Source organism: Humulus lupulus, chromosome 3, assembly GCF_963169125.1.
Source record: "Humulus lupulus chromosome 3, drHumLupu1.1, whole genome shotgun sequence".
Lineage (NCBI taxonomy): Eukaryota > Viridiplantae > Streptophyta > Magnoliopsida > Rosales > Cannabaceae > Humulus > Humulus lupulus.
The window spans coordinates 17,218,763-17,290,851 of record NC_084795.1 but is presented as its reverse complement, the minus strand read 5'-3'; the positions used below and the strand labels follow the sequence as shown (position 1 = coordinate 17,290,851).

The following is a 72,089-nucleotide window of genomic DNA, read 5'->3' as shown; positions in this document are numbered from 1 at the left end:
TAAGACAACTAGTTACATAAATCATTTCTTAAATGAGATTTTCTTTTTTAGGATTTATAGACTATTATGGAGTATGTTATCCATACATTTAAGTCCATTTTATGCCTTAATTTTTGCAAACTAGATCGTGAGTATGTTGGTTAAATTTAAAAAATTGTATATAATAACATGAAACCAAAACAAGAAAAAAAATGATGGGGTTTTCTTCCTGAGAAGAGAGTCATGAAAATAATATAATTTTAAGAGAGATAATGGAGATGGGAACTGGCTCTCTCTCTCCAGCAATACCACTGTGGAGTTGAAGCCTTACCCTTACTCTCTAGTCTATAACTGTCAAATAAGTGACAATTGCACAGTCTCTTTGCACAATCCACTCTCCATCCAATGATTATATAAAAGGTCAAGATTAAAATAATATGGAAGCATCATAACCATTGGATCATTTTAATTGTATTGGACGGCTGAGATTCTCAAACGGAATTGCTTCCGTTGCCGTACCGAGCGGGACTGAATCGTGGTCCTTATATATATATAAATAATATATATATATATATACATATACACCTGAAGATGAGGAGGAAACTGAAGTTGTAGAAGAACCAAAGCTAGAGGGAGGGAAGCGTAGGGTGGCAGATAGAGATTGGAGATTGACCAAGCTGCCCAAGAAAAATGAAAAAAAAAACAGAAAAAATATATTTTTATTAATATATTTACATAATTTAGTTTCTTTTTAAAATTATATTTCGTTAGCTATATTTTTATAAATGTATTTTTAGGTTTTTATATTTATAAAAAAATATATTGAAATATAATAAATCATTTATTAATAGCTAATATTAAATATTATTAAAAAGTTAGATAAATTATTTAAATAATTTATTTTTTAACTAAAAGAAATTTAGTATTACAAATTATTAATTACTTCTTTGACAAGTTTTCTTTCAATATTAATTAACTTTTTTCATAAATAATTGCTATTAGTTTTAAAAGAAAAAAAAGATAAAATTAATACTATAACATCATAATAAGTATCATTAATTTTTATTTTAAAAAATCTTTTTTTATTAAATATATAATAACTAATTGAATTAATAATTAATCCAATAGCGTGTCGACATTGCCTTATTAAAAATTAATATTATTTTAAACATACATATTTAAAAAATTATAACTAATAAATTTATAGAAATTTTTAAATTATTTTACAATATTTAAAAATCACTAAAACAACTCATTTTTAACTAATACTAATTTTATAAATATGTTAATTTAACTATATTATTTTTTATATCATAACTTATTTAAATTTTAATATAAGCAGAACATGAAGGGCACCTGTGATTGAAGCAGAACATGAAGGGCACCTGCGACTAACGTTAGAAAGGTCAAGAAACACCAATTATACGCCAAGTTTAAGAAATGTGAAGTCTGGCTAGAGAAAGTGGCATTTTTAGGACACAACGTATAAAAAAAATGGCATAGAAGTAGACCCAACCAAGATAGAAGTTGTGAATGACTAGCCCAAGCCTAAGAACACCATCGAAGAAATAAGTTTTCTGGGCTTAGTAGGATACTACGGATGATTTGTTGAAGGGTTCTCCAAAATAGCTACACCCTTAAAAAAATTTGACAAGGAAGCAAAAGAAATTTGTATGGACGAAGAAGTGCAAAGAAAGCTTCCAAATGCTAAAGGACAAGCTCATAACATCCCCAGTTCTATGCATCCCAAATGACAAGGGCAAGTATGTAGTATATTGCGACCTGTCAAAACAAGGACTTGGATGCGTTTTTATGCAAGACGGAAAGGTGGTCGCATACGCCTCGAGACAACTAAAGGAGTACGAACAAAGTACCCAACCCATGACTTGGAGTTGGCAGCAGTGTTCTTTGCTTTAAATATTTTGAGGCATTATCCATACGGAGAGAAGTGCAACATCTATACGGACCACAAGATTTTAAAGTACTTATTTACGCAAAAGGAGCTCAACATGAGGCAACGAAGTTGGCTGGAGCTAGTTAAGGACTACGATTGTGAGATTTTGTATCATCTGGGAAAGGCTAATGTTGTGGCACACGTGCTTAGTAGATAGAGTTATGGTAGCATAAGGACGCTTAAGGGGATTGCACAACCCTTACATGATGATATTAAGAAATATGAAATCGAGCTGATAACAGGACAATTAGCTGATCTCACAATCAAGTCAACACTTATGGAGGAAATTAAGGAGAAACAACAAGAGGACGAGTTTCTTCTCAAGAAAAAGGCAGCACTACAAAGCTCAAAAAATGTTGATTTTTCGATAACAAAGGAAGGTATGCTGCGATATAGAAACCGAGTGTGTGTGTCGAATCAGGACGTATTAAGAAAAAAAGTATCATGCAAGAAGCACACACCACTTTGTATTCACTCCGTCCGAGATCGACCAATATGTACAACGATGTCAAGACAGTGTACTGATGGCTGGGAATGAAGAAAAACATAGCAGAGTTTGTAGCAAAATGTCTTACATGACAACAAGTTAATGTCGAACATCAGAGACCTGCTAGAACATTACAATTATTAGAGATTCCCGAATGGAAATGGGAAGATAAAGCGATGGACTTCATGATGGGATTACCAAGGACCACCAAGCGGCATGACTCTGTTTGGGTGATAGTAGATAGACTCACAAATCTGCTCACTTCCTGCCAGTAGAACAATTTACAACGATGAGCAGTATGCAAAGCTTTATGTGGCAAAGATAGTAAGATTACATGGAATCTCAAAGACGATAGTCTCTGACAAAGGATCAGTTTTTACCTCGAAGTTCTGGGAAAGCCTACAGCATGCCATGGGCACTAAGTTAAAGCTAAATACGGTATTTCACCCTCAAACCGATGGTCAGTCAGAATGTACCATTCAAATTTTAGAAGATATGCTGAGGGCGTGTGCATTAGACTTCTCAGGATTGTAGAGCAAGTATCTACCCTTAATAAAGTTCTCTTACAACAACAGTTATCAGGTCGCGATAGGCATGGCATCTTATGAGATGCTATATGGACAGAAGTGCCGATCACCACTTCACTGGGATGACGTTGGTGAAAGATGATATTTAGGACCTGAAGCTCTAAGAGAAGCAACATAAGCAGTAGAAAAGATAAGACAAAGAATGTTTGTTGCTCAAAGTCTCTAGAAGAGTTATGCAGACGCTAAAAGGTGAAACTTTGAGTTTTCAGCAGGCGATCAAGGGTTTTCTCAAAGGAGCTTCGATGAAGGGGATTATGTGTTTCGGAAAGAAAGGGAAGTTAAGCCCGAGGTTTATAGGTCCTTTTGAGATATTGGACAAAGTAGGACAAGTAGCATATTGGTTGGCTTTAGAGCCATCATTAGCTAAACCGCTTAATATTTTCCATGTATATATGTTGAGAAAGTATGTATCAGATCCATCCCATGTGCTCGATTACGATGCTCTAGAGTTGAAACAAGATTTCAGTTATGAAGAACGGCCAGTTCGTGTTCTAGAGTGGGGAACTAAGGAGTTAAGGTCCAAAAGTATCCCTATAGTTAAAATCTTGTGGAGCAATAGCACTGAAAGAGAGGCAACATAGGAATTGGAGGAAGATTTGAGGGAACGGTATCCCGAGGTTTTCAGTAAGGCAAATTTTGAGGACCAAATTTCTTTAAGGAGGGGAGAATTGTAGTAACCGAGGTTGCCTTTCTCTTAGACCTATTTATTTATGTGATTATAGGTTGTCTTTATTTTATAGAATAGATTTAACTTGAGTTGTGGTGATAGAATAAGGTTTAATTTTTGAAATATTTATTGGTTATGATAATAGTATTTAGTGGTTATTATTAGTATAGTATAGTATAGTTTTGTGATATTAGTAGTCTTATTTTTGGAAAAGGGGTGATTGCGTAAGAATAAATTAATTATGGCATAATTAAAAATTGTTATGGATCGAGTCTACATAAAGTCCTAAAGCCCAATAAGATTTTGGGCTTAGTAAATTCAAAATCAGCCTAGAGAATTAGAGTTTGTTATTTTATGGTTTGTTAGGATATTTGTGGATTAGGTTGTTATTTAGATAATTACATAGAATTTTCATAACTATAGGGTACTGTAACTTCGAACCCATTTTTGACATAGTTATGTTATGATTTTGGAAAAATAGTATTTCTAAAAAGTTGTAGCTAATTGAATTAGCTTTCTAACGATATAAAGATTGTCTAAATCGAACTCCTACAGCTCCAGCTATATGTTGATTTTACTACAGGTGAGTCCAGAGTTACGAGATTTAGGTAGTTAGAGGATGGGATATGTTTTCCTAGGTTGTTTGATGTTAGATTATTCCTCAATTATTTAATAAAAATATTAATAAGATAATTTAGCGATATTTTCTATAGAAGTTAGGATTCTATTTTATTTAAATTTAAATTTGGATTATAGTTAGAATGAAATTAGGATTTTTGAGAACCTATTAATAATGGTATTATGTTTATGAAATAGGGTTCTAAGCGGGATTAGCATATAGAGGACTCAAGTATAGTTTCTGTGCACCACACTCAAGGTAAGGAAAATTAGGTAGTTTAGTCTACAACCTAGTTTATGTTTTGTATGACCTAACATTTTAGGTACAATAAAGGGGTAAGTGTGGCTGGACATAATGTGTCCAATGATGTATGACAGACTTATGTCCAGTAGGATCAGTTACCAAATTTGTATGACAGACCTAAGTTGATGTTCGGTAGGCTCGGTTGCCAAACTTGTATGACAGACTTATGTCCGGGGCTAAATTGCCACTCATGTATACGCACTTATCTTTTTATTATATCTGTCTTGTTATTATGACTTATGATTTATGATTATGACTTAGGCTATGTTATGACCTAGGGTTTTATGATGTTGCATGATTAGTATAAATAAGTTCTGTTATGACTCTTGTGAAATTTATGATATGTTTGATTATATGATTATATAACTGACTCTTATTTGTTTCTTGCGTTGTCTTGATTTATTATTTTTGTGTTTATGACTAATGTTATGATTGCAGGATAAAATTTATGATCTAGATCTTTGTGTGAACTTTGGTATGACGGTGATATAGGATAGATTATGACATTGGTTTCTGTTATGAATATAGTATTGCATGTGAAATTATTTGATATAAGTTTATGATTGATTTCTGTATGAATTGTTATGTATTCATACAGAATAGCAAGACTAGTGTGAATATGTGGGGGCCGTATAGCCGCGTGTTATTTTCTTGGGAAATTATGAACTTTATGATTTAATGTTGCCTAGTTTTAATTTTATTTTATTGTAAAGACTATTATTTATTTTTCTTAAACATGTGTTATGTTTATTTTAAATTATAAATAAAGAATGCAACACTTTTTACTATTTATTACGTTTATTTTCAACATCTTTATTTTCTACAATTATAAATATTTAATATAAGACTACATATTTAATAATTATATTAATATAAAGTCACTTTTAAATTCAAATGTTATAAAATATCATTATTATAATAATATATGATACAAGACTAGATATTTAATAATTATATTAATATAAATTCAAATGTTGTAAAATATTATTATGATAATAATATATAATCATAATTTTTTACTAATTATATTAATATGAATATAATAATATTTAATACAAGACTAGATATTTAATACTTATATAAATATAAATTTGAATATTATAAAATATCATTATAACAATAATATATAATACATAATCTTAATTTTTATTAAAAAATTATTATTTATATTTAAAAAGAAAACATGTTATTTTTTTTTTTACATTTATCTTCTATAAAAAATAAACAAGCTTATTCTCCAATCATTAAGGTGTAATTTAAATAATATCATGAATATTTTGTACCTTAAATAGAGTAGTTTGTGATCTAAAATGTTATCATTATATATATAGGGAGCGTCAACTTTTTTGACAACACTGATGCAGCCAGTTTGTGTTTTCTATACTTCGGTAAAAAAATTTACAACTTTTTTATGTGACAGTGTGCATTGTAATCATTTAAGATACCCTACAAATTTTGAAGAAATTTTGAATATTTTACATTGCCCAAAACAATGTTCAAACAGTTGACTTTTACACGAGTATACAAAAAAATAAGCACGCGTGACAAGTTTTTTGAACCCTGTTTCCGGTACCATAATTTTTCAGAATTTCTTAAAAATTTGTAGGATGTTCTATATAGCTACAATGTACACCGTCATACAAAAAAATCTGGGATTATATCTATCCAGGTGCCGAAAATAAAGAAAGGATGCACTAGTGTTGTCAAAAAAGTGGATGCGTTGTAGTCGCTCATATATATTAAAAAACCATAAACAATGTTTATATTTTTTATAACCTATAAACAATGTTTTGGTTTAATTTTTCTTTTAATATGTTTATGTCATTTTTTATATATAATATTATTTATTTGTTTGAAATTTATATAATAATTATAAAGATTTAATAAAAATAATTAATAAATTTTATAAATATAACTAAGCAAACGTATATATGTAAGTATACGTAGGGTGGAAAATTAAAAATTTCAATGCATAACATATATGTGTACAACTTATAGATACATTTAGTTGAGAGAACATATTTGTTTTATTTCTAAAAGAACAGAATTAACGTTGAGAAGACAAGAGACAGATTTTGGATGGAGTATTGGTAACAAAATTTAGTAACAGAGTTTTAACTATTTGTTAGTTGAAGTGAATATATATTACATATAATAATATATCATTAATAAGTTCTACTGTAACGCCTTAATTTCTCATAGATTATCGAGAACACAATATTTGATCATAAACATAAATATTGCTCTTTTATTGAATGAAATTTTAAAATACGTAAATGGATCTATGGTTTTACAAAAATAAAATAATTCTCTTTAACATACTAAAATAAGCAACGTTAAATAAGACTTTAAAAGATACACGCTTTAATAAAAATTGGCCCGCTTGATCTTCCTCAACTATATGGTCCCCACGAGTACATCACAAAGCCCTTAGGTCTCACTTGCCACCGGCCTTTCTATCTTTAATTGCCTTAATCAACAACATCATAAAGAGTGAGCTTATTCTAAGCCGAGTAAGGAAAATACAAACAAGAGTCAGTCATATAATCATATAATCAAACATATCATAAATTTCACAAGAGTCATAACAGAACTTATTTATACTAATTATACAACATCATAAAACCCAAGGTCATAATATATCCTAAGTCATAATCATAAATCATAATCTAAATCATAGTTCATAGTCATAAGTCACAAGTCACAAGTCATAATCATAAAAATAGGTCATAGATCATAAGTCATAAGTCATAGTTATAGGTCATAGGTCATAATAACAAGACAAATACATTAAAAAGATAAGTCCTTATATAGGGGTGGCAATGAAGCCCCGAACATAAGTCTGTCATACAAGTTTGGCAACCAAGCCTACCGGACATCGGTCTGTCATACATCATTGGACACCTTAGGTCCAGCCACACTTACTCCTTTATTGTACCTGAAATGTTAGGTCATACAAAACATAAACTAGGTCATAAACTAAACTACCTAATTTTCCTTACCTTGAGTGTGGAGAGAAAAAGAAAGAGAAGATATTGCTTGCTATAGAAAACATCCAATCAACCTTAAATACAACATAAGATATTTATATTAGAGCCTTATAATAAAACTATACTTTCAAGAATTTTCTAAACCTCATAAAGTCATACCTTCAACCTAGAACCAAAATAATAAAATCATGAGTCTTCTCTCTAATGTCTATCTCCAACAACAACAACACCAAGAGTTTGGATACTTGGGTAGATTTTGGCTATATATTGGCTTGATGGGGTTCAATATTTCGACTATAATAGGGTTTAGAAAAGCAATAGTGTTTATGGCAAAATAAAGAAAATAGAAGAAAAAGATCCCAAGCACTATAAGGACTAGTGTTTCGGCTATGGCCATGTAGAGTGTTTATGGAAAAATAGAGAGAATTTTTGGGACTATAGATTTCAAAATTATGAGAGGTATTTGAGAGCTATTGAGTGTGAGAAAAATGGTGAAGGGTAAGTCTTTATTTATAGGCTTCAAATCCCAACTCCCTTCCTTCATTTTCTCCACACTATTCAACTTAAATTTTAAAAATCAAACCTTCCCTCCACTATATGGTTTTTTCAAGCCTAGTATTACTCCCTTCTTGTTGCTACATCATCTCCAAGTATGTCACATAGTCTCCATTTGTTTCAAACTTTAGTCAAAATCCAAACTACTATCTTATATCTCGTAACTCGGAACCCTTCTGTAGTAAAATTAACATAACTGGATCTGTAGAAGTCCTATTTAAGCTATTTTTATAATGTTGGAAAGCTAATTCAATTATCTACAACTTTGTGGAAATACTATTTTTTTCGAAATCATAATATAACTGGGTCAAAACTAGGTCCAAAGTTACAAAATCCTAAAGTTACAAAAACTTCATTTACTTATCTAACTCTTAGTCCAACCATCACATTACTATATCTACTTAGTTATTTGACTACTTAAATTAATCTTTTAAATCTCCATTTATCTAACTCTTCTTGAAACATAGTCATTTAATTCAAATAGATCTAATCTTGCCTATCTTTAAAATTTAAAAAGAGTAAAATTCTTCCAATTTTTGTGCCAACCTAAGACTAAGCTATTTTGGTTTTCATTTTAATTCTAATACTTGGACTTAGTTTAATGCCACATGTTCACTTCTTAATCCATCAAATAACATGTGCATTTAATACTTAATAAAAATATACACTAATTTAATCATATGCTAAAATAATTATAATTACCCAAACTATAATTATTTCTATGTCATAAAATCATAACTTAAATAATTTAAACTTAAAGCAATCTTTATTCCACAACTCAAGTCATAACTAAATCTAACCTAAGATTATATTTAAGGAGCTTATAAGAAAATAATAACCTTGGTTATTACAATTCTAGAACGCGTATTGGTCGTTCTTCATAACTGAAATCTTGTTTTAACTCTAGAGCCTTGTAATCGAGCACATGGGATGGATCTGATACATACCTTCTCAACATAGATATATGAAAAACATTATGCATTTCAGCTAATGATGGCGGTAAATCCAACTGATATGCTACTTGCCCTACTTTGTCCAATATCTCAAAAGGACCTATAAAACTTGGGCTTAACTTTCATTTCTTTCCCAAATGCATAATCCTCTTCATCGGAGATACTTTGAGAAATACTTGATCGCCTACTGAAAACTCAACATTTCACCTCTTAGCGTCGACATAGCTCTTCTGCCGACTTTGAGCAGCAATCATTCGTTGTCTTATCTTTTCTACCGCCTTTGTTGCTTCTCTTACAACCTCAAGTCCTAAGTATCATCTTTCACCAACTTCATCCCAATGAAGTGGTGATCGGCACTTCCGTCCATATAACATTTCATAAGGTGCCATGCCTATCGTCGCTTGTTGTAAGAGAACTCTACTAATGGAAGATACTTGCTCAACGATCCTGAGAAATCTACAGCACACGCCCTCGTCATATCTTCTAATATTTGTATGGTACGTTCCGACTGACCATCGGTTTGATGGTGAAATGCCATATTTAACTTTAACTCAGTGCCCATTGCACGCTGTAGACTTTCCCAGAACTTTGAGGTAAAACCATTCCTCTATCAGAGACTATCGCCTTTGGAATTCCATGTAGTCTCACTATTTCTACCATGTAAAGCTCTGCTTATTGTTCTGCGTTGAAAATCGTTCTTACTGGTAAGAAATGATCAGATTTTGTAATTCTGTCTATAAGCACCCACACAGAGTCATGTTTCTTGGTGGTTCTTGGTAACCCTGTCATGAAGTCCATCGCTATATCTTCCCATTTCCATTTGGGAATCTATAATGGTTGCAATGTTCCAACGAGTCTCTAATGTTCGGCCTTAACTTGTTTACATGTATGGAATTTTGCTACAAAGTCAGCTGTGTCTTTCTTCATCCCCAGCCACCAATACATTGTCTTGACATCGTTGTACATCTTGGTCGATCCCAGGTGAAGTGAATATGGAGTAGTGTGCACGTCCTTTATAATACTATTTCTTAAGTTACCTTTTTCTAGCACATACACTCGGTTCCTATATCGTAGCATGCCTTCCTTGGTCAAGGAAAAATTAGCATTCTCTGAACTTTGTAGTGATGCTCTCTTCTTAAGAAGAAACTCGTCCTCTTATTATTTCTTCCTTATTCCCTCCATTAGTGTTAACTTGATCGTGAGGTCAGCTAGTTGTCCAATTATTAACTCAACTATAGACTTCTTAATATCATCTTGTAAGTGTTGCGCTATCCCCACAAATGTCGATATGCTTCTGTAACTCTGTCTACTAAGTGCATCTGCCATGACATTAGCCTTTCCCAAATGATACGAGATCTCACAATCATAGTTCTTTATTAGCTCTAGCCACATTTGTTGCCTCATATTGTGTTCCTTTTGTGTAAAGAAGTACTTTACACTTTTTTGGTCCATATAGATTTCGCACTTTTCTCTGTACAGATAGTGCCTCCAAATCTTCAGAGCGAAAACCACATCTGTTAATTCCATGTCATGGATTGCGTATTGCTGCTCGTACTCCTTTAGCTGTCTCGAGGCATATGGGACCACCTTTCCGTCTTGCATCAAAATGCATCCAAGTCCATGCTTCGAAGTGTCGCAATATACTACAAACCTGCCCTTATCATTTGGGATGCATAGAACTGGGGCTGATATGAGTTTGTCCTTTAACGTTTGAAATATTTCTTCACATTTCTTCGTGCATGTGAACTTCTACTGTTTCCTTATTAAATTCGTTAAGGTGTAGCTATTTTGGAGAACCCTTCAACAAATCGTCTATAGTATCCTGCCAAGCCCATAAAACTTTTCACATCGGTGGCACTCTTGGGTTTGGGCCAGTCCTTCACTGTTTCTATCTTTGCTGGATCTACTTCTACGCCATTTTTAGACACAATGTGTACTAGAAAGGCCACCTTTTTTAGCCAGAATTCGCATTTATTAAACTTAGCGTACAATTGATGACTTTTGAGTCTTTCCAACGTCATTCACAAGTGCTCTTCATGCTCGACTTTCGCTTTTGAGTAGATCAATATGTCGTCTATGAACACCCCAACGAACTTATCCAGGTAGTCCTTAAATACTAGGTTCATAAGATCCATGAACGCAACTGGTGCGTTCGTTAATCCAAAAGATATTACTAGAAACTCGTAGTGTCCATATCTGGTCTAAAATGTCATCTTTGGGATATCTTCTTCTCGTACTCATAGCTGATGAAACCCTGACCACAAATCTATCTTTGAGAACACCGTAGATCCTTGTAATTGATCAAAAAGATCATCTATTTGAGGCAAAGGATACTAGTTCTTGATTGTCACTTTGTTTAGCTATCAATAATCTATGCACATCATCATACTCCCATCATTCTTCTTGACAAAAAGCACTGGTGCACCCCAAGGCGAAAAGCTTGGTCTAATGAAACTCTTGTCTAAAAGTTCTTACAATTGTTTCTTTAATTCCTTATGCCCCGTCGGCACCATCCTATATGGATATTTTGATATTGGTGTCGTTTCCAGTGCCAACTCTATCTCAAACTCGATCTCCCTACTTGGAGGTAATCCTGGTAGATCTTCTGAAAATACCTCAGGAAATTTGCATGCTATGTGCACATTCTTTGGTTCGAGTTGTGTCTCTCGTGACTTGTCTACTATGCTGGCTAGAAATTCCTAGCAACTGCTACTGATTAAACATTGAGCTTTGAGAGCTGAGACTATCGTATGCGAGTTCTAGAAATTATTCCTCTGTAAGTGAACTTTTCGCTATCTTCTGTTTGAAAATTGACCGTCTTACCCCTTACAGTCAATTATCACCCCATATTTTGCTAACCAAACCATTCCTAATATCATATCATAGTCCTTAAGGTCTAATTGGATCAAATCTACTAGTAACTATCTTCCTTCGATTCTAACTACAACGCTACGCACCCCTCTACTAGATAGTATTCTTTTCCCCGAGGGTAATTCTGTGATAAACTTATCTCTAAAAAGTTTGCATGGCTTATCTAAGCTATCAATCATATTCATAAAGACAAATGAATGTGTCGCTCCTGAATTGAATGAAACATTGAATTGCTTGCCAGAGATTGTGATCTGACCCGATACTACTCTATTTCTAGTTTCCGCCTCACCTTATGTAAGAGTGAAAACTATAGCTGCTATTAGCTTTTCATCCTTATTTTGGTCTCTCACTTTTGGGCAGTCGTTCTTGAGATGACCTTCATCTCCACAATTGAAGCAACCTCTAGTCTTATATCGACATTCTCTTGAATGTTTTCTCTACAGATTTGCCATTGAGGGTATTCTACGTAAGTCTTCTTATTCCCATTTCCTTCCAACGTAGTTTTCCCTTTCTTGTCTGCTTTTGGTTATGACCACCATCGTGTTTCCTTTTGTGGTCATTTTGTTCGTGATTGCTTTTCTTGGCGTCCTTCCTACCCGTTCCTTCTTTCCAGATTTTATCCTCCACCTGCTCGGCTTCCCGAGCTATTTCCAATGTTTCCACATATTTGGTTATTCCCTGAACCAACTTTACGTCTCGGGCTATCATTGGCTTCAACCGTTTTATGAATCTTTGAATTCCTAATGTCTCAGTGGGTACCATGTCCGCTGCGGACTTGGCCAGTCGGTTGAATTTTCTGGCGTATTTCGTCACAGTCGAATTCCCTTGAGTTAATGCAATGAATTCGTCCACCCTTGTGGCTAGAATCGCAGGGCTATAGTATTACCTATGGAATACTTGGATAAAATCTTCCCAAGTCACGACATTGACATCTCAGGTCTTTTTCACTATATCCCACCAGATGCGGGCGTCTTTCTTGAGTAAGCTTGAGGCACATGAGATTCAGTCCTCGTTTCCTAAGCGCATATGTTCCAATATGGATTCTACCGAACGAATCCATTCTTCGGCTTCTTTCTTGTCCTCTTTCTTGTTTGATTTCTCGTTTGTTCAGTCTTCCAGATCTTCTTAGTTCCTGCTCCATTTTCTTTTTTGTTTCCCCTGAAAGAGAATATTATAAAAACTAAGACAAAAAAACAAAAATTATAAACTAGCCTATTGTACTACTGTCTATTAGGTCCATCTATCTATTAAAACTATCGTATTACCATTAAGCCCAACTCGGGTAAATGGGGCTTAACAATTGAAACTTCCATGGTGGAGAACTGGGTTCAGTATATTGTACTCACTACTAAGGCCCCCTAACTTCCACTTGGACCCAAAAGACAGGAATTTCAACCCTTGCCTTATTAATTGTTATTCATTTTAATTAGATCCAATCTAATAATGCAAAGCAAATGGGCCTTCACAAATGGGCTAACCCATAAGAGAGGAATTTAAACCTTACACTTTCATTTAAATCCAAAATTCTTAACATTTACTAACAATATAAATAAAAAGGAAGAAATAACATGTTTTATTAAAATGAGAAATTAATTACAAACTTGTGAAAAACTTCTAAAAATAAAAGCATAAAATAAAACTTAATGATGTGTCCTTATATTCCTCTAATCCTCCACATCAGATTCTTCTTCTAGCATATCCTGAGTGAAGTCCTCATAATCCTCTTGGGTGTACGTAAATCTTGAAGTGAAGGGAACTTGACTTAGAAATCCTTCCCTAAGGTTGTCTGGTAAGTGATGAACCTTTTTCTCCTATTTCTCCATTTGGTAGGATTATATCTTAAAATATTCTAATATTTCGTGCAAACCTATCCATAAATGTATCATAATTATCTTCAATAGGTACGCTATGATCAAACAAAACCTCATTCCATGCTATCTACAAGCTTGGCTCTGTTAATGGTAATTTAAGTGCATAAGGACTAAAAAAAGTTCATGCGATTTATTCTTAAAAATATTGTTTCGAACATCTTCAGGGTCTTTGATTCTCCTTATCGCCTTAACTTCTTAATAATGTTAGGGTTAATGGTGCTAAGTTTTGGAAATGAGTCATAAAGAAAACCATTATTTCACATAACAAACATATTTCATAAATCATACTTACTTGGTAGCGAGTTGGTCCTTTGTAGCTATCGTGTGTATTTCGTGGGAATGTTCAGAACCAATATAGTCGTGGCTCTGGAACCACTTGTAGCACCCTAATTTCTCATAAATTATCGAGAACACAATGTTGGATCATAAACATAAACATTGTTCTTTTATTGAATGAAAATTTAAAATAAGTAAATGGATCCATGGTTTTACAAAACTAAAATAATTGTCTTTAACATACCAAAATGAGCAACGTTATATAAAACTTTAAAAGAAACATGCTTTAATAAAAATAGGCCCGCTTGATCTTACTCGACTATATGGTCCCCACGAGTACATTACAAAGCTCTTAGGTCCCACTCGCCACCAGCCTTTCTATCTTTAATTGCATGAATCAACAGCATCATAAGGGGTGAGCTTCTAAGCCCGGTAAGGAAAATACAAACAAGAGTCAGTCATATGATCATATAATCAAACATATCATAAATTTCACAATAGTCATAACATAACTTATTTATACTAATCATACAACATCATAAAACCCTAGATCATAACATAGCCTAAGTCATAATCATAAATCATAATCTAAATCATAGTTTATAGTCATAAGTCATAGGTCATAAGTCATAATCATAATCATAACAATAGGTCATAGGTCATAAGTCATAAGTCATAATAATAGGTCATAGGTCATAATAACAAGACAAATACAATAAAAAGATATGTGCTTATATAGGGGTGGCAATTAAGCCCCGGACATAAGTCTGTTATACAAGTTTGGCAGCTGAGCCTACCGGACTTTAGTCCATCATACATCATTGAATACCTTAGGTCTAGCCACACTTACCCCTTTATTGTACTTGAAATGTTAGGTCATATAAAGTATAAACTAGGTCATAAACTAAACTACCTAATTTTCCTTACCTTGAGTGTGGGGAGAAAAAGAAAGAGAAGAGATTGCTTGCTATAGAAAGCGTGCAATCAACCTTAAATACAACATAAGATATTTATATTAGAGCCTTATAATAAAACTCTACTTTCAAGAATTTTCTAAACTTCATAAAGTCATACCTATCAACCTAGAACCAAAATGATGAAATCCCGAGTCTTCTCTCTAATGTCTATCTCCAACAACAACACCAAGAGTTTGGATACTTGGGTATATTTTGGCTATATATTGGCTTGATGGGGTTCAATATTTTGGCTATAATAGGGATTAGAAAGGAAATAGTGTTTAAGGCAAAATAAATAAAATAGAAGAAAAAGATCTCGAGCACTATAAGGACTAGTATTTCGGCTATGGCCATGTAGAGTGTTTATGAAAAAATGGAGAGAGTCTTTGGGACTATGGATTTCAAAATTATGATAAGTCTCTATTTATAGGCTTCAAACCCCAACTCCATTCCTTCATTTTCTCCACACTATTCAACTTAAATTTTAAAAATCAAACCTTCCCTCCACTATATGGATTTTTCCAGCCTAGTCTTACTCCCTTCTTGTTGCTACATCATCTCCAAGTATGCCACATAATCTCCATTTGGTTCAAACTTTAGTCAAAGTCCAAACTACTATTATATATCTCGTAACTCTAGGCCCTTCTGTAGTAAAATTAGCATAGCTGGAGCTATAAAAGTCAGATTTAAACCATTTTTATACATTTGGAAATCTAATTCAATTATCTACAACTTTGTAGAAATACTACTTTTCCGAAATCATAGTATAACTGGGTCAAAACTAGGTCTGAAGTTACAGCATCCTAAAATTACGAAAACTTCATTTACTTATCTTACTCTTAGTTCAACCATCACACTACTATCTCTACTTAGTTATTTGACTACTTAAATTAAATCTTTTAAATCCTCATTTATCTAACTCTTCTTGACACATAGTCACTTAATTCAAATAGATCTAATCTTGCCTGTCTTTAAAATTTAAAAAGAGTTGTTGACGTCGTTTTTCGTCAACAGTGAAAGGAGAGCACGTAAACAATAACTGATAATAGCCAATTAAAATATAACAACACAAACACACGATTTTTACGTGGTTCAGCAGTTAAATCTGCCTAGTCCACGAGTCTCTGTTATTAAACTCAAGATTATCTCTGAAAATTCTTAAGCATGAATTCTTCAGAGTTTTCTCTCAAGCTTCAGAATTTCGGTCCATTACAATGGTGCATGACCTCTCTATTTATAGAGAAAGATGCAGAATACTATCCCACATATTTTGGGTAGTTACTCTTTTCGTGTAAATAAAATAAATGGCTTTAAATGCCCACAATCAGATATAAAAGGAAACGTCCCCTGAAGACCAGGGGACGTATAACTGACTAAATAATATCCCACGATTCTAGGAGATTTATAATAATAAATGAGGATTACATATCGTATGGACAACACTTATAGATATTCAAGGTTTTTATCATATATCTCCAAGGCCTTAACTTCCCATGTTTCTTGCCATCTTTCAAGCTAGAGACATCTCCCGAGGTCACATGGCTTTCGAGATCGTATGTGCGTCGAGCTTGGGACCCCTGATCCGAGGTCATCCCTGAGGATGGATGCGTCTCCGGAGCTACTTTTCGAGATCATGAACACTTCAAGGTCACCATATTCGAGGTCGTCTATGTCTTGCAGGCTCGATATTTAGTCCTGGAGCATACTCTAAACCTTACGAGTCCAATTGTTTGTGAATCCAACTTTCGAGGTCATATTTAACATAGCTCGAAATCTGGGTATAACAAGAGTAAAATTCTTCCTATTTTTGTGCCAAACCTAAGACTAAGCTATTTTGGTTTTCATTTTAATTCTAATACTTGGACTTAGTTTAATGCCACATGTTCACTTTTTAATCCATCAAATAACATGTGCATTTAATACTTAATAAAACTATACACTGATTTAATCATATGCTAAAATAATTATAATTACCCAAACTATAATTATTTCTAAGTCATAAAAGCATAACTTAAATAATTTAAAGTTAAAGCAATCTTTATTCCATAACTTAAGTCATAATTAAATCTAACCTAATATCATATTTAAGAAGCTTATAAGAAAATAATAATCTTTGTTATTACATCAACTTTGGTTGTAGCTGGGACAGGTTGGTAAATTCTAATAAACTAGGAAATGACCCTATCAAATCTAATACACTGTAAAAAAAACTGGGGCTATACCAAGAACGAAATTCGATGGCAGAAGTCCGGATGTTCTCAGTATACCCTCTACTGAGACAGTTCTCAATACAACCTCCTTGGTAGTCATCAACTTCTACCGATGACTTATTTATGTCCTTAGTATAGCCGATACTGAGGACAAATGTTGTCAGTATGTTGTGGACAACGTCGTCGGTGGAGTCTGTCCAATTTTGTCATCTGCTAGAGCTATACCAAGGACAATATCCTCGATATAGACTGAAACGAGATTTTTTAATAGTTCATTATTTATTTATTTATTTAATTATATTATTTGAATTAAAACTAAAACAATTAATTTAAATTAAAATAGTTATAATAAACATTTAAATAAAAACATAAGGGTATGTTTGATCAATGAAAATAAAGAGTTGTTCGAAAGATGAAAATATAATAGTCTATAAAAATAAAGCTCATGCATAAGTCCTCTTACTAACTCGGTCCTCCAACATCGGGATCATAAGGTGGAGGTGGGACACATTAAGATCTCAGAGTGATACAACGAGTCCGGATGTGCTCCTCCAATGGTTGAAGAGGCTTTCTCATCTCAACAATCTCTTCATCTCTAGTTTGTGGAGGATCAGTAGTAAATAGAGCTTGGTCCCTTATGTTAAGGATACAACCATATCCTTTCTAGTGGCTACGTCATTTTTCGAAGACAGTTTGTACCAAAGACAAGTCGTCATCTTCAGGCGCACTCGAAACTGGTGTGGAACTCTCTGTATCAGTTGATTATGTTTGTTGTGTGTCGCGATATGCACACATTCGTTCCTATGATACAATATATATAATGTAATTATGTATTGTAAATACACAATTAAAATTTTGAAAAATGTTTTAAAAAAAACTTAACATACCCAAGTTTTCTCAGCTGTTTCTGTCACCCATCCTATCTTTGTGGTGAGTATCCATCCAGGTATCGGAGATCAACTCAAGTTGCCCATTCTCTAAATTGCGCTGCCAGATACATATTTTTTTAAAAATAATCAAACGTAGATAAGAAAAACAAACTTAAAAAAATTTAATTAACTCACTTTTTTGTAGTGCAACACTGGGATGGACTGAAAATCTTCGTAGCTGAGCTCTTTTAGTTTCTTCCTATTTTCTTTGCTGACCTCGGAACGTTTCTAGAAGAAGTTAGTGTTAGTAATATATTAAATTGATAGATTTAAGTTAAAAAAAATTAGTACCATCATGTCTGGGCATTGGAAAAACTCAATGGCTTTTTTCCACTGCGTATTTGTACAACAACCATAACAATTTTCTAGCCCATTATTCATTAATTGTTTCTTAATATCATGCTTCCAATCAGAATGCTTTTTGGCACATGATGTATCAATGTCTCTCAAAATCCCAAGCATGTGCCCCTATCCATATCGCGTACTATATGTATATAGTAAACCTGAATGGGATTGGTTCTTTAACCTTATAGAAATGGAGTGAAATTGTGGATTAGAATACACACACACACACACACACACAAATTGATTGTAAGTTTTATGATAAGTGTTTCGTGCAGTGCTACACACACACAATGTCGATTGACAAGAGCTAGATTAATTTTACAGATCGATTATCAGATATGTATGAAGCTGGTGAGATGGATTTTCTTTAGAGAGCTAGGCAGTGTGTTGACTCAAGGGGATTGGTGAAATGTCCGTGTAGGAGGTGTTTGAGCATTGAACTTAAGACAATTGATGTATTAGAAAATCATCTATTTGTAAATGGTTTTCTACGGAAATATACCAATTGGCATTGGCATGGAGATGATGAAATAATACCAATGAGGAAAGGGATAGATATGTACCGGGGCGTACCAGATATGGACCGGGGCACATGCCTAGGATCTTAAGAGGCATTGATACATCATGTGCCAAAAAATATTTTTATTGGAAGTATGATATTAAGGAACATTTAACGAATAATGGGCTAGGATATCACGTTATGGTGGTTGCATAGATACACAGTGGCAAAAATCCATTGAGTTTTTCCGACACCCGCAGATGTGATGGTATTAATTTTTTTTTAATTAACTCTCTTAATTTAATATATTACTATAACACTAAATTTTCGCAGAAACGTTCTGGGGTCAACAAGGAAAATAGGAAGAAATTAAAAGAGCTCAGCTACGGAGGTTCTAATTCCATCCTAGCGATGCGCTACAATAAAGTGAGTTAATTAAAAAATTTAAGTTTGTTTTTCTTATTTACGTTTAATTATTTTTATAAAAAAAAATAATTATGTGGTAGCACATTTTAGAGACTAGGCAACTTGAGCTGATCCCGGATAACAGGATGGATACTCACCACAAATTAGGCACAGTATGGGTGACATAAACAGCCAAAAAAACCTAGGTATGTTAAATTTTTTTAAACATTTTTCAAAATTTTAATTTTTTACTTACCATGCATAATTACATTATACATTGTATCATAGGATGAATTGTGTGCATATCGCAACACACAACAGACACAGTTAACTGGTACTGAGAGTTCCACACCAGTTTCGAGCGCGCCTGAAGATGACAACTTGTCTTTGGTACAAAATGTCTTCGGAAAATGACGTGGCCACCAAAAAGAATATGGCTGTATCCTTAACATAAGGGATCAAGCTCCATTTACTACTGATCCTCCACAAACTAAAGATCAAGAGATTGTTGAGATGAGAGAGTGACTTCGACAATTAGAGGAGCACATCCGGATTCATTGTATCACCCCAGAATCTCAATATGTCCCACACCACCTGATGATCCCGATGTTGGAGGACCAAGTCAGTAGGAGGACTTATGTATGAGTTTTATTTTATAAACTATTATATTTTCATCTTTAGGACAACTCTTTATTTTAACTGAGCAAACATATCCTTATGTTTTTATTTAAATGTTTCATATAAGTGTTTTGATTTTAATCTATTATTTTAGTTTTAATTAAAATTAATTCAATAAATATATAAATAAATAATGAACCAATAAAAAATCTTGGTTCATTCTATACCAAGGACATTGTCCCATCAGATGACAAAATTGGACAGGCTCCACCGAAGATATTACCCCCGGTATACCGAGAACATATTTCATGTCCACGGTAGAAGTTTACCTCTACCAACGAGGATGTAGTGAGAACTTTCTACCGAGAACATGTTCTCGGTAGAAGCTACACCGAAAACATTCCGGTTTCTACCGACGATTTTTGTTCTCGGTATAGACCATATTTTTTTATAGTGTTTCAGTAATTGAAATAATTTTTTTTTTATAATTTAAAATAAAAATAATTAAATTTATAATTTAAAATTTTTCAATTTTTGAAATAATTTAAGGAAGTCATGCTGCTAAAAAATCCACTTAACAATTTAATTGTAACAAATATATAACTAAATAGTAGTTATAATGTTGCAATATTTATTTTAATTTTTTATCCAATCTAGTGCGACCGCATATCTCTAGATCTAGAACACAGTGATGGCCGCTTCAAAACATTGATCATATGGAGTTATGCTGTTAAAGTTTTTATACAGCCATTTAAGTGCAATAAATACAACATAAAGAGTTATGTTGCAAAGTTTCCATAATTATGAGGAGTGTGGTGCATCATAATAACTCTCGACTAAGTTATAACTATATATTTTTTAGTTTACATGTGAAAAAGTGGCCTGAAGAGTATGCCATAGAGGAGTTGCAAGAGAAGTATACTGCCCTCGATTGGATCGCAAAAATTTTGTTCTTATTTATATTGTTTAAATGCTTCTTTATATTTAGGTAGCTTTAATAATTTCAAATTATGTCTCGGTATTTGACTAAATAATACAAAAGAACCTCGTAATCTCATCTAATATAAAAGTTAATTTTAAATGGACAATAATATTTTTTTCTTTAATTGATTAAACTTATTTTTATATTTTAAAATATTTTATAAAAAGTATTAAAAATATTTTATTCAAATAAAAAAAATTATGGAATATATAAATTCTTTAAAATTTTGAAATAAAAGTTTACTATAATAGTATTTTAAATAAATTATTTGTTAAAAAAAAACCAATTTCTTAAAATATGAAAATTTTATTTTATTTTTAAAATAAATAATTTTTTCTTATTTTTTTTATTTTTATAAGTGAAATAATAATTTCAAATATTTATGTTTATTTATAAAAATCTTTAAAATATATATAAATGAAGTAACTAACTTAAAACTATTATTGCCTAATTGAAATAAATTTTAAATTAAAAAAACAAGAAAGTAATACTATTTTATAAAATACGTATTATAATTTTACATTGTTGAAACAAAATGAAATGTTAGTATTTAAGTAAGCAAAGTATTGTGTAAGTGAGTATATATATATATATATATATATATATATTCATTTTTGTTTATACATATATAAATTTTAACTATGGATTTTATCCTAAGGAAGTTTTGGATGGATGCAGTTGTAGCCATTACATTGATTTTGCATAAATTTTTTTACATCAAAAATGTATTTTTTTCTGTTTGTTTTTAATATTATTTGTGTATTATCGAATTAAAGTGTTACATCATTTTTATTTGATTTTTTGGAGAATTTTTCAATTATATAAAAAATAAATAATCAAGATCATGAGAAGAAACGTAGCTAAAACCATATAATATATATAAATTTATATATATATAAATGAAATTGTGATCATGGAGTCTTGCACACCGTTTATAAATTAGGGACCGAATCGTAAGAGAAACAAAAACACTTATATAGAAGTCTTCCCATAAAAATTATGCGAAAAAATCTTAGTCAAAAAGCCAAATTGATCACAAACAGTAGCGTACGTACCAATAAATAATGGAGAAGCAATAAATAAAATTCCTTCTGCGTGAAACATAAACGACAAAAGATTAGTAAAGGCAAAGAAAGAATTTAAAAATAGGACAGAATATAAGAAACTCCATATCCTAAGATTTAACATGTCTCTCTCAAGTACTACTTTATATATCGTGACAGTGTAAAACCCCAACGAAAGAAAGGCCAAGCCAACAGGACTGAAGAGAACCGGCCTATATATTCACTCCTTTTGCATGCACTATCCATCATCCATTTTCTTCAAATTCTAGAGTCTTACACTCACATTCTTCATTGCCAAAGCCAAGAATGGACACAAAAACCACGGCAGCCATTCCAACTCAAAATCTGGCCTCTGCAACACCGACGGCAGCCTCTGCCTACGAAGTACCTCAAAACCAGCTGACACCAACTGCAGCGAATGCAACTGAATCACTGACATCGACTGTGGCAGCGTATGCACCCCAGAGCTTGACTACGATAACCACACCTCATCATCAGAATACAACGTCTGGGGTTGCGCCGCACCAGAGCCTAGCCTCGTCAGGCATTGTGCCTTATCAGAATCGAGCTGCTCGTTCATCAGCAGTTGGACTCAGTGGTCGCACGGCTCGCACCGCACTCGGAGTAGACGGCCGTGCATCTCGCACTCTCGGACTTGACAGTCGTGCAGCTCGTGGTGGAACGTCCGATGAGACTGAGCTAAGCAAAAGAATCATGGAGCTTCATGAGTCTGATGAGCGCGGTCTTGCGGTTAAGCCTGTTCTTCACATTATTGATGTCATTTTTCACCGCGCTACTGCTGACCTACCTGGATTCAGTCTTCAGGTATCATATATTAATTATATAAAACACTTTACTCTCACACTACTCTTTCTGTTTAGATCTCTCAGTCTTTAGTATTATGTTTAACTCTTTGCTATTTTCAATTATCTATTACAGAATTCAGATATTGGTACGGATGAAAAGGCTGTCATGTATTCTGTTGCTAGTCTTCAAGACAATGTCGAAATCCCAGCCAGGATTACGAGCGCAATTTCATGTGAGGTAATAATTATATATATATATATATATCCTCCCAAATCATTAAAAAATATACTACTTGTATAACGAGTTATAAAATAAACAAATAAATTGCCATGCATATTAATTTACGAATACGAGCAATGCATATACTATATATTAATAACATTGCTATTGGTGACTTAATTCATTGATTTGTTGGACCTTTTGAAAACACACATGCATTTTTTGTTTTATGACAGATCCTCAGCAAGTGCTCAGCTGGAGTGGATGTGCACACCATTACAATGGAAATACTACAGATAATTAAGCACTACGGATGGGACTCGAAGGTGTTGCTAGCCTTGGTGGCATTCGCGGTGACCTTCGGCGAATTTCGGCTGGTTCTTCAGCAATACTCCACCAACCCACTCGCCAAAGGGGTCGCTCTTCTCAAACAATTGCCTGAACTTTTGGAACATGCTGGGGCTTTAAAACCAAAACTCGACGCTCTCTACGATCTGATAAAGGAAATCCTTGATGTGACCAAGAAAATCGTTGACTTCTATAACCTTCCCAGGAATGAATATTTTACAGCTGACTCACCTGAAATTCTAGCTGCTGCTTCTCATATCCCAACCGCTGTTTACTGGAGCATTAGAAGTATAGTCGTTTCTTCAACTCAAATTTTGGCCCTCACCGGCATGGGCATCGAGTATGTATAAAATCGTGTTGGTTTAATTGTGCTTACTTCTATATGTCTAAGGATGTGACCATATAATTAATGTTGTGTTTTGACATGTTTCACCAGGTATCTAACAGAGCCGTGGGAGCTATCTTCCTTGGCCCATAAACTTAACAACATAAAAGGGCATGTTGTCGACATTATCGAACGTTGTAACAAGTTTGTTGGTGAGTTCAGCATCTTATATTAATTCAATATTTGTTTTTTTTTAAATATATTTATATATATATATATTTCTTTATTAATGTTGGTACAGAGAGGAAGAAAGAAGATGAAGCATACGAGTATCTTGTGCGTATTTTCCAACTCACACACATCGATAACTCAAAGCCTTTGAGTGTGTTGTTCAATGAAGATCGGCAAGCACTCTATGACTGCTACAACAAGAAAAGGGTTTACTCTTAAACCAGTATTCAATTTCTTAATTTCCACTTTGCTGTTTTTTAAAGTAAATTTCATATATATTATCAATTTGAAACAGATAGTGATCGAGGATTTGAAGAGAAAGGTCGTCGCCCTATTCATCACAGAAGTAGATCCCGAAATTATTCGTTCATCTGAATTTGCAATCTTACAACAAATGTATGCCGAAAAAAGGCAGAGCATAACAAGATCCGAGAGTCAGTATGAAGTGGTTTGGGTTCCAATCTCAAATGTGTGGAATGATGACAAGAACAGAGCGTTTGATAAGCTAAAAGAACAAATGGAATGGCACTCGGTGCACCATCCTTCAGCAGTAACCCGAGTGGCCCCAAGATTCTTTAGAGAAAAATGGGGCTTTGTCAAGAAGCCTGTGCTTGTGGTGATAGACACTCAAGGCAGAGTTGTGCACCACAATGCCATTCACATGATGTGTATTTGGGGAAGCCTATCCTACCCTTTTACCGCCAACAGAGAAAAATTGTTGTGGGAGGATAATGCGTGGACCATGGGCCTGCTCATCGACGGCCTTGACCCCAATGTTGCTGTTTGGGTAAGTCTTTATACTATATATATATATATATATATAATAGTTGACATACGAATATATATGCACTGATTTCATCTTCATTTAATTGTTTAGATCCAAGAACAAAAGTACGTTTGCTTATATGGAGGAGAGGACATTGACTGGATTAGGAAATTCACAAGGATTGCTAAGGATGTGGCCCGCGAATCTGGGATTCAACTGGAGTTGCTTTACGTGGGGAAGAGCAAACCTCACGAGAAAGCGACAAGGAACATCATCGACTTGATTTCGAAAGAGAACTTGAGCAGAACCTTGGACTGGAACCTCATCTGGTACTTTTGGATGCGGTTGGAGAGCATGTGGCACTCAAAAGGGCAACTGACAACGGCTGAAACTGTCAAGCACGACCGTGTAATGCAAGGAATCATTGCCATGCTGAGCTACGGGTCCAGCAGCCAAGGCTGGGCCGTCATCAGCAGAGGTTTCGAGGGAATGGTTAAAGGCAATGGAGAGCACATGTTCAGGGGTTTGACCGAGCATGGTCTATGGAAGAGGAGGGAAGCAGTGATCGGTTTCGTGCCTGCTCTAGATGAGTACCTCCAGAAGCTCCATGTCGACGCACCACACCACTGCACCAGCCTAATTTTGCCAGCCACAGGCGCGATGCCCGACACTGTGGCGTGCTCGGAGTGTGGCCGTTTGATGGAGAGGTACACCATGTTTCGTTGCTGCCTTGACTACTGATCTTTCATCGTGAGCCTGATAATGCCTTGATATGCATGCATATACTAGCATGGCGTCTCCTTTTAGACTAAGAGGACGTCGTCATAATAAATTAGTATGGGAATAATGATGTTAATTGTTTTACGATATATCTTTATGTTTATTTTTTAGTTTTAAAGATTTTGGGGAAAAAAATTACACCACAATATTGTACTGTGTTGCTTGTTGCTTCGGCCGTTCGGCGACTACTACCAAGTTTGCTACTATTTTAATTATTGAATAAATAAATAATATTTGTTGTTTTCCATGCATTCCAATTATGATGACTCTGTCTTATCAATATGAATATAAATATTATTAGTAAGTGACAACAATTCTGGTGTCGTCAGTAGAACAAACTTTTTACCGACTAAGGTTTACCAATAACATGTCGTGGGAAGAAGCTTTACCAACAACATTCTGGGTTCAACCGACATTCGTAGGAATCAAGATCACCAGTTAGATTATTGTGAGTACATACGATCTAAGATTCATTGGTGTAGGTAGACATCTCAATGGAGGTTTTTTATACAATAAGATTATATCGAACTAGACCAATATGATTTTAACTCCTTAATAAATATTGTTTACCTTAAAGAGTTATAATATCAACTCATGATTATATACAGACCAGTTTGAATCTTAAAGTGATCATGAACTTCTGGTTATGTCATTTAGACATTTTGATTCACTTGTTATTGTTTATTAGAATAACATAATATAAGAACTTTTGTTTTGGAGATTCGTTGAAGTAAATGGCTATAGGGACATGATTTATAGATATGGAATCCAAACCTTCTTTATAAGAAGATTGAACAATAGTTCTCTTAAGTGTTAATTCAAGGAATTAATGATTATTGGGTTCAAATTTATAATAAAGATTACCAATTAATTGTTTGATGGTGGGATTAATGATACTAAGGGTAAATAGGTAACTAGAGGGATTAAATAGTTATTTACTCTAGCTCTCATTATGAACTAATATTATTGGAGGATTAAATTGCACATAGTGATTATATCAATGGAATACTTTATCATGCTCATTAAATTATTCTATATTTTATGAGTGCAATTTCATATTTATAGTGCAAAATAATGAGATTAAAAAATATGATTTATTTGATTAAAAAAATTTAATTAAATGGTCTAATTGTAAGAGCTTGAAATTATAGGTCCATAAGTCCTAAAGGCTACTCTATAAACATTGAATCGGATTAAAAATGTGTTTATAAAATTTAGAAGGGGCATATTTGTAAAGGAAAATAATTTTTTTGGTTAAATATGTAATTATAAGATAATTATGTGTTATTAATTAATTGATAATATATTGATGAGTCGGTTTTTAGTAGTTTTTAACCTATGTTTAGGGTAAGTTTGAGTAGATTTGGTGGAGTGTGGTGCGATCACTACACCAAATACCCCCTAGCATAACACAAGAATATAATACTACTGAAAAGGTATTATTATATACATATATGTGGTAAAATAAAAAAATGGCGCTAATTTATTTTGGTGCCCGCCTATTCTTTTTTCCTAGCTAATTCTTTTTTCCCTTCTTTTTTCCTAGCCCACCGTTCTCTTCTTCGCACCCATTCTTTTTTCCTAGCCCACCCATTCTTCTGAGCCTCTCCCTGCTTGAAATCTTCCTTTAAGCATCTCTACCATCCCGACTGCATTCTGCCCTGGCTCGCTCACCGTAACTCCTGCCCCGTTTGTCGGTTCCAGTTACCAGCAGAGCAAGCCAAGCTGGACTCTTTTGGGTCCCCGGAAGGGGTTTTGAGGTTAGGGGACTTGATGATGGGGGATGAGGATTGGTAGCGGCGGCGTTCAGGGCTCATTCTCTCCCAACCAGATTGCAGAGGTGGAGACAGAGACGGAGACGAAAAGAGACTCTTCGTCTAGTGTTTCTTTCGTTCAGGGCTCGAGGCTATGGAGATGAAATGGAAGAAGATGGAAGAAGAAGAAGAATATGAGGAACAACGAAAGAAGGCACGAAGAGTCTCGGAAACAACAGGTACTTTCTTCTTTTCTTTACTTTCTTGGAGTATTTTGGTTTTAACGGCTGATTGGCTGCTGGAAAAGAATAAAAAAACTAACCAAATTAATATAATATACCTAAAGGTTTGAGATATTGATATGGAAAGAAGAACTTTGTTTGCCTTGTTATAGAATGTTTTGAGTTTTCGCTGATTGACAGAGAGAATATGTAATTCTAGCAAGGAAATTATATTTGCTTTGTTAAATTTATGACAGGCTGAGACTGCACATGAGGGTAATGAGAGTGATGAAGGGGAATACGAAGAAGGGCCTGTTGAAATTATATGGTAAGGAAATGAGATCATTTTCAAGAAGAAAAGTATGCTATATATAATTTTGTTTTTAGTTGTGGATGAGATTTTGTGACTTGCTTGGTTATGTTTATTATTTTTTCAGTTCTTTGGTAAGATACATATATCTTTGTACTGAATAACCTTTCTAATGTTACTTATTTTTATATAACACAATTCTTTCATGAAGTAACTGTTGAATATAAATTGTTACAGAAAGAAATTGTCTAGCATAGAGAGGGATCGTATGGACTTGCAATCAACTATTGATGCTCTTCAAGAAGGTTAGTGTTATAATATCATGAATTAAGGTATCGCTTTTGTCACTTTATATGTTAGGTTGTGCTACTAATTTATGCCAAAATGAGAGTAGAAAAGTAGGGGTTGATGGCCAGAGTGTGAACCAAATTAATGTTTATTGAAACTGCTTTACAAATTCGTATTTGTATCAAGGACTGTCAAGTCTGGTGTAAAGATGGCAAAAGGGAAACAAATTATCTGGAATTAGGAAAGTGTTTATTTAATTACTTGAAATTTAACCGAAACTTAGTCTGAAAATATTCTCATTGTTCTTCTATTATGTGAATTTACACCGACACTGTTCATGTTATTAATACTTATTCCTCTTTTGTTGTTATTTGGGCAGAGAAAAAGTTGTTGCAGTCCAAGTTACGCAAAGCTTCCACTGGTGGAAAATCCATTGATGTTACCCAGAGTAGTACACATAAGAAAGATTAATCTACTTCTACCGAAGATTTAGGTAATAATTCGTACTTGGGACTCTTATTTTTACTCTGAGAAGTCTCTCTGGGATATTGCTTGTGATTAAAACTTGATTTAATATGCAAAAATCAGTTTTGCTAATTCGTGCCTGTGGTATTTATGCTAGTCAAGAACTGGTCTTGATTCCCCTAAAAAAAACAACAACAACAAAAAAAAAAAACTGGTCTTGATTGTTAAGGCTAAACAGCAGTTCGTAGTTGTCCACTTGATTTGTACATCTAACCTTTTATTGTAGGGTCAGGTGTGAAGTCTAGTTAATTTTTTTTTGTCTATCACACTATGCTGTATTTTCATTAAGAATAATTGTATATTACCAATACCTCATTCGGGTTTAAGCTTACTAGTTTGAATCTATTTGAATCCACACAGAAAATGAAGATACCATTACCAATACCTTGAATCAGGAAGTGCAGGATACATCTTTTATTGGAATTGATGCCTCCAATTTTTCAATGTTGCCTGACAATGGCTATTCAAATATACCTCCTGATCAGATGAGAATGATTCAAAACATTAATGCATTAATTGCAGAGGTATCATCTATCTAATCATTTTCTTAAATCATTTCTTGCATGATTTGTGATTTTTCTGCTCAAAAGATTTACTATTTCGAGCAAAAACTAGTACATCAGATGATGTTTGTTTATATCATTATTTTGCTAATGAAACAACTACTGTACATTTTTTTCTTGCAGTTGGCTATGGAGAAGGGAGAGTTGGTTCAAACTTTGGCGTCTGGGTCATCTCATTGTTCTCAGTTGAAGGTAATGCAGATGTGATTTTTATTGTTTCTTTGTTAAATTGCAGTAAGCTAATTTTCTTTTAAGTTGCTGGTATTCAATTCATGTTGTATCTGGAGACATGGTGAAGCAAGCACACACTTGGACTAACATATCTCCTTATGTTTGTTCAATGAATGAAGGAGTTGAACTATGAGTTGACCCGAAAACTTGAAGCTCAGACTCAGAGATTAGAGTTTTTGACTGCTCAAAGTATGGCTAATGAGAATATCTCTGCAAGACAACCTGATTCTCAGGATGTCCGTGAGAACATTCAATATGTCGATGAAGGTGACAAGGTACGTATCCTTTTCATCTTTCTTAATAACTATGGTAAACAAATAGAAGGAACACTTAAATGGGCATTGTGGAAAAACTGTTTTGATTTTGATATTTTCACTTTAATTGTAAACATGTTTAATTTATTAAGTATATTTGACAGTGGTTATTGTAAAATAAGTTGCATCAAACTGGTGGATTGTGTAAATGTGCATAAGGGCCTATGCAAATTCTTTTATGTCTCAAGACATGTAACATGTTATTAGTTTTGTACTCGAGATTAGATTTGTATTCAAAATAATTTAGCCTTGTAATAATTGCTTTCTTGGATACAATATGGAAGAGGCAAAAAGAAAATTTATGCTTGTAGCACAACAACTTACACAGGCTTTCAAGCTGTAATGACCGAAGAAGAGTCAGAGAAAGTGACACAAAAGTTTACTATCGAAAGTTTATGGAAGTTCAATAGTCATGATCTTAACTTTTTGCCTTGAACAGGTCTACCTGGAGTTATCTTTGTACTCCCTGATTCTTACATCGATCCACAAAACAAGGAGTATGGAGGTATTTAACATGAACTTTTGTTTGTTTGTTACAATATCTATTTATTGTGTACTTAGTTGCATTTATATCCAATGATTTTTAGAGAACTAGATTATATCATAGACTATAGTTGGACCTGTGTAGCACTTATTTATTTATTCAAGTGTTGTAGGCTCAGTTGTAAATTGCTGATTGAAAGTTTCTGTTTTGGATTTATTTTCTATAGATGTTGTTGCGCCTCGAGCTAAGATGAATCAGCAAAGGTCACGGCGTTTCAAGACTGCTAAGGATGCAGTTGAGGAGGTGAGTTTTGTTGTCTTTGAGCTCAAACAATTGCCTTTGTTATCTGTTATGATTGGGGTAGTATTTTGTAATGACCCAACTACTCTAGACTTTTGGACCATTAACGAAAAATATACATACTAATCCTTAATAAAACTTACAAAAAGAAAATACTATAACTTTATTAGGAAATTTGTAAGAATAAGAGTTACTTACATAAAATGTCAAGTAGGATATGGGATCCCATTTTTTTAAAAACAAAACATACTTTAAAATAAAAAGGAGTTACATAGCAAGTGCGGAAAAATACATGTAAAACCATAAAAACAAGACTACATCCTCGAAAATCGAACTCTCGACTCCTTGAATCCATTCATCACCGATACACATTCCCCAAGCATCCACGAACCTTACTGCCACTATAGCTATTTTCCTGCACATATAAACAAAAATGAATGAGCCTAATGCCCAGCAAGGAAAAGTCTAACACATAGTTCATATACATAAATTTCATAAGAAACATAAAAAAAAACATAACATAACATTACACTTATATCATACACATACTATAATGGCCATTATTACTTGGGGTCCCATAGACCAAACAAGTCATATGCCCATTAGATTAGTGGGGTCCTACTAGCTAAGTAGGTCATATGCCCATAATCTATTTGGGGTCTTGTTAGTCGTATGGGTCATATGCCCAAGCCTACATACATATATATCATAACACATTTCATATCATAAAAACATAAGATAACACATATAAAACATATAACATATGAATTCTATCCTATTTTCCTTACCAAAATTACTGGGATAAGAGGACAGAGTTGAGACTTGGAACACTCCTAAGAACCATTTGAAAAAGAGTGAGTATAGAGAAGAAGAGAATTGAAAGGAATGGAAGGACTAAACCATTGAGAAAATACTTACCAAAAACTTATGTGCGAGTTCTTAGATTTCCTAACCAAAATAAGAATGAGGTTAGAATAGGTAAAAAGACTATGAGAACTTTTAAAGAAAAGTACAGAAACGAACTAGAGTTTGGGTTACCTTGAAGACTTGTAAGACCAATCTAAACCTCGAACCGAAATACTATAAATCCTTACTTTCCCGAGTGTTTGATAAGCTTATGATTTCCCCACCCAAGTGTTTACACTCTCACACTCACCTAGCAACTTGCAGCCTCTGAACTTAGAGTAAAAGGTGAATAATGGCTGGGTACTAGGTCCTATTTATAGAGTTTAGGAATGAAAGGATCTTAATTTAACTTGAATAAAAGTAATGGCTTTTTAGGTGAAAATAATTTGAATAATCGTTCAGCAGAGGCTGAAGACTCGTTCAAAAAGGTGCTGGACTTATCAAAAGGTTGAATGGTTGAATGGAAAACGAATTCAAAAGCATTCAAAATATGCTGAAGGAGGCGATATATCGCCCTCTATAGGCGATATATCACCTGGACCATTATGCCCGAGGCAAACGTGCATCGTTTCGTGTTTTTCGTATCTACGTGCTGCGATATATCGCCCCCTATGGCTGCGATATATTGGCATTCGCTGATTATTTAAACACGAAATTACACATTTTTAGCTTAATTCAAATTGAGTAAACAGCCTTGACTAAGCCCTCAAACGTATTCAAAGGTGCTGACTGACCTTAGAGCATTCAAACTTTACCCTTATTAAATTAAATCCTCAAAATACTTAATCCTTAATCACCCATACATAACATGTGCTTAAAATCCTATTGGTTCTTATTTAAACCTTATAGTATAATAAATATTATCCTTAATATCAGTCATATTAATCAAACCTTAGGTTAAAATTAATATTCTTAAATTATAGGTTAAACTTAGGAAACCTACAAGTACTACTATGAGTGTCCAAATAAATCCCGATCTGAACCAAAAATCCACAGTTATAAAGATATTACTATAAATACTATAATACTACTATCTAACTAGCTAAGTAAAGTTCTTGGACTCTATAATTCTCCCCTACTAAAAAGAATTTCGTCCTCGAAATTTACTTACCAAATAATTCCGGATACCGGCCTTGCATGTCCTCCTCCAACTCCAACGTTGCCTCTCGTTCAGAACTATTACTCATAGGACTTTGACTATAGGAAAGCTCTTGGACCGTAACTGCTTCATCCCCCTATCTAGGATGCTAACTGGTCATTCCTCGTAACTCAAGTCTTTCTGGAGTGCTATTATATCGTACTTGAGGACGTGAGATGGGTCTGACACATATTTGCGTAACATCGAGATGTAGAACACGTTGTGACTATCGGCTAGTGCTGGCGGTAGGGCTAGTCTATACGCAACTGGTCCCACTTTGTCCAATATCTCAAAAGGACCTATGAATCAGGGACTAAGCTTGCCTTTCTTCCCGAACCGCTTGACACCTTTCATAGGAGATATCTTCAGGAAGACTTGATCTCCGACTTGGAATTCCACATCGCATCGCTTGGCATCCGCATTGCTTTTCTGACGGCTTTGAGCAGCAAGCATACGCTGTCTAATGAGCGCTACTGCTTCTTGAGCTTGTCTAATAGCTTCGGGCCCTAGAAGCTGCCTTTCTCCTACCTCGTCCTAGTGCAACGGTGATCGGTACCTTCTTCCATATAGCAACTCATAAGGTGCCATCCCGATCGTTGACTGGTAGCTGTTGTTGTTTGAGAACTCGATCAGCGGCAAGTACTTGTTCCATGATCCTCCGAAATCAAGTACACACGCGCGTAGCATATCCTCTAAAATCTGTATCGTACGCTTGGACTGCCCATCTGTCTGAGGATGAAAAGCTGTACTAAGACTTAACTTAGTACCCATAGCTTGCTGTAAGCTTCCCCAAAATCTCGATGTAAACACCGATCCTCTATCTGACACTATTGTCTTGGGGATTCCATGCAACCGTACTATCTCTTTGATGTAGATGTCTGCATATTGGTCTGTCGTGTATGAAGTTCTAACAGGCAGGAAATGAGCCGACTTGGTTAGTCTATCTATTACTATCCAAGCAGAATCATGCTGCTTATTCGTCTTTGGCAGACCTGTCACGAAGTCCATGGCTATATCGTCCCACTTCCATTCTGGTATGCTAAGTGGTTGCAATAAACCTGCAGGCCGCTGATGCTCCGCTTTCACTTGCTGGCATACAAGACACTTAGATACATACTCCGCTATGTCCTTCTTCATCCCTGGCCACCAATAGATTGCCTTGATGTCATGAGTCATCTTGGTAGACCCTGGATGAACTGAGTACGGGGTGCTGTGCGCTTCTTCTAGAATCGTCTTCTTAATACTTTGATCATTTGGCACGCATGCCCGATCCTTATATCTCAATAAGCCTTGGCTAGATATTGAGAAATTTGTAGTCTTGCCTTCTCCGACTGCATCCATATGTGCTGCTAGCGTGTCATCATGTCTCTAACCAATCCGTATGTCCTCTAGCAGATTCGATTGGATAGACAAGCTAGCCAGCTTGCCTATAACTACTTCTATTCTGGCACTGATCAGCTCCTGCTGTAGCGGCTTTTCTATTCCGGCTAAAGCTGCTAAATTCCCATAACTTTTCCTCCTAAGTGCATCGGCAACTACGTTTGCCTTCCTCGGGTGGTATAGGATTTCGCAGTCGTAATCCTTTACTAACTCTAACCACCTGCGCTGCCTCATGTTGAGCTCCTTCTGAGTAAAGAAGTACTTTAAACTCTTGTGGTCCGTATAAATCCCGCACCGTTCTCCATAAAGATAATGGCGCCAGATTTTCAACGCAAAGACCACTGCTGCCAACTCCATATCATGAGTTGGATAACGCTGCTCGTACTCCTTCAATTGTCGTGAGGCGTAGGCTATCACCTTGTCATTTTGCCTTAGTACGCAACCCAATCCTTGCTTCGATGCATCGCAGTAGACCACGAACTTATCGTTGGGTGTCGGTACACTAAGTACTGGTGTTGAGCAAAGCTTATCCTTAAGCAACTGGAAGCTTTCTTCACACTTATCATTCCAGTTAAATTTTTGTTGCTTCCAGGTCAGGTTGGTGAGCGGAGTGGCTATCTTTGAAAAGCCATCTACAAACTTCCTATAATAACCTGCTAACCCTAGAAAGCTTCTTACTTCAGATGCGTTCTTTGGTCTGGGCCAATCCTTCACGGCCTCTACCTTTGATGGATCTACTGCAACTCCATCTTTCGATATAATGTGCCCGAGGAACGCCACTTGCGAAAGCCAAAATTCGCACTTCTTGAACTTGGCGTAGAGTTGATGCTCCTTCAATCGCGTCAAAATCAACCTCAAGTGTTCCTTGTGCTCTACTTCATTCTTGGAGTATATTAAAATGTCGTCGATGAACACAACGACGAATTTATCCAAGTAGTCTTTGAAGACCCTATTCATTAAGTCCATAAATGCGGCTGGTGCGTTAGTAAGACCAAAGGACATAACCAAGAACTCGTAATGTCCATAACGAGTCCTAAAGGCTGTCTTAGGAATATCTTCTCCCTTTTCCTTGAGCTGTTGATACCCGGACCGTAGATCGATCTTTGAAAATACAGTCACGCCTCGGAGTTGATCAAATAAATCGTCAATCCTGGGTAGCGGGTACTTGTTCTTAATCGTTACTTTGTTCAGCTCATGACAGTCTATGCACATCCGCATACTTCTGTCCTTCTTCTTCACGAATAGTACCGGAGCTCCCCATGGTGAATGGCTTGGCCTAATAAAACCCAAGTCTAGGAGTTCTTGTAGCTGCGTCTTTAACTCCTTGAGTTCCGTAGGTGCCATCCGGTATGGTGCCTTAGAGATAGGCTCGGTGCCTGGTACTAATTCTATCGTGAAGTCTATTTCCCGAGTTGGCGGTAATCCTGGCAAGTCATCGGGAAATACCTCTGGAAATTCTTGTATAACTCGGACATCTCCAACCTTAAGTGGCGTCTCCCTTTCCACGTTCGTGATGCTGGCTAAGAATGCTTGACATCCTTTCTCCATCACTCTCTGAGCTTTGAGAGATGATACTAACGGGGTGTGCAATCCTGAAGCTTGTCCCATGAAGCATAGTCTTTGGCCGTCAGGAGTCTCGAACATCACCTTCTTGCGTTTACAGTCGATGGTTGCGCCATGTCGTGCTAGCCAATCCATGCCTAGTATCTCGTCAAAGTCTTTGATCACCAGTTCTATCAGGTCTCCTTCTAGTTCTATGTCCTCATTCTTGATCGGTACGCCTCGTACTATCCGTGATGATAGAACTACTTTGCCCGAAGGCAACTCGGTTACGAACCTAGTTCTAAATCTTTCACAAGGTTTGCCTAGTTTTTCTATCATTCCTAACGAGATATACGAATGAGTGGCTCCCGAATCAAATAATACATAACATAAGTTATTGAGGATAGAAACCTAACCTGTGACCACCTTGTTGCTAGCATCAGCCTCTCCTTGGGTTAAGGCAAAAACCCTAGCAGGAACCATCTTTTCGTCCTTCTTACCTTCTGGCTTCTGCTGAGGACAATCTCTCTTATGATGCCCTTCCTGACCACAGTTAAAGCATTCCTTGGTGTTTGTGCGGCATTCACCAGGATGCTTCTTCTGACACTTAGCACATGGCGGGTATTCTACGTAGCCCGGCCTATTTCCTCCATTATTCGTACGTGCCTTCTTATCGCTGTCGAACTTCTTGTTATCCGGATGCCGTCTTTTCTGGGCGTTACCGTTGATGCTGGACTGATTGTTGCCATTATGGTTGTTGTTGTTCCGATTGGTCTGAGGTTGATTTTGCTGTCTAGGTTCAGGCTTACTGGCTTCTTCTTTGCTTACATTGGCCTGCAACCTTTCTACTTCGATTGTTGTCTCAAGAACGTCAGCATATGTAGTGTTTCCCGGGTTTGCTAGCTTAACCCCCATCTCGATCTTCGGTCGAAGTCCTCTAACAAACTTGTTCACCCTCAGAAAATCAGTTGGAACCATCTTTGCTGCGAACTTTGCTAAGCGGTCGAACTGACGAGCATACTCCGCCACTGTTAAAGTACCTTACTTCAATTTGGCGAACTCCTCAACTCTCGAAGCGAGTACAACTGAGTTGTAGTACTTTTTGTGGAAGAGCTCCACAAATCGGGTCCATGTCATGGTGGCAGCATCATGAGATTGCTGGACCAAGTCCCACCATATCCTGGCATCCTTCTTGAGCAGAGATGAGACGCAGGATATGCGGTCCGCATTGCTGAGATTCATATGCGTCAGAATTGGTTCCACATTCATTAGCCACTCTTCTGCCTCAAAGGGGTTTGTAGTCCCTTCGAAGTTTGGAGCATGTTGCTTGCGGAACCTCTCATACACTGGCTCCATGTTCGGTACTGGATATGGCGCGTAATTCTTCATTGGCCATCCCCCATATGGACCAACTTGTTGGGGTGCTGGGGCCATTTGTTGTGGCTGCGGTGGAGGCTGAGGCTGAGTTTAAGCCTGTTGGCGTTGTTGCTGCAAAAGTTCCTCGACTTGCTGTCGCAGTCTGGCGATCTCTGCAATGTTGTCAGATGGCGGTGTCGGCGCGTTGCGGCGGGCAGTAGCACGCACTCCCCTTCGGCGAACTGGAGGGACTTCATTGGTCACTGGGACAGCGTTGGAGGCATTTCCGTTGGTGCGTGCGGATCTTCGGAGCGACATCGTAGCAGAGTTCTAACAGTTGAAAGAAACATGTTCGAACTTTACCTAATAGGCTCTAAGGCAAAAACTTATTCTAAAACAAACATATCTCGGACCTATTCATTATGACTTCTTATGAAAAAGTATATAAGTCTTTATTTATTATTTAGAGTGGGTTTCTATACTTAGAAAAACAAGTCATCTTTATTTTCTAAGTGTGTTTCTATTTATCCTATATGACTTAATTCTCAGGCTCGAAACTTATCTTTGTTCCAAAGTTAACCATATTGAGGGAGGGCTGGGATCAGTAAAATCGTTCCCACTACTATGGCCCCCTAAACTCTCAATAAGGAAACTTGGTTCATTGATTTGTATCCACCCTCACCGAACTTAGTCATTATTCATTTTATTTATTACTTATTATGATTGCGAAAAATAAAATCAAACTCATACATGATAATAAAATAGCATGTTATTCATTTGGAAAAAAAATTCACTTATTACAATCACACAAAAAAAAGAAAGAAATAAAACAAACAATGAAAACTACTATTCTAAAAATCAGGACCTTCTACATCTGATCCTTCATCTAGCATATCGTCATCTATCTCTTCATAATCATCATTGTCATGTGCATCAAAATGTCCTCTAGGAAGGTTTGTGAGAATCCTATGTTTTTGCTCATTTGTGAATTGAAACTCGAATTTTGCAGTGAACCTAACTAAGAGGAAATAATAACGCATTGCTAATGGTAGTTCATCCTCATCATTCATGGTTTCCCATATTTCTTCTAAGGCTGCTATTACAGGATGGAAATCTTTAAATAGCCTAATTATTAGTACATATTGTTCCGTTGATCTTAACATTATTTGCTTAGACTCTTGAAGGTGACCTATCTCTTGGTGGAACAAGAGCAATCTTCGATTGATTCTTTCTAGTGCTCCTACAGTGTTTCTTGGCTCCCTTATTCTTTTTAAAGCCTTAATGGCTCGGATATCTTGATAGGTTAGAGCTCCGTTCATACTTAACTGAAAACATAAACACTAGAGTTGTTAGCTATACACATAAGCAAAATAACTATAACTTAAATATTTACTTGGCGGTCAGATTCGGAGCTTTTGAGTGTGTGTATCGAGGAGAACTTCATGCGAAGGAACCGTTGCTTTGATACCAACTGTAATGACCCAACTACTCTAGACTTTTGGACCATTAACGAAAACTATACATACTAATCCTTAATAAAACTTACAAAAAGAAAATACTATAACTTTATTAGGAAACTTGTAAAAATAAGAGTTACTTACATAAAATGTCAAGTAGGATATGGGATCCCATTATTTTAAAAACAAAACATACTTTAAAATAAAAAGGAGTTACATAGCAAGTGCGGAAAAATACATGTAAAACCATAAAAACAAGACTACATCCTCGAAAATCGAACTCTCGACTCCTTGAATCCATTCATCACCGATACACATTCCCCAAGCATCCACGAACCTTACCGCCACTATAGCTATTTTCCTACACATATAAACAAAAAGGAATGAGCCTAATGCCAAGCAAGGAAAAGTCTAACACATAGTTCATATACATAAATTTCATAAGAAACATAAAAAAAAAACATAACATAACATTACACTTATATCATACACATACTATAATGGCCATTATTACTTGGGGTCCCATAGACCAAACAAGTCATATGCCCATTAGATTAGTGGGGTCCTACTAGCTAAGTAGGTCATATGCCCATAATCTATTTGGGGTCTTGTTAGTCATATGGGTCATATGCCCAAGCCTACATACATATATATCATAACACATTTCATATCATAAAAACATAAGATAACACATATAAACATATAACATATGAATTCTATCCTATTTTCCTTACCAAAATTACTGGGATAAGAGGACAGAGTTGGGACTTGGAACACTCCTAAGAACCATTTGAAAAAGAGTGAGTATAGAGAAGAAGAGAATTGAAAGGAATGGAAGGACTAAACCATTGAGAAAATACTTACCAAAAACTTATGTGCGAGTTCTTAGATTTCCTAACCAAAATAAGAATGAGGTTAGAATAGGTAAAAGACTATGAGAACTTTTAAAGAAAAGTACAGAAACGAACTAGAGTTTGGGTTACCTTGAAGACTTGTAAGACCAATCTAAACCTCGAACTGAAATACTATAAATCCTTACTTTCCCGAGTGTTTGATAAGCTTATGATTTCCCCACCCAAGTGTTTACACTCTCACACTCACCTAGCAACTTGCAGCCTCTGAACTTAGAGTAAAAGGTGAATAATGGCTGGGTACTAGGTCCTATTTATAGAGTTTAGGAATGAAAGGATCTTAATTTAACTTGAATAAAAATAATGTCTTTTTAGGTGAAAATAATTTGAATAATCGTTCAGCAGAGGCTGAAGACTCGTTCAAAAAGGTGCTGGACTTATCAAAAGGTTGAATGGTTGAATGGAAAAAGAATTCAAAAGCATTCAAAATATGCTGAAGGAGGCAATATATCGCCCCCTATAGGCGATATATCACCTGGACCATTATGCCCGAGGCAAACGTGCATCGTTTCGTGTTTTTCGTATCTACGTGCTGCGATATATCGCCCCCTATGGCTGCGATATATCGGCATTCGCTGATTATTTAAACACGAAATTACACATTTTTAGCTTAATTCAAATTGAGTAAACAGCCTTGACTAAGCCCTCAATCGTATTCAAAGCTGCTGACTGACCTTAGAGCATTCAAACTTTACCCTTATTAAATTAAATCCTCAAAATACTTAATCCTTAATCACCCATACATAACATGTGCTTAAAATCCTATTGGTTCTTATTTAAACCTTATAGTATAATAAATATTATCCTTACTATCAGTCATATTAATCAAACCTTAGGTTAAAATTAATATTCTTAAACTATAGGTTAAACTTAGGAAATCTACAAGTACTACTATGAGTGTCCAAATAAATCCCGATCTGAACCAAAAATCCACAGTTATAAAGATAATACTATAAATACTATAATACTACTATCTAACTAGCTAAGTAAAGTTCTTGGACTCTACATGTTTTAAGATCCAACACTCGTTAAGAACACAATCAAGGATGTATTACAAGAACAATGAGAGTAGTGTAAACTAGCAAGATGTAAATGGCAATATATGTTTATTTTGAACCTTTCATGGTTTTTCGTGTCCTCTTCACAACTTTAAGAATAACATGGTGCATCATATATACTTGGTTTACTTCATCTGTTGTAGGAATTTGGGCTACAATTTCTTGACAGGCTCTCTTTCTCCATCAATTGGAAACCTTATTAACATGAAATCCTTGTAAGCTTACCTAAAGTTTGAGCTTGGAATTAACAAGATTAGTATGATATGTTAAAAATATTTCTCTCCACTTGATCATTATTTTTTGGCAATTACTAGGGCCTTAAGCGCAAATGAACTGTCAGGGGAGGTACCAAAGGAATTGGGACTACGTACTGACCTATCTTTTTTGTAAGTTATAGGCATTTTTTTCATTTTAATGGTAACTATATCGTTTTTTCTCCTTTCTTTATGAATTTTCCATTGCCCATTTCAAGCATATCATTGAAGACTATTTCACAGTTTATGATATTAATGACACTTATTCTTGGAAATAATTTTGTCTATAGGTACTTACCAATGAACAATTTCTCTGGTCAGCTACCGCCAGAACTAGGCAATTTAAACAAATTAAAAATACTGTACGCTTGTATTATTACGGGTCTTTCGTTTCATTTCTTTTTCTGTTTATGATTGGGTGCATTTATTTATAGTCCATACAGGTATCATGAAACCCATTGAGAATTACTATTCAACTTAATGATTGCAGTAGTACATTGGTCCAATCCTGATTCCTTTTTTTTTTCATTGTTTATATTTGATAGTAGTCTTTTCAGTTCTGGAGTTAGTGGCGAGATTCCTTCAACATTTGAAAATCTCCGAAGCTTGGAACAATTGTAAATTGTTTCTTTTACCTCTCATGGTATAATAGGCATACTATTATATAAGAAATAAAAATAGTTATAAGTTTTTCTTGTCTAATAACATCTTCAACTTGCAGGTGGGCATCAGATAATGAGCTTACAGGCAAGATTCCATATTTCATAGGAAGTTGGTCAAATCTTACTAACATGTAAGACAAGTTGAATAGATGGGTGTATTTTGATAACATTGCAACATCTATATCTGTATATTAACATAAAGTTAGCCACTTGCTTATGTTAATGCAGGGTATTACAAGGAAATTATTTTCAAGGGCCTATACCATCAACGTTTGTGAATCTGACTTCTTTAGTACAATTGTGAGTAACATGCTCAATACAAATCTATCTACAAATTTTTAAAGCTAATAATCTTAAGTGTGAACTATATACATATGTTGGCGGTTGAGTGATATATCTAATGCAAGCTCTTCCCTTGCATTTGTCGCCAATATGAAGTCTCTAGTAGTGTTCCATTATCAGTGATTCATTTGTGAGAATGGAAATGTTTATAAAATATACAATTTAACTATATACTTAATGTAGTTATGATGTTTGATTGAATGTTTGAATGAAAAAAAAAAGCTATAGACATCTATTTATTTGATCTAGTTTTTGTAACCTGTTTCCGATTTTCTTTCTTGCTAGGTACTTGGGGCATTGAATTAGCTGCGCAGTTGTAGCTATTAGGTTTTGAAATTTTTTTGTCTTCTGATTTTTTTTTTTTCATAAAGCTTGTCAAGCATGGAGGCTATGCAAAATGTTCTGGAACTCCTAAGTGACATGCTACAAGCAGTAAATCCACTAGACTCTGCGGTATGAGCAATGAATTTTTTTCATCTCTATGATCTATGATATGAGCTACTTGTCCCCTTTTTTTAATCTCTATGAGCTACTTATCCCTGAAACTTAATGTGGTTCTTTTGCCATTCTGTTCAGGCTGTAAAAGACGAAGTGATAGTTGAGCTTGATAATAGGTGTCGCACCAACCAGAAAAAGCTGATGCAGATGCTCACTTCAACTGGGTTAGTTTCATCTATATAGTCAGGATATTTAATTAAGAATAATTTGCTCATTGTATTTTATATTACTTTTTTCCTGGTGTGCCCTTTTATGCTATGCATCTTTACAAGGATTGATAGTCATGCCAGGTTGTACTGTTATGGTTCATCTCCATGGCTGCCAGAATATTGTTTAGCCGTATCCATACATAGATATATATACATAATTTTAGACCTCATGTTATAAGCTACTGCATTCATTCATATATATATATTTGGATATAATTGTAGATTTTCTATCTGTTATAAGCTACTAAATCCATACATATGCAGGTTCTGGCTACTATACATCTCATTACCATGATTTGAAATTTGTGTACCACAAGCATATCAGTGTTATTAAAAGCATTTTTTCTTGTAGCATGCTATATAAACTTTATTGCATGGTCCTCTCTTGATGATGCCTTGTCTTCTGTTTTTATAAGTATTTTGTCTTTGTAACAAAAGCTATCTTTGAGTTGGTAACAAAAGCTGTCTTTGAGTTGGTATCAACTGAAACATATAAGTGTAAAGATTTAATTACAATGGTAATTAAGTAAGTAACATTCTGAGTGCATAATCAACTACTGATTTTATGTCTATTACTTTTCAGCTTTTTCATGTAGCTCTTTCTTCTTCTTTTTTATTATTATTATTCATCTCTATCTACCCTCAATTAACTAGCTTGCTTAGTTTAATAATCAAAAGTAAACAAAGGCTAGTTTTTTTTTCTTATTTACTATTTTTATCATTTAATTTTCTTGTATCTTTTTTCTTCTTATTTACTATTTTTTTAGCAAGGATATATAATGGAATTTGGATTGGAAAATCTGCAGGGATCATGACGAGGTGACCTTTGGTCTTGCAGCTTGACAAGACAAATGAGGGAGCTCAGAAATACACCGAGTTTCTTCATCTTTGCAATAGGAGATTTACTGATTTTGGTATGTGGTGTATAACTTAAAAATAAATTTGATTTGTATCTGTTTGTACATGATCAACTTGTTGCTCATTTGTTCTCGTGTTGATTTTTAGCTTGATAACTTGTGTTTACATGAAACAACAATTGATGTTCAGTTTTTAAGTTACATAATTATTTTTGCCAAAATTTGAGAAGAGAGCTGGCAATTAGGAGTCAGAAAATCTGTGGTCAAATTTAGGTAAAGTTCTCGAAACTTCTGATTTTTATGGATTTGATCCCAGAAACTTGGCCTTTGTTTTTGGGGAAATTTCTCATGCATAGTTCAAAGTACCGATCAATAATAAAAGAGTTCTGTGCTTTTCTATGTGAATGCAAGGATGTGTTGGATGAGGCAACTACAATGAAACTTTTAGAGAGGTAACTATCTATAGGATCCTATGTGAGTTAATCACATTTTTCATAAAAGTATGAAAGCAATAGCTAATTCTTTTCTGTTTTAGTTTAGAGCTGTAATTAACTTCTTTTCTGTTTTAGTTTACAGGATCTTAATATTAAGTTGTAAAGGATAGTCTGGCAGTGTGGGGATTTTTATAGTATTATTTTATATAGTTGTTCGATCTCACTAGATTAGCATGATTAGTGATACTCATTTTTATAGTTAGAAATGGCAATACTTTCTATACCAATTGCCAATTATTTGTTTGAATTCTCCCCTTGTCATTGTATATATAGTCCAAATCCAATAAATCTATAAATTGGACTTACCACTGTTATATGCCCTTACCATTGTTATTTACATGAATTCTAGTTTTACTACAGTCATTGGTTCATAAACGAGAAATTAATTCCACAAATCTATGTTGACCAGTAGTTTGGTTTAGAGAAAAGTTTTGCATTTAATCAACTAGACTATGTTTTTACTTGTTCTGGTTCATCAACTTGGATAATGGCATATCCACTAATTAAATATCTATGAGCTGAGTACTCAAGTCTCAGAGCATCTTATTAATTTAAGTATTACTAGTAAATAGTTGTTTAAATCTGATTTCAATTTGGCTGGTGCCTTGTTACTTAATGAAATTATTTGATGATATTTCTTATGAAGAGTCTAAACATGTGCTCTAACTATCTTTGATAGACAATGCTCTGTTGAGGTTAGGTTTCTTCATTCATGTTTTGTCTAGTGCAACTTAAGCAGTTTATTCATTTTAGGCTTGTTGTTCAGAAACTTTAACCCAAGGATCCTGCACTAGCAATTAAAATCATTGAAGAGAAACCATTCATTTGAGCAGCTTTTATTTACACTTTAATTGTAAACATGTTTAATTTATTAAGTATGTTTGACAGTGGTTATTGTAATCCTAGTGATGACTAAGTGATTATAATGCATTTATATAGTAAATACAAGAGGTGCACAAGAAAGTAAGGTAATCCTAGTGATGACTAAGCTTCGACTCTGCTGTATGAACTTACTTGTGTCAATATGATCTTCTGCTTTAGTGGCAGCTATGATTATGGCAGTGAAAAAATTTGATAACTACTGAATTGAAATTGGATTTTTTTTTTTTTTGTCGATAATAGATACTTGTGACAGACTTTGAATTCTTTAGTTTGGACTATTAGGAACTGGTGTAGTGCTATGAATGTATGGCCTGTCCTTATTGTTGAGACAAGCAATGCTTTCAGGGCTTTATACAGGGCATTCTAACATCATCTGAACAGGTGGGCTTTTTATTTCCCTTGTGCACACTATAAATGATTAATGGAAAGATTCTAGTACTTTTATTACTACAAATTTTATCTATTAAGTGGTAGTTGCTAGATCTGTTATGGTATTCTATGAATCTGTTAGTCTTACTCTAATTTTTAGCTCATTATAAGTGATGTATTCTCTTTTTCTATTTAACACTTCAATAAAGTTCAGTTCATTCATTCTCTATCCTCTCTGATTTTGTCATTCACTTTCATTTATGAATTTAACTGTTTGTTTTGTGGGAAATTCATATGCTTATATTTTTCTTTCTTAATAGGCTGATATGACCATGTTAGAAGACGAACTACCAACAAAAAGATGACTTTCATCAGCCCTTATCAAGGTATAAAGAAGAAAGTCTTCTGTTGTGCTTTAGAATTATGCTGCTGAATGTTTCTTTCATTTTCATTAAGTTTTAGGTAATGATAGAGTACTCTGTTTGGCAGTGGAATTTTTTCTTCGTTCATCTCTTAGCTTATTGTTTTAAGTTGCATGTTTTGTTGCTTCAGTCATTGTTTTGCATGGTAGTACATCTTGCTATACCCTGCTGTTTCGTCAAGTTTTGGAGTTATTACAAAGTTAATTTAAACTTTATATGCTTACAGGTGGAAACTAGCTTAAGTCTTATGTTCTTAATATTAAAAGGACTTTTTTTTTACAATGTGCAGGTATATTGAGATGATTTCTTTGGAGCAATTCTTGACAACATTTGTAGTTGAGGCCTTTAGAATGGAAGAATGTATTTCACTACTTTTTGTATACATTTCTTGTTTTGTATTTAGAGATAAAGGAATCTGAATTGGGCATAAATTATGTTGTAATATGATTTCTTAAGCCTAGACTAGTAGACTAAATATTGTAATTACATTTGAGTAAGTAATAAAAATCTATTTATGTTACCTTATTTGGCTTCAACTTTCATATTTGTTTTCCTAGTTTTGTGTAAGTAAAAAAAGATTATGTTTCTCTAAGCTAATATAACACATGTGTTATACTAAAGTGTAGTATAACACAAATAATGTGTTATACTAAAGTGTAGTATAACACAAAAAATGTTATAGTAAAGTGTAGTATAACACAAAAAAAGTGTTATATAATCGACTATAAATAACATAATTCAACACTTATCTATATATTAAAATAACACAGAAATTGTGTTATCGTTGACAGTACAATAACACATCTGTATAACACTGATAAAGTGTTATGTAAAGTACTCTGACCTACGATAACAGAGTCGGTCTTAACACATCAGAAAGTGTTATCGTATGTTTTGATAACACATTCTTGGTGTTATTAAAAGCATTTTTTCTTGTAGTGGGTATTACGCTTGTTTTGGTATGTTTGCAGGAAATAGAACGAGGAAGTAAGGAGTTGAGGAAACGAGCAAAAAACCATAGCAATTGGGAAATTTCTGCAAAAATGTGATAAGAAGCAGTTGAGGATATTAACAATGAGAGACTTGTTCATTTTGGAGCCTTGGAAGTAAGTTTTGAGGTTAATGTAAAGGGTTGTGGCGCTCAAATGAAGAGTTGCGGCATAAGGGAAAATAGAGAGAACTTGTATTCTAGAATTTTCAAGGGCCACAGCGCGTGCTGGAACCCGAGACCAGGATTGTGCAAACTTAGAGAGGTGGGTCGCGGCGCTTAAACACCAGGGTCGCGGTGCGTGTAACTTTTTTGTGGCCATTAGAAGGGCCAAATCGTCATTTATTTTGAAAAATAGTTTTTAGGGTTTCTATTTAAATGTTTTGTTAAGAGTTGATTGGGGAAGTCATTGGTGAATTTCAGAGATTACTAGAGACCTTGGAGATAACATTGAAGATCTGAGAGTTTTATTTCTTGATCTCTTTATTTTCTTTATTCTCTTTAGTCTTGAGTTTATGTTTATATTTAGTTTGATGGATTCCATTATGTTTGTCATGAACTAATCTTGTTTTTAGGGTGTTAGTGGATTCTTCTTGAAGCTTTTGATTTCTTAATGCAGTTTTTCTGAGTTTGTTTCTACTGTTGTGAATTATTTATCTTATGCTTAATGCTTGTGAATGTTTGACCACCATTTACATGTTTTAGATGATTTTAACCTTGGCTCTGAGAAGAGAAGGCTAATTATGCTATAGGTAGATAATCACAAATTTATATTGGACAAGAGTACCTCTATAATTTGTGTAGTTTAGGGATTACGTGTTTAATAGCCTGCAATATGTTGATTTACCACAGAGATGTAGGAAATAATATGTTGTAGAGAATTATAGATCCTATCAAGACTATAATATATCATTGTAATCTGCTATCACAGTACTATTAAGAAATATTGAAAATTGGTTAGAAATCATAAGTGGATGGTTGATGAAACTAAAACCCTAACTTTTACATACATTGAATTAATCATATTTTTATCTCTGAATTTCTCTAGTGATTAATTACTTTCTTTAATCTTAGTAGTAATTATTTAATTCATAATTTTGAAATTATCATTTAAATCAATTAGAGTCAGGAGTTAATTATTGGTGATTAATATCAATCCTTGTGGGAATGATACTCTACTTATTATTATATTACTTGTTAGCGATACGTACACTTGCGTATATAAATTTCCACAACAAGTTTTTGGCGCCATTGCCGACGATTGTTATTATTAATATCAATAAAGTTAATTTTTGTTCTAATTTGATTTGTTTTTTTTATTTTTTTCTATTTAACATTTATTTGGATCAAGGTTCTCTTGTGTTTCAGAAATTGTTGGTATATGCGAAGCAATAGACGATAGGAGATTACACCAATTGATCTGGAAATTGAAAGAACGTGTAGACAGAACCGAAAAACAAAGAGGAGACTGGAGTTTACCATGGCTGGCAATTTGGGAAACGGTGCTAATAATGGTCAAGGGAACAAAGACCAAGGACTTTGAGAGATTATGTACTTCCTACTGTAACAGGAGTGCATTCATGCATTAGACCTCCAACCATTGCTGCAAACAATTTTGAGATTAAGCCAGCAATTCTCCAAATGGTCCAAACAATTGTTCAGTTTGAAGGTATGCCAACGGAGGACCCCAATTTACACATAGCTAATTTTCTGGAGTTATGTGCTACATTCAAGATGAATGGGGTGAGTGATGTGCTATAAGATTGAGGCTATTCCCTTTTTCACTGAGGGATAGGGCGAAGAGTTGGCTAATATCCTTGCAGGAAAATTCTATCACTACATGGGAGGAGTTAGCTCAGAAGTTCCTTGCCAAATTCTTTCCTCCAACGAAGGCTGCAAAGCTAAGGGGAGAGATCAATAACTTTTATCAGATGGAAGGAGAGTCACTGTATGATTCTTGGGAACGCTTTAAGGAGTTGTTAAGGAAGTTTCCACACCATGGAATATAAAAGTGGATGTTGGTGCATAAAATTTACAATGGGTTGAATGGAACAACTAGGACAATTATAGATGTTGCGGCGGGAGGTGCTTTTATGAGTAAGAGTGCTAATGAGGTGCATGAGTTATTAGAGGAGATGGTGATGAATAATTATCAATGGCCAGCTGAAAGGGGACAACCAAAGAAGGTGGCTGGAATAATGGAATTGGACGCTATATCCATGCTTACAGCTCAAGTAGCAGCCTTGACAAAGCAACTACAAAAGACTACACTCCCATCTCAAGCTATGCAAGTTCAAAACCTGTGTGAATTGTGTGGTACATCCCATCCACCAAACCAGTGCCATGCTCTAGATATGAATAACATGCCCATGGAAGAAGTACAAGCTATATGGAATTACCAAAGACAACTTAATAATCCCAATTCTATGTCCTACAACCCAGGTTGGAAGAATCATCCGAATTTTTCCTGGTCCAATAATCAAAATACTCTACAACCTTACCCTCCACCTTAGCCACAATATCAACCTGCCCAAAATAGACCACCATATCCATAGAAACATGCACACCAACACCCTCCACCTGGATATTATCAACCACAAAATAGACCACAACAAGTGCCAATGAAACCAGATGAACCTCAACCTAATGTATTTAACCAATTTATGACTGAAACCAGGGCGTCCATAAGGAGTCTGAAGACTCAAATAGGGCAGTTGGCTACTTTAATGTCTAATAGAGCTCAAGGAAATTTTCCTAGCACTACAGAAGTTAATCCTAAAGAGCAGTATAATGCAATATCCTTGAGGAGTGGGACTAAGTATGAGGGGCCTACAGTAGACAACAAGGGCAAGAAGATAGAGGATCAACATGTCACTAGGCCAGCACAAGAGGAGGTTGCTAAAGACATTCCAAAGAAAGAGAAGTCTAATGAAGATAAGGTTACTGAAGACCTTAACAAGAAAGAAATGGTACCACCAGTGAGCATTGACCATTATGTTAGAATTCCATATCCACAAAGGCTTCGCACGCATAATTTGGACAAGCAGTTTGCAAAGTTTTTAGAGATGTTCAAGAAGTTACATATCAATAAACCATTCGCAAAAGCATTAGAGCAGATGCCCAGCTATGTGAAGTTTATGAAAGAATTTTTTTCAAAGAAAAAGAAGCTAGTGGATTATGAAATGGTTGCATTAACTAAAGAGTGCAGCGCAATACTACAGAAGAAACTACCTCCAAAGCTTAAAGATCCAGGTAGTTTCAATATCCCATGTTTTATAGGGGGTTTAGTAGGAACAAAGGCATTATGTGATTTAAGGGCTAGTGTGAATTTGATGCCCCTATCAATCTTTCAAAAGATGAATTTGGGAGAAGCTCGGTTGACTACGGTATCTTTGCAGATGGCAGATAGGTCAGTTAAGCATCCTCTTGGAGTGATTGAGGATGTATTTGTAAAAGTTGGTAAATTCACCTTTCCTACGGACTTTATTATTTTAGATATAGAGGAAGATGAAAATATTCCAATAATACTTGGAAGGCCATTCTTAGCGACTGGTAAGGCGTTAATTGATGTACAAAAAGGTGAATTAAAGCTGCGAGTGCAAAAAGAGGAAGTTATATTTAAATTTTTTGCAGCAATAGAAATTCCAACTTGTTGTAGAGTTGAAGTGGTGAACCAAGGAGAGAACAAGATAGAAGCCTCTAAGAAAAGTTTCATAGTTAAAACCGGAATGAGAAAGGGGCGTAATCGGTTAAAAAATACTTTAATGAAAGGATTTGAATGTTATATGAGCGAGGGAAAGTTCCGATAATTTCTAATCACAAGAAGCAAGGGCCAACTCATGCTACTGTGGCTCTAAAGGATGTGAGGGGAGGACTTGATCCGAGTTGAGTATAAAAGAAAAGACGCGTCCGGCTAAATGACGTTAACGACAGCGCATTTGAGAGGCATCTCATTATTTTTACTTTTCATTTGTTTTAAGTTTTAAAGTTTATGAACAACTTTAGTTTTTTTATTTTTAGTTTTCATTTTACATTTGATTTTATTTTAGTTTTTATTCTTAGTATTTTTTAATGTAATAGAACCGTGGAAATCGTGAAAATTATAATAATAAAAAAAAATTGAATATGCTGAAGACTGAGGAGAGGGCTGCGGCGCATGGAGCAAGGGTTGCGACATTGACAAAACCCGAAAGGGTGTAGTTGGCTCGGCATGGAGCAAGGGTCGCGACGCTTCATCGGGTTCTCAGAAAGAAAAAAAATAATAATTTTTTTTTTAAAAGACACAGGTCGCAGCGCTTATGGGATCTGAGGGCTTAAGAGGGCCTGCCTTCTTCTAATTTTGTCACTTCTTTCATTTTGAAAAAAAAATTCAAAATTTTCTCTCCTTCAACCCAGAATTTTCTCTTCCAATTTTTTTTAACACCTTGAATCTCTAAATCTTATTCTCCAAACATATTTTTTCACTCATATTCCCTATTTTGCTATACAAATCCCTAATTCCCAAAACTTTCAAACCCTTATTTTTCCAATTTTATCCATTGGAGTCCAAATTGAGATTTGTTGGTTACTTGGTGCATTTGAAGGGTTCAAGAGGAGTTTATCACAGTCAAGTGAGTTTTTCTACAAGGATTTTAATTCTTTTTTATGATTTACTTATATTAAAGATATTGTTGAAGGAATTATAGTTTTGGGATTATTGTGTTGATTGAGAAGCATTGTGGTGTTATTTTGAACTGTTTGGGATTATTATTAGTATATTGTAAAGTTTGGGGAATATTGAAAATATAGGGGAGGTGCTGTCAAATTTTTAGTAGGATATTATGGGACCTAAAAGAAATCCTTCTAGAGCATCATCCTCTAGGAACGCCAATAGAACATCTTCCTCTAGGGAACCTAAACAGCCCCCAAAATATGATGCTACAAAATTTGTGAGTAAGGCAGCTTTTTATCGGTATAAAAGGATACATAAACGAAGGTTGATAAGTGAGAGAGGTTTTGAGTATATTGAAGAATGTGAAATTGCTACTTATGAAGAGATTTGTGCAGAAATTCAACGAAGGGGTTGGGCTATGTTTGATGCGGAGGATGTAAGTCATGCTAATTTTTCAATGGTTTTAGAGTTTTATGAAAATTATGTTGAGATGAAAAATACAGAAGTGTTTGTGAAAGGTGTCCAAGTTCCTATAGGTATAGACATTATTGTTGTTTTGTACAACATGCCGACAAAGGATGATGAGTATCATTAGTGGGCTCATGGGGATGAAATTAATTGAACTGAGGTGGCTGAAACTTTGAGTATACTAGGGGCTCATTTTACTATTGTTGGTGGTGTTCCAAAGTATCTTTTGCGTTATCAGTTGAATCATGTGGCTCATGCTTGGGTGCATTTTGTGAGCACAAGATTGATGCCGACTACTCACATGTCGGATATTAACAAGGAGAGGTTGTTATTGATATATGCAATTACGACTGGGATGACTATTGATGTGGGTAGAATTATTAGGAAAAGTATGAAAGATATTAGCATGTTGACTACTACGGCAGGATTAGGGCATGGCTCCTTCTTCACTAATTTATGTCGTACGTATGGAGTTGTTATGAGTGGAAGTGATGTAGTTAGGAAGCCTATATTTGCAATTTCTAAAAATAGGGTGCTTAATTATGAACCACCTTCCTTAGAAGCACCACCACCTCAACAGCGTTCCACTGATAAGAGACAAAAGAGTATTGATGTAGAAGATGAGGATAATGAAGCAGAAGTAGAGGGTGATCTTCCTGAGGATCCTAGGCATGAGGTACCAGTTGCACAACCACTTATTCAGCCTGAAGCTGGTACTTTTGATCCATATATGTAGATGATGCAGAACCAATTCAACTATATGGTTCAACAGAACAATTATCAGATTGCTCAATAATAGCATATGCAGCAGTATCTGGCGCAGCAAAGTGAGTATCAAATCGCTCACATGGACCAACTCAATGTGTTGGTGAATCGGTGGTCTCTCCACAACAATGAAGACGTAGCCCCATTCCAACCACCATCTCAGTTTTTTCCTTATCAACCGCCATTGCCTCCACCATTTTGAATGTTTATGGTAAGTTTTTTTTTTTCTTACTTTTTTTTTTTTAAAACATTGGGGACAATGTTTAGATTCAGTTTGGGGGAAGAGATTTATTGTTGTTTGTTTTGTTTGTGTTGTCTTGTTTTGCGTTGATTATGTCTGTTTTGTGTTAGTTGTGTTTTGTTTAGGTTGTTTAGGGTGTCAGTTGAATCAAGTTGACAATGATTAGCCAATGATAATATGATTTAATGATGAGCTGTATAAATTGAATGGGAATAATACTGTAAAAATTTGTGTGCTTGGTTGAATATTTTGTTCTATTTTTATTTAAACATTTAAATAATTGAGAGCTTAATCATGATTTTGATAAATTTTGTGTGATTGAATAAAATTTATGCTTGCTGAATTTAAAATAAGAAGGGAAGATTGAAACTGGTTTATCCTAGAACTTGTTTGCTTGCTTTTTGAGGCAAAATCCTAGATGATGCATGCTTAGAAAAATGATTTAGGCATTTCTTTGGACTGTTTGAGCCTTTCAAGCTAACCCTTACTTGTTGGAATCCTTAGTTACCCATTTTTGAGCCTAAATTGATTCTTTTATTGATTGACATTTGTTTTGAGCTTATAATGTGAGAACCTAACTATTATTTTTCTTTCCCTTTAATGTACCATGAGCATAGAAACAGTAATTGGGATTGATTTGTAATGGGGGGGGGGGGGGGGGGGGGGGGGGGGGGTTATGTATGACAAGTTGTGTCAACGATGAAGAAAGTACATTTTGAGAGAAAGAAGATAAAAGTAGAAAAAAAAATACAATGTTGAGAAATCATTATACTCCAAATAATAATATCAAGGAATAAGTTTGGGGGAGTGTAATGTCCTTTACAAAAAAAGCATTCAATGATTATGCAATTTCTCTAAAAATGATAAGATATTGGGAACTTTGGGATTGGTTTTGTTGTTTGTAATAAGGGTTGAATTAGTTGGTTAGTGTTCTTGGTACATTTTGAGCTTAAATGAATTTATCATCTACATTTACCTAAGCCATTCAATTATAAGCTTGAAAAGACCTATTGATTTCTGAGCATGTTTTGTCTACATTAGTGGAGATTAGAGAGTATAGCAAGCCTATAGGATATTGTTGGTGGTTGGATTAAAGTGGAAATTTGGTGAGCATAAATTAATTCAATTACATGTTATTTATTAATTATGATTTTGAGAGCTTTTATTTTTGTTGTTTAATTAAAAGGAACAAATGTTTTAATTGAAATTCTGGATTATAAGTTGAGTTCCTTGAAGATTATATAAGTGAGTTGTTTATCATAGCTTGAGGCTTAGTATTTTTGTTGGCTTGATTCAATTGTGTGTGTATGTGTATGTGTGTGTTTGTCTTTTGTTCTTTAGTTGTGTGGTTTGTTTTTTTTTACTCGGGGACGAGTAAAAGTCATGTTTAGGGGAATTTGATGAGTGAGTTTTTATTATAGTTTTTAACCTGTGTTTGGGGTAAGTTTGAGTAGATTTGGTGGAGTGTGGTGCGGTATTACGCTTGTTTTGGTATGTTTGCAGGAAATAGAACGAAGAAGCATGGAGTTGAGGAAACGAGCAAAAAATCATAGTAATTGGGAAATTTCTACTAAAATTTGATAAGAAGACGGTTGAGAATATTAACAAGGAGAGACTTGTTCATTTTGGAGCCTTGGAAGTAAGTTTTGAGGTTAATGTAAAGGGCTACAGTGCTCAAATGAAGACCTGCGACGTAAGGGAAAAATATAGAGAACTTGTTTTCTGGAATTTTCAAGGGTCGCGGTGCAAGTTTGAATGGCCGCGGCGCGTGCTGGAACCCAAGACCAGGATTGCGCAAACTTAGAGAGGCGGGCTGCGGCGCGTGTATCTTTTTCGTGTCCATTAGAAGGGCGAAATCGTCATTTATTTTGAAAAATATTTTCTAGGGTTTCTATTTAAATGTTTTGTTAAGAGTTAATTGGGGAAGTCATTGGTGAATTTCAGAGATTACTGGAGACCTTGGAGATAACATTGAAGATCTGAGAGTTTTATTTCTTGATCTCTTTATTTTCTTTATTCTCTTTAGTCTCAAGTTTATGTTTATATTTAGTTTGATGGATTCCATTATGTTTGTCATGAACTAATCTTGTTTTTAGGGTGTTAGTGGATTCTTCTTGAAGCTTTTGATTTCTTAATGCAGTTTTTCTGAGTTTCTTTCTACCATTGTGAATTATTTATCTTATGCTTAATGCTTGTGAATGTTTGATCACCATTTACATGTTTTAGATGATTTTAACCTAGGCTCTGAGAAGAGAAGGCTAATTATGCTATAGGTAGATAATCACAAATTTATATTGGACGAGAGTAGCTCTATAATTTGTGTAGTTTAGGGATTACGTGTTTAATAGCCTGCAATATGTTGATTTACCATAGAGATGTAGGAAATAATATGTTGTAGAGAATTATAGATCCTAGCAAGACTATAATATATCGTTGTAACTTGCTATCACAGTAGAAAGAAATATTGAAAATTGGTTAGAAATCATAAGTGGATGGTTGATGAAACTAAAACCCTAACTTTTACATCCATTGAATTAATCATATTTTTATCTCTGAATTTCTCTAGCGATTAATTACTTTCTTTAATTTTAGTAGTAATTATTTAATTCATAATTCTGAAATTATCATTTAAATCAATTAGAGTCAGGAATTAATTATTGGTCATTAATATCAATCCTTGTGGGAACGATACTCTACTTATTATTATATTACTTGTTAGCGATACGTACACTTGTGTATATAAATTTCCACAACATATATATCATATATATTTTCAAAATTTGTATGTATAAAAATATAATTAATTTTGAATTAATTATGGTTAGTTAATATTAAGATATTGGTTAAATGTTTAAATATTAAATAATTATAGGTTTTTCCCTACGAACTAAGGCAATAAATAGAACTAGGCTAAATCACATTGGCTCCACAACTGAATCACCTTATCCACACTCGCGTCACTGGGTTCCTTGAATGGAAGAGATATAAGGGGTGAGCTTATGAAGCCCAGTAGGAAAACAACAAATGTCAAAAGACCAGAAGTTCAATAAAACCCCTACATGGTCAGCTTTTAAAACAAAACATATTTCATCATGTATAAACAAAAAATAGTGATAAACTACAAATAATCACAGATAACATGCTACATGCGCACATCACACCGTCTACTAGATCCCTAGTTCCTGTTACCCACCATAGAAAAACTGACATCCTAAACTGGGTAGCCAGACCTGATAACCTTCACAAGAGGGAGGCTTAGAACACTTCCTAAATATATGCTAGGTCCTTACACATACATGTGAGTGAACACATGAACTACCTATGATGACACAAAGACTAGGTCATGAAACAACAACGGCACAAATCATGATCATTATGGCTCTCATTAGTGTAACCACATGTTGGTAAACATGAATAACAAGAAACATATTCATTTTTTATTTTAGAAAATTGGGCAGCATAACTGTAGCACCCACATTATTTTGATATAATATAGCCAATAATCACATGATTGCATTGCATTATATATCATACAATATGTATAATTTGAGCATATGTATATTCTTATAAGTGTTTTCATGTATAAGTATAAAAGTTGTGTATATGATGTCTATGTGTATGTTCAATATTATTAACCTTGTGGCATTTGAGTTGTCTTTTATGGGTGTTTGATGTGCTAAAGTGTAACGCCTTGCTAATTAGGGTCCATTACCAGGTGTGTTTTGAAACCAGTGCTGGACTTACTAACAATTCATTTGGATTAAACATGTGATTAAACCACTAAGGTTTGGGTATTAAAAACTTTTGATCATTTCATAAACATTTCCATTAAGTTAATAACCAGTTCTTTACATGGGATCCCAAAAACATTGGTTTAAAAGCCTATTACAAAACTCAGATTACACATTAAGTCGTCCTAAGCGGCAAAAGCTGGGTTTAACCCTAGTTCCTCTGAGCATCTCGGTCGTGGTGGTCGAGCAGACTGCATATGTACATATCAGTGCTAATGCCCTCTGACTCATGGCTGGTTGAGCTTCTCTTTACCTTTACCTACACCACAAAGCACCTGTGAGCCAGAAGACTCAACAAGAAAACTTAATCATCAGTTCAGCGAATAAACAACCATCAAACAGTAATAACTGAATCCAATGCATTTATTAAACTCAATTGGAGACCATAGAGTCACACAAGTGCATGTCGCACTTCCTTTCCAGTTGTTGGCATCCGAGCTAGTCAAGTGCATGTTGCACTCCCAGGGTGGCCCAGCCATGGTTGCCTACACTCCACGTGCATTATGCTAATCTTAGCTTATAAACTAAGTCCCTTATGCCCTTGACTTATAAGTCAAGCCACCACGTGCCTCCAACTTATAAGTTGAAGCCTTGAGATTCTTAACTATTAAGAATCTCTCAGAGCCCATCATATTCTCAACTAATAAGTTGATCTCCTTTTAACACTCTAATGATACCCTAGTTTATAAACTAAGCCTCACAGACATAACAGACAACCATATGTTTCATATAGCATACTTAACGGATAATCACACAATGCATTATAATACATTCACTCAACAGTCATAAGCATAATCATAATCATGCACGTTACAGCGTATCTAATCAGACATTCACAACATAATTATAATCATGTTCATCACCTTCACTATGCTCTAATCATGCATTCACATAACAGGTGCAGTTTTCTTACCTTTGGTCCGTATGCGGGTGACTAGTGACAACCCTCCGAGCACGATCCCCGATTTAAGCCCTTAGCGAAAACCTAGTCACAACCGCGATAAAGAAGTTCCCATCACTAACAAGTAAATAACAACTTCCAGACCAACTCTTAGCTTCCAAGACATCGAATTCCACTTAACAAGGAAGTGGGATCGATCCTGAGCCCAAACGGTTAAGTTTCCAACCTAAAAATCCCATTAAGGTCAATGTTCCCCTTAAGAGTAGCGGCCCCTCACAGCCGAGCCGCGGCCCACCTCTAATTGTAGAGGCTCGGCCTCCCTGGAAACCAACGCGCACCGCGGCGCGCCCATGAGGCACCGCGGCCCGCCCCTGCATCTGAGCCCTGCTGGCTCAAAATCCTCTTCGTAGGCCGCGGCTCATCACCATGAACCCAGAATTTTCTGGGTTTTTCTCCAACCGAACCCAGCCAAAACTCACTAAATTCCATCCCAACCTTCTAATTAATTCCCCCAAAACAATATACCTCTTACCAGTAATCAAACCCAACCAAATACTAAATTAAACTCATCAAAATCCCAAAACCCAATCTCCCAATTAACAAACATGCATGAACTCTATAATTCTAGATATACCAACTGAATTAACATAATATCCCTTAATTCAAAATCCTTACCTCAACTATATGACTCTAGTAGCAATAATTCCTAGCAATCCCCTGGTTTCAAGCTGTTGACGCCGTTTTTCGTCAATAGTGAAATAAGAGCACGAAAACAATAATTGGTTATGGCCAAGAAAAATATGATAACACAAATGGGATTTTTTACGTGGTTCAGCAGTTAACTCTGCCTAGTCCACGAGTCTTTGTTATTAAAACTTAAGATGATCTCTGGAAATTCTTCAAGAATGAATTCTCCAGAGTTTTCTCTCAAGATCACAAAAATTCTGTCCTTTTTCATGGTGCATGACCTCTCTATTTATAGAGGAAATTTCATAATACTATCCCACATATTTCGGGAAGTTATTATGTATATGTAAATAAATTTAATGTCATTAAAAGCCTGTAATCCTATATACAAGGAAACGTCCCCTGAAGAATCAGGGGGCGTATAACTGAATAATAAATATCCCTTTATTATAGGGGATTTACAACAATTAATGTAGACCGCATCCCTCCAAAATGACTCACTAGGATATTCAGAGCTATCAATCTACATTGTCAGTGCTGTTCCCACCTAGGTCTCTTACTGACTTTCGAGCTATGACATTTCCCGGAGATCATGCGACTTCGAGCTCATACTTATGTCAGGCTCGGAGCCTCTGTTCCGAGGCCATCTGAGAACAGACATGTTTTGATGTCTGTCTTTTGAGCTTGTAATGGTTTCGAGGCCACCATCTTCGAGGCTGCCCGCTGCTTGTAGGTCCGGTGCCTAGGTTGTGGACACGTGTTCCAGACATTACGAGCCCATTCCTAATGAATCTAGCTTTCGAGATCACAATTCTTAGGGCTCGAAATATGGGTGTAACATAAGCCTTCCCTCCAAGCAAGATCCTTCAAGATAATCAAAATCACTAAAGCCCCAAGAGAGAAGGTGTAGTACGAGAGAGAGAAAGAAAGATGTTGATCCCAAAAGAAGGTGTTTTAATATTTAAACTAGCAAGTGCACGAATAGTTTCGGAATATAATGTTCATGTAAGTACGAGGTCGAACCCATGGGAGTTGACTAACATCAAAAGAAACTATTTCAACAAAGCAAGAATATTCTAACCTAGTTCCAAATATTTGATGATATTTTGATTTAGAAAAATAAAAGACAAGTAATAAAAAGATTTAAGATTAAATAGAAAAATGGTTTTCAAATAAGATAAGTAAACTAAGATTATTAAGATATTAGAATCCACAAAATGCAAGTTCAATAGTATTTATAAGTATATTGATTCCCAAGTTTTGATATAGTTGAAATAAATCACACTATATATTTTTTCAAAATATATTTTCTATTCAAGCACAAGTTACTCTTTCAAAAATGTAGGATTTTTCTTCACTTATATAAGATATAATTTCTAAGCATTAATTATGTTACAACCTAATGAAACTACAAAAAATCAAAGAGATTATGTTTAGGCAAAATATGATACTTATGCTCTAAGAATTAGATGTGAACAATTTAATGAAAAACATTTAATCTAAGAATATCATATTTTTGCATAATGAAGAACTAAGTGTAATATGCTTTAACAATCAACACTAGATGAAAAATGCATATCTTTGATAGAAAAATCCATAAACAATGTTGTACAAATGAGAAATCAACATACAACAAAAATACTATCTAGTTACATTTTGCTTCATCATCATCTTAATAACCTTTGAAAAAGATTAGAAGCTCATAACTAGATAAAAATTACAAAATAACATACTTGACATGCTCTTCAAAAGATGAAAATGGTAGAGAGAAACTAGTGAAAAGAAGAAAAATATGAAGTGTAGAAGAGATTGAAAAAAGATGAAGAAGAAGAGCTCCCCAAATGGTCTTACAAGACTTTATTTATAGGCAAAATATGGATATTAAATTAATCAAATTAAAATAAATAAATTGATTAATTTAATTGTGTTGGGAAGTGGTAGGATAAATAGAGTAAGTGTAAGAGTATTGGAAAAATGAAATGTTTGGTTGGGTAAAAGATTAGTGAAAAGCTAGGGTAAAAAAAATAAATTAGGAATGTTTATTTAGGTAAGAAAAATAGGAAAAAGTGAATTGATATTTGAGTGAAAGGAAAAAATATTGGGAAGAAAAATGTGATTTTTTGGGTCTTTTTGGTGGCTGTTTGGTGCTGAAGGAGATAGCTGGCGTGGTGGGCCTGACTGTGGCGTTGGGCCTGAAGAGGCAGCCGGCCTAAATGGAGCAGCTGGTGTAGGGGCCTGGGCTGGGCTTCGGTGGGATGTTGCTGAAGAGGCTATATGCTGAATGTTGGCTTGGAGATGCATCACTCTTGGCTGGGAGAGCTTCAGGTGTACGGCATTGGTGCTTTGGAGTTAATTGTGAGGTGCTGAAGGAAAGTTGGTGAGAGCTGGGACAGGTGGCGTTGGTGTGCATATGTGTTGGAGTTAATTGTGGGCTGAGGCATGATGGTGTGGAGTCTACAGCTGGGTCATGTCTTTGTGGGCCTGGCAGCTTGGAGACGTGGGCTTGGGCCATGGAGCTTCTTTGGTATTTTAATAATACCATTTTGTTCCTTTCTTTCATTTGAAAATGCCACTTTCTTCTTTATTTTTCTTTCTTTTTAAGAGCATACATTCCCTACAAAATAAATATAAAATAAATCATAATACAATATTTTCAACTACAAAATAAATCAATTTAATTTTGTGAAAATATTAATTATAACTTAATTTATATTTTACATTTAAGTTCAATAATACAACATTTTTTTACCACTAACTTACAATAATAATTCAAATAATTAACTACAACATTTTACAACAAAATACTTATAAAAACACACAAAAATCTAAAAAATTAAAATAAACCTAATAAATTCAAAATTACTTAAAAACTTAATAAATCAATTAAAAACTCAAGAATTAAGCAACAATTAGCACATAAAAAGTGGTAAAATAACTCTATTTTATAGAGTTATCAAAAGAGATGCTGCATTTCTTTCCTCTAGCTTCCTTAACCTTCTCAGCAATCCCAGCTCACCCAAACACTAATCTTAGCCCAAGAATGACCATTTTACCCCTTGTCCTTATCTTATTCATCGAGTTTTCACAAGGGCGATTTTGTCCTTTGCCTTAAATCCCGCTATCCACAATTTGCATTCTATAATTCCCGCCACTCCCAATATTCTCACACAATTACCAATAAATTCCCATTACCCACTAATTCCTGATAATGTAACAAATTACTAAAATACTTCGAACCAGGTATTTAGACCCCGTTGTGACTTTTTCGCTAACTTGCTCATCGGGACTGCCTCTCGTCAAGTAACCCAAATATATCCACATAATAATGTGGTCTCAATCACACAAACTCATATTTGCATTTATACCCCAAACGGGTCAAATTACTACTATACCCTTCTTATAAGAAACGGGCCCACATACACATATTCAATATCTTTAAAATACAAGCATGATTATATTATAATATAATTCACATAAATAATTCAATTATTGCCTCCCAACCCCTAATCTAGGCACTAAGCCGTATTAGGAAATTTGGGATGTTACATAAAGATATAAGAAATGATGAAATATAAGGACAAGGCATGAAATCAAGTGAGAAAAGTGAGATAAAGAAGGCAAAAGATGTTAAGCGGTGAAAAATAGTACAATGTCGATTACTAGTATTTCGGTGCAAAATTGAGTATTAGTGGATTTAACAAATATAATTAAGGTATGATTAAGGTCTCATTGATGAGGTAAAAATTTGTTTAGAACCATTAGATCATGTCTTGATGGGAGGTATACATAATCAGTAATGTTGACGCAAAGTCAAAACGAGCTTAGCATAAGTGTGTTACGCTCAATCAAGTAAGCATAACTATTGGGTATGAACTCATATGAACATAAGGTTTGGTGTGAGTGTTTCAAACATAAGGATAATGGACCTAGAAAATTATTAAGTTGAAATTATTGAAGTGATAAGGTTTTCATAAGTCAAAAAGTGTAATGATAAGGTGAAAGGTGTCAAATTTTGATACAATAAGGCCAAGTCATTGAAAATAAAGGATTGTCATCAACCTTATCACTTTCTATGGCCAAGACTCTGAAAAACATAGAGAAAAGAAAACCAAAAACCATTTCTTGGCTTTCTTGAAGAGATTCTAAGGAGATCCAAGTGAAATCAAAGCCAAAGAAGTGGATTAAGCTTAGTTCATGCATTTTTATGGTAAGTTCTTGTACTTGGAAGTTAAACAACGTTTTTGATTTTTTTTTGAGAGATTATCTATGGTATTTTATCCTTTTTAAGATATTTATTGGTGGTTTCCAAGTGGTTTGAGGTTTAGAAAAGCTAGAAGAGATTGTTTTCGCCGAAAAGTTGCTCAGTAAGTGAAATTTTGTGTCTTATGAGGTCTTTGTGGTTCTTGGAGTACAAACTGATTTTTGGTTATTTGATTGATTTTATAAGAGGGTAGATATGTTTATAAATGTTTGAATAGATGTGGAGACTCATTTAATTTGGGTGATGATCTTGGAAATTAGAATTTTATCAAAATCGGTATATGATAACTTCGTGATGAATTATGTTGGTATTTGGGATATATGGTCATGGCAGGCTATTTGATGTAGATTACTAATTTATTTTTATGTTTTGGGATAGCTAAAATTAAGGGGAAGCTCTGTCAAAAATTTTCCAAGTGTCTAAGATAAATCTAACGCTCGATCTAAGTGGTTTAAGGCAATTTAGGCATGATTTGGATATGATGTTTTATGGATATTTTTAAATGATAGTTCAATGTCTTATTGCCATAATTATGATGTGAAATTCATGCCATTGTTAGGATAAGCACATCAACACCTAAGACACCATTTGTTACACGGTGAAATATATTTTGGACAGAAGGTAAGTACAGTACTCAACTGCAACACAAGAATTACATGTTATGTGAAAGTATGCATTATATCAATATGTTGTGAGTAAGTGGTATTAACATACATGGACACTTCATCATAAATTTGTATGCATGGCATAATAGTGATATGGTGAATTATTGTATGATATAAGACCATGCATGATATTATGATTATTAATTATGTGATGCCTTGGCAAGTTTCATGCAACATAAAAGTAAGTTGTAATAAGAAGTTTAAGTTCAGTGCCACTGTTTTGAAAAGGAAAATGAGAATATAAGTAAGTGTAAACGGAGGCCTATAGTTAGGCTCATAGTGGCAGCCCAATAATTTGGGCTAGGTTTTAGTGAACCAATTATATTGTTTGCTATGTTCCCGTTTTTATTTCTCCTCCATATGAGTTATTGTTATATGTATTGACACCACAGTGTGTGGCCGCCTTAACTCTTGAGCCCGACGGGGCAACGATGGAATAAGGTTTTTAATGCGCCCTACTGTGGTCATGGCTAGCCATAGAAGAACCCATGAGATTTTATATTATATGTGTAATAAGCCCTACATGCATTGGCCTAATCAAACAGTGTGCACAATATTAAGGGGCCCAAAATTTAAAAAGAAGTTGTGTATGTCCATTGACATTGGGTAATAATTAGCATTGCATGCATTACTTTACTTACTGAGCTTTAGGCTCAGAGTTGTCTTATGTTGTAGGTATAGAAAGAAATGAGTGAATGACATATCGACATTTTGTGGGTTATTTCAGTTTATCAGTGTGTATGTTTGTAATAAAGTGTGAATTTGTGTTTTGAAAAAAAAAATGGGTTATTTAATACTTATGTATAATATGTTTGAAACACACTTTATGTTTAATGTAAATAATGTGAAATAAGTTTTCAAAAAAAAAAATTGTCCCAGACTTCTGCTGAAAGTAATTATGATATAGTTTTAAAATGTAACACCTCAAATATGATTTTAACTAAAATAAGTGAGGGTGTTACAATAACATCTGCATTTGAATAAAAATCCAAAATCATAACTTGCATCAATATATGTATAAAAATATAATTGGTACATAGTGCCCTCAGAACAGTCCATAAAATCATGCAGGTTAAGTTTTCCATTTTTCAACATCTTACAAATATCAAAATTGGAATATGTTTAATGCAATTAAATACAAGTAAAATAAGTCCAATAATCAAGTTGAGTCCCTACCTCTTTAGGATCGTTCTCCTCTATCCAAAGAGAAGCTCCTAAGACCCATATTCCTAGGTTCCAAGTAGTTTAGCCCGCTTCAAAGTAACTTTGTCCTACAATCCTCAATTGAACAAATAATTATCATCATCGTAGTGTACTCTTTAAACCAAGTCCAATGACATATACCATTTAAAGAATTTTAAAAATCTCACCTCAGCCACGCACAATGGTGGTTTGCGATGGTCAATGGTGGTGCTCCGAAAACGATGACAGAAATCGACTTTCTATATATCAAAACGATCCTCTCGTTGAGTACTTCACGGAAGTACAACCCATTTTCCCAAATGACCCCATGTGTCACCGAAAAATGCTTCCAAAGGGGCAGAGATAGTGAAACACACCGATTTTTTTATTTAATTTATTTGTGTGCTTTAATTTAAGATTTATTTGTTAAGTGTTAGAAATTTAATTATATTTGTTGAATTTTTTGGTAGAAATTATGTGCATTTAATTTTGTTATTTGTTTTATTTAATTATCCTATTTTAAGAGCCTTCTTGAGTTTTGATTAGGTGCACTAAGGTACATGCTTAGTAGAAATGCACCCTAGCACTTGTGTGTGTGCATGGGCATGGTTGCATGGTAAGCATGCATAGTTTTTTCACATGCATTATTTTCTTTAATTTTTTTATTAGTCAAGTAATTAAAAAGAAAAATGAAAGGAAAGAAATAGAGAGAAAGGGCATGAGCATTAGAATGGCAAACCATTTCTAAGTTTTTATTGATTCTATTAATTGTCTTGATGGAAATTAGGGCTGAGTAAATATTGATGGATGTGGTCATAGTTGTCTCTTAGCTATTATGGGTAAGTAAGACTTTGGCTTCAAGAGTGTGCCTTGGCCTTAGTTAGTCGTGTAGGAGAAAGGAAGAGAGAGATAGGGAGTTACTCATGTGATAGAGAGAGAGAAGGAGAGAAATGGGTGAGTGTTTTTCCATTTTAGGATAATTAACAAATTACTTTAATTGTAGGGTGATTTTTAGGCAAGACAGAAAGGGATTGGATTTGGGGAAAGTTTCACATTCTCACTTGAAGGCTAGGGCTTGGCACTAAAGGAGATAAAAAGAAAAGAGATGAGCCTTTGACTCATTGTGGCTGCTGAGTTAGAGAGAGAAAATGAGTGCACGAGTGAGGAAGATAGAGAGAGAGATCGTGGAGGAAGAAGAGAAGACAAGAGGAGGGGTTCGAATCTCTATATGGCCTTGTTTGGTTGGTTTTTGGTTTGATTCTTAAGTCTAGTTCTTTTCTTCAATTCTATAAGAAATTCGACATTTACCTACCAATATTAATCGTGGGTAAAGATAGCGTATTGGTAGGTAAATCATTTTACCTACATATTTTGACCAATTTTGTATTGGTAGGCTATAGTTAGTCGAGAAAGGTACCATTGCCTACGATTGGCATATTGGTAGGTAAAACTCATGTGGACCCCACAAAAATGACTTGGAGTTGTTTGACGTGGCATCTAATGTTTCAACTGTTGTGACAAGTCTTGTAGCAAATTTTTAGTGAAACACGTAGCACTAAATGATTGGGTTATGTTACACCCAGATTTCGAGCCCTAAGAATTGTGATCTCGAAAGTTGGATTCGTTAGGAATGGGCTCGTAATGTCTGGAACACGTGTCCGCAACCTAGGCACCGAACCTACAAGCAGTGGGCAGCCTCGAAGATGGTGGCCTCAAAACCATTACAAGCTCGAAAGACAGACAACAAAATACGTCTGTTCTCAGATGGCCTCGGAACAGGGGCTCCGAGCCTAACATAAGTATGAGCTCGAAGTCGCATGATCTCCGGGAAATGTCATAGCTCGAAAGTCAGTAAGAGACCTAGGTGGGAACAGCACTGACAATGTAGATTGATAGCTCTGAATATCCTAGTGAGTCATTTTGGAGGGATGCGGTCTACATTAATTGTTGTAAATCCCCTATAATAAAGGGATATTTATTATTCAGTTATACGCCCCCTGATCTTCAGGGGACGTTTCCTTGTATATAGGATTACAGGCTTTTAATGCCATTAAATTTATTTACATATACAGAATAACTTCCCGAAATATGTGGGATAGTATTATGAAATTTCCTCTATAAATAGAGAAGTCATGCACCATGAAAAAGGACGGAATTTTTGTGATCTTGAGAGAAAACTCTGGAGAATTCATTCTTGAAGAATTTCCAGAGATCATCTTAAGTCTTAATAACAAAGACTTGTGGACTAGGCAGAGTTAACTGCTGAACCACGTAAAAAAATCCCATTTGTGTTATCATATTTTTCTTGGCCATAACCAATTATTTTTTTCGTGCTCTTATTTCACTGTTGACGAAAAACGGCGTCAACAGGTTACTTGTCCCTTTTATTGGTTACAGGGCACTAAATGACTGGTCCACGTGGCATGAGCTGGTATACCTATTTTTACCTACACTTATTTATTTGTGAGTAAAGATAATATTTATATGTAGGTAATTTTAATTATATCAATAAATTTAATTTAATATAAACAATAAATGAAAGTAATTAATTTTAAAAATATTTACCATTATTCCTCAAATAAATTATTTAACATGAATAACAAAATAAACAAACATATATTATAAAATATTCATTGCTTATTAAATGATGAGCGTTGCACTTATTACATTTCATAAAATAAAATACTAACAATTCTATACAATTCTCTTTTCTCTAACTACATTTTTCTTAATATTCTTCTTATTCTTCACTTTGGAATTATTGCACGAGAGCCTTCTTTCTCTAACTGAACTTTGAGAATGTCGATGATGGCTTTGAGAGGTGAGGTTTGGGCTGGCGATAGTGGGAATGACTATAATTAACTTCAACATAAAAAATATCCCAAATTTAATCATCATAAGGATTTCAGATTATATATGACTTATTATTATGGGCATTTATGACACTTGACATACTAGCATATATTAAAAACAAATATATGAGCACATCAAGTCTCATAATCACCAACATAAATAAGTACACTTATTCTTGAACATCATAGGCAAAATAAATTCAAAGTAACAATGGCATAAATCCACATTCTAAAATTCAGATTATAGACACAGAACCAGACCCTACAACCAAAGAGCAACACTAAATCTTAATACAAATATCAGAAATAAAGTATCAAACAAAATATACTAAAACATATCCTAGCTCAAAATAGATCCCTTCATATATAGGCATTAAAACAGATTCCTTCCTCAAAACAGAACCAGGCCCTACACTCAAATAGCAACTGTAACGCCCTAAACTCCAGGGACCGTTACGGTGCACATTATAAACAGTGCTAAACTCGCTAATCGAGTCATTTGGCCATAATCGTGTAACTAAGTATGATTAGCGGTTTAGGGATTAAAAATTTTGGTTAAGATATAACGTTTCATTAGAACGTTTACTGTATGCATTGGGATCCCAAAAAAAATATAATTTAAAGGTCTATTACAAGAAAATATTTACAACCAACCGATCTAAGCAGCAAAACAGGGTTTAACCCTAGTTCCTCTTTCAACTCTCGGATGTGGCGGTCGAGCAGCCACATATGTACACATCGTCACCTAAGCTCTCCAACTCAAGGATGGTCCAGCTTCTTTTTGCCTTTACCTGCACCACATAGCAGCAGTGAGCCGAAGCCCAGCAAGAAAACTCAATATGCTCATGATCAGAAATAACATGTCATCAAATAATAAGGCGCATGCCTAGCAAATATAGCCATATTCAAGCAGGCAAATAAGTTCAAACAATGAACGAGTGACTGATTAACAAGTCACTATCAGGGGGTCTGTACCTTTAAACAAGTGACTAATTACCAAGTCACTAACAGGGGGTCTGCACCTTTAAACGAGTGACTAATTACCAAGTCACTAAAAGAGGGTCTGTATCTTTAAACGAGTGACTAATTACCAAGTCACTAACATAGGATTCCACTCCCTCAGCCATGTGAAAAAATAGTCACCTAGGCCTTTGGCCCTGGCTCTGAGTAACTAGTTGTTGACTAGGAAGTACCAGATGTAAAATAAAATAAAAATGCTAGATGCCTAGATTGATGAAGTAATTTCCCCTCAAAAAAGAAAAAAAAGAAAAAAGGCCTTTGTAAGTTGTAACCCACGTGGGGTAGGTTTAGTTGGCAAGTCCACAGTGTTCTGTGGTTCCATTTCTTATGGGGCTACTTAAAATTTGTTGTACCTTTTTGTCTCCCAAAGATTGTGGGATTCAGCAAGAAGATCTAATAATGAGGAGAAATTATTTTTTGATAGTTTGTGGCCCCCTTAAAAAACATGCTTGAGTTCATGTCAGTTACAATTAGTCAATAAAACTGACACCCTTAAATTGGGTTACTGTTATATATCATTTTTTTTGCTGATATGATAATTGTGTGGTTGAGCTATGCTTAAATCTTGAATTCAATATTTACTTCGAGGTGTTGTTAAAACTTTTCCAGTGTTGCTAATGATTTAATTCTTTAATTTTATTTTCTCAGTCATTACTAAGAGATTGGTTCTTGCGTAATGGAAGTATGGTTGAGAATGAGAGGCCCTCTTTTGTGGCTGAAAGTGAATTAGGCTTATTGAGGCAAAGGCATACAGTCTCCGGTCTAAAGTATTTTCTAATTCAGAGCTCAGTAACTTTATTTTTATTCTTTTTTCTTGAATAAATATATAGTATAAGATATGAATGGTTTTTGCTCAAACATTTTGGATCCTTTTCTTTCAATTAGGGAAGGGTTCTCCAGACTGGATAATTCTGTTTGTGCTTAAGCAAGCAACAGTCTTTCTGATACATCTAACGAGGATAATATTTCAAATCGAAATGGAGAACCTCAAGAAAATAACTTATATGAAGTCAGAGATGATATTTGAAAACAATCAGAACTTAATTATGAAGCGAGTGAAGATCAAGAACATGACAGCCATGGAATATTGGATGGTTGGAGTGAGTTTGGAGGCAATGCTATTGAAGATATAGACTCACGGGAATCAAATGCTCATATTATAGAAGGATGGCAGGAACAAGTGCCAGATAATGTGGTAAGACAGTGGCAATGGTATGGAAAAAATTTGGCCAGGTCTTCTGCATTAATCTTTGTAGATGTGTGATTTATTTATTTATTTTTGTGGATTCTTTTTCTTCATTTTCAGGAGAAGAGTATCTAATCTACTTCACAGTGGCTTTCGCGAGAGTCTTGACCAGTTGATACAATCATATGTGGAAAGGCAAAGCCATGCCGCTGTAGACTGGGAGCTGGATGGTTCATCACCATCACCTGCGTCTGTCGAACAAGATCTCGATCAAGCAATTCCAAATCATAGTGAGGTTCAGGAGGATGCTGTTGTTAGACCACCTCCTGTTGCTCCACCCTCACACCCAATTCCTCCTCCTCCCCCAATGTGGGACCAGAGGCCACACCGTGATACGTGGACACAGCATGACATGCATCAACGATTTGGAATTGTATGTGTATGTCTCTTCAACACTTCTTGGATTTTGGTTCTTTCACATATGATGTTTATGTTGCTAATCTTTTTTTCCTATATAGGAGTGGGAAATCATCAATGACATGAGGATTGACATGGCTAGACTACAATAGAGGATGAATAACTTGCAAAGAATGATGGAAACTTGCATGGACATGCAACTTGAGTTGCAGCGCTCAATAAGGCAAGAAGTCTCTGCTGCCCTGAATAGGCCAGCTTGTTCACAAGGTACACCAACAAATTTAGATCGAGTTTTGCTTATAATTAATTTGGAAATAAGATTTTTTTCCATTAAGATTAACATATAATTTGAAAGGACCATAATCATATAAATCGTTCGCGGCTGCTCCAGCAGAGTTGTGTGAGGGTGAGGGTGAGGGTGGTTTGGCCGAGGATGACACCAAGTGGGATCATGTTAGAAAAGGAATGTGCTGTATATGTTCTAATACCAATATTGACTCTTTACTATACAGATTGGTAGAGATCTCATACTTTTTTTTTTTTTTGATAATTATATAGCTTGATCTAATCAAAGGCTATAATGGATTTAATTTTTAGTACCTGAAAATGATTGTCTTTGAAGATACAGATATTTTGATGATGTCTTTTAGTTTTCTATTTGTATTTTCCAGAGTTTGTCTAGATATGTTGTTTAAATTATTTTCTATTTTTTTCTTTCTTATTTTGTTTCTGGTACTAAGATGTGATTAGTTTCCTCTGCTTATAAGGTTTTTCTAATGTTGTTCTGCATTTTTTTGGACCCGAGCATGTGCTTTGTAGTAGGTTAGCTTAAATAGGCTTCATCTGCTTTTATGCTTTCTCTTGTTTTTTGAAAGTTAATGTATGTAAAGCAAGTAGTGTATTGTCTAAGTTGTATGCTTTTGTGTTGCTGAAAGTTGTATGCTTCTTATTAGGACACTTCTCGATCATATATCAAATAAGGTGTTCCTCCTATCCATTACAAGTCCTTATTTGCATCCAGTATTTCAAAACAAAATAAATTTTATTTAGGGTAATGATCTCTTCCTGCTTGCTTCATCCATCTCACATGCTGAACAGAGAGAAGTAGATACCTTACACTTCATGTAAATAGCCCCTTGGCTGCAAGTATTACATTCTCAAAATAGTCCCTTGATATTATTATTACTTGACTTGGTTAGGCCATGCCCTTTTAATATAAATATCTTAGTATATTTGTTGTTTTCAAATATCTGACTATATAGTTTCGTGAGTATATTTTTGGATTTGACATTTGATCTTGTTTGTGATTATGTTTTATGGGTTTGAGATTATTTTAGTTTCAGTTTTTTTATCCTATTTTTGGATTTAAACTTTCAGTGTGCTGAGGTTGTTTTGGTTCTGTATTTGATTTTCTTGTGACTAATTTTTGTTTATGAGTAAAGGTTACATTAGATCTTTGACTTTTTTGTGTATAAGTTTTCTGTGTTGAGTTCATGCAAAAAAAATTCAAATTTCATAGCTGCAACTATTCTGTTAAAAAGTGATTGTTTGTTAATCAAAATATCCAAAATGTATTGTTATGCTCAATATTTTTATTTTTGAAACAGAGGTTTAACTAGTGGCTGAAATATACTTTATATGATAAAAATATTGCCAAGGAAGCCTAGATTTAAGATGCTTGTAAGTTGAAAGTGCTTGTTTTTCTTCAAACAAAACAAAGCTCTAATATATCTTAGCATCTTGAATGTGGCTTTGGCTGACCTCCAGCTTTGGGCTTTTGTTTTGCTTGTTTCTTAGTTTTAGCTCTCGGACTTGGAAATTGTGATAATCAAGTCGTGACCCAATTTTTGTTTAAATCCTTTGATGCTTTCCTCATATTAATCTATATTCTATTTGTGGTGATATTCCTTATGTTTGGAGGCCTTTGAGCTTTGACTACATTTAAGTTTGCCACTAAAATACTCTAGGGAAGCTATATATTTTTAATTGGCTATTCTTACTGCCTTCTGCAACAATACCTGCTAGGCTGTGTGTTTTGCTTTAATGGGCATTGGCAGCTCATTTCATGCTCAAAAAACTGCTGTGAGTAGGCAATTGGAGAGTCGAGTGTGATAAATATTGTTCTTTTCCTGTGTACTGTGTTATGTTTGTTTCTTGCCATGTTAATGCCCTTGTCTCTTATCATTTGCCCACGATTGCTGAGATCATCTGCACTTTGGTCAGGAAATTATCTCCTAATCCTAATAGTGCTGCTATAATGGCAATGGGTGTTAACATCTTGGCAAAGAGATTGAAATGGTAAGCTAATCCATATTGCATTTTTTTTATACTTTTGGGTATAAACTTATATATGGATCTTTCCACCAGCATGTTTCTTATGAGAAGATTTTGTATTCTTCTCTGTATCAATTTGTATGCTGACTTGAAACGTAAAATAAAAAAATTGTATAAATGTGTAATGACCTCTATCGTTATGCTTTTTTTTCTTTCTTTTTCAACTCTCCTTTGTTTATTGATATTTATTTTATTCTTCACTTTATGCCATCTGAAATTTGTACTTATTTTGTTAATTTAGTTGTGCATTGCTTACATTGATACCATTTTGGTAAATATGCAAGAAGGATGCTTTCTCTTCAATCTTGTGATATTTGTGATTGTAGAGTTATTTTGACTAGATTTGGGTAGTATTCG

At 34.7% G+C, this 72,089-nt stretch overlaps 4 protein-coding genes, 1 long non-coding RNA gene and 1 other non-coding gene across 7 annotated transcripts; 5 read left to right on the top strand and 1 right to left on the bottom strand.

Annotated features, from left to right (window-relative positions):
• Positions 1-22,333: 22,333 nt before the first annotated feature.
• On the top strand, positions 22,334-25,843 carry LOC133822234 (protein SIEVE ELEMENT OCCLUSION B-like). Its single transcript, XM_062254503.1, has 7 exons — positions 22,334-22,945; positions 23,060-23,164; positions 23,383-23,834; positions 23,931-24,031; positions 24,121-24,257; positions 24,346-24,837; positions 24,928-25,843. Exons 1-7 carry the CDS (start codon positions 22,427-22,429, stop codon positions 25,555-25,557), a joined length of 2,436 nt encoding a protein of 811 aa, XP_062110487.1. The 5' UTR covers positions 22,334-22,426; the 3' UTR covers positions 25,558-25,843.
• Positions 25,844-28,645: 2,802 nt separating this feature from the next.
• Positions 28,646-30,677, top strand: LOC133823704 (protein BLISTER-like). Its single transcript, XM_062256550.1, has 7 exons — positions 28,646-28,662; positions 29,055-29,218; positions 29,381-29,449; positions 29,608-29,755; positions 30,242-30,307; positions 30,513-30,589; positions 30,651-30,677. Exons 2-7 carry the CDS (start codon positions 29,138-29,140, stop codon positions 30,675-30,677), a joined length of 468 nt encoding a protein of 155 aa, XP_062112534.1. The 5' UTR covers positions 28,646-28,662; positions 29,055-29,137.
• A 10,209-nt stretch (positions 30,678-40,886) lies between these two features.
• Positions 40,887-41,656, top strand: LOC133820965 (probable LRR receptor-like serine/threonine-protein kinase At1g56140). Its single transcript, XM_062253517.1, has 4 exons — positions 40,887-40,950; positions 41,134-41,205; positions 41,310-41,381; positions 41,479-41,656. The coding sequence occupies exons 1-4, from the start codon at positions 40,889-40,891 to the stop codon at positions 41,552-41,554; spliced, it is 282 nt and encodes a 93-aa protein (XP_062109501.1). The 5' UTR covers positions 40,887-40,888; the 3' UTR covers positions 41,555-41,656.
• Positions 41,657-44,782: 3,126 nt separating this feature from the next.
• Positions 44,783-45,843, top strand: LOC133820964 (uncharacterized). The gene is made up of 3 exons (XR_009887235.1): positions 44,783-44,913; positions 45,222-45,287; positions 45,613-45,843. It is a non-coding gene; the product is annotated as an uncharacterized LOC133820964 (long non-coding RNA).
• A 2,366-nt stretch (positions 45,844-48,209) lies between these two features.
• On the bottom strand, positions 48,210-48,316 carry LOC133828367 (small nucleolar RNA R71). Its single transcript, XR_009890992.1, has one exon. It is a non-coding gene; the product is annotated as a small nucleolar RNA R71 (small nucleolar RNA).
• A 20,607-nt stretch (positions 48,317-68,923) lies between these two features.
• Positions 68,924-69,906, top strand: LOC133820960 (uncharacterized). Of its 2 annotated transcripts, none has more exons than XM_062253516.1 (2): positions 68,924-69,414; positions 69,500-69,906. In XM_062253516.1, exons 1-2 carry the CDS (start codon positions 69,052-69,054, stop codon positions 69,548-69,550), a joined length of 414 nt encoding a protein of 137 aa, XP_062109500.1. In that variant the 5' UTR covers positions 68,924-69,051; the 3' UTR covers positions 69,551-69,906. The 2 variants fall into 2 exon arrangements, with proteins under 2 accessions (XP_062109500.1, XP_062109499.1); XM_062253515.1 differs by having other exon boundaries at positions 68,924-69,420.
• The last annotated feature ends 2,183 nt before the right edge of the window (positions 69,907-72,089 follow it).

Coding starts and splice junctions, on each gene's coding strand:
- LOC133820965 (XM_062253517.1), top strand. CDS start 40,889: ATGAACAATTTCTCTGGTCAGCTACCGCCAGAACTAGGCAATTTAAAC. Junction 41,206..41,309: donor CTCCGAAGCTTGGAACAATT/GTAAATTGTTTC, acceptor TTCAACTTGCAG/GTGGGCATCAGATAATGAGC. Junction 41,382..41,478: donor TGGTCAAATCTTACTAACAT/GTAAGACAAGTT, acceptor ATGTTAATGCAG/GGTATTACAAGGAAATTATT.
- LOC133823704 (XM_062256550.1), top strand. CDS start 29,138: ATGTTGCCTGACAATGGCTATTCAAATATACCTCCTGATCAGATGAGA. Junction 29,450..29,607: donor CTCATTGTTCTCAGTTGAAG/GTAATGCAGATG, acceptor CAATGAATGAAG/GAGTTGAACTATGAGTTGAC. Junction 30,308..30,512: donor ACAAAACAAGGAGTATGGAG/GTATTTAACATG, acceptor TATTTTCTATAG/ATGTTGTTGCGCCTCGAGCT.
- LOC133820960 (XM_062253515.1), top strand. CDS start 69,052: ATGTGTGATTTATTTATTTATTTTTGTGGATTCTTTTTCTTCATTTTC. Junction 69,421..69,499: donor AACGATTTGGAATTGTATGT/GTATGTCTCTTC, acceptor TTTCCTATATAG/GAGTGGGAAATCATCAATGA.
- LOC133822234 (XM_062254503.1), top strand. CDS start 22,427: ATGGACACAAAAACCACGGCAGCCATTCCAACTCAAAATCTGGCCTCT. Junction 22,946..23,059: donor TACCTGGATTCAGTCTTCAG/GTATCATATATT, acceptor TATCTATTACAG/AATTCAGATATTGGTACGGA. Junction 24,258..24,345: donor ACTGCTACAACAAGAAAAGG/GTTTACTCTTAA, acceptor AATTTGAAACAG/ATAGTGATCGAGGATTTGAA.